The sequence below is a fragment of the Chiloscyllium plagiosum genome, unplaced genomic scaffold (genome assembly GCF_037043375.1).
Source record: "Chiloscyllium plagiosum isolate Xiang-an unplaced genomic scaffold, Cpla_swu_hap1 HiC_scaffold_50, whole genome shotgun sequence".
Taxonomy (NCBI): domain Eukaryota; kingdom Metazoa; phylum Chordata; class Chondrichthyes; order Orectolobiformes; family Hemiscylliidae; genus Chiloscyllium; species Chiloscyllium plagiosum.
Window position 1 is genome coordinate 7,106,844 of NW_028270188.1, and position 72,089 is coordinate 7,178,932.

Genomic DNA, 72,089 nt, shown 5'->3' on the forward strand with positions numbered 1-72,089 from the left:
GTTCGGGACACCACCCACGCCCTCCACCTCCACCATGATTTTCGCTTCCCCGGACACCAACATCTTATCTTCACCACGGACAGCCAGTCCCTGTACACCTTCATCCCCCATCACGAAGCACTCAAAGCCCTCCGCTTCTTCCTTTCCCGCTGTACCAACCAGTACCCTTCCACTGACACTCTCCTTCGACTGACTGAACTGGTCCTCACCCTGAACAACTTCTCTTTCCAATCCTCCCACTTCCTCCAAACCAAAGGAGTAGCCGTGGGCACCCGCATGGGCCCCAGCTATGCCTGCCACTTTGTAGGATATGTGGAACATTCCATCTTCCGCAACTACACTGGCACCACCCCCCACCTATCCTCCGCTACATCGATGACTGTATCAGCGCTGCCTCATGCTCCCACGAGGAGGTTGAACAGTTCAACCTTCACCAACAGCTTCCACCCCGACCATCTCAGATTCCTCCCTCCCCTTCCAAGACCTTTCCATTTCTCTCTCGAGCGACCGAATCAACATGGACATTTACTATAAACCGACCGACTCCCACAGCTACCTAGACTACACCTCCTCCCACCCTGCCCCATGTAAAAATGCCATCCGATATTCCCAATTCCTTTGTCTCCGCCGCATCTGCTCCCAGGAGGACCAGTTTCAATACCGTATAACCCAGATGGCTTCCTTCTTCAAAGACCGCAATTTCCCCCCAGAGGTGATCAACGATGCCCTCCACTGCATTTCCTCCACTTCCTGCTCCTCCGCCCTTGAGCCCCGCCCCTCCAATTGCCACCAGGATAGAACCTCACTGGTCCTCACCTACCACTCCACCAACTTCCACATACATCGTATCATCCATCGTCATTTCCGCCACCTCCAAACGGACCCCACCATCATGGATATATTTCCCTCCCCTCCCCTCCCCATCAGCGTTCCGAAAAGACCACTCCCTCCGTGACTCCCTCATCAGGTCCACACCCTCCACCAACCCAACCTCCACCCCCGACACATTCCCCTGCAACCGCAAGAAATGCAAAACTTGCGCCCACACCTCCCCCCTTACTTCCCTCCAAGGCCCCAAGGAATCCTTCCATATCCGCCACAAATTCACTGCACCCCCAAACACATCATTTATTGCATCCGCTGCACCCGATGTGGCCTCCTCTATATTGAGGATACAGGCCGCCTACTTGCAGAACGTTTTAGAGAACACCTCTGGGACACCAGGACCAACCAACCCAACCACCCCATGGCTCAACACTTCAACTCCCCCTCCCACTCCACCAAGGGCATGCAGTTCCTTGGACTCCTCAATCGCCAGACCATAGCAACATGACGGTTGGAGAAAGAGCACCTCATCTTTCGCCTAGAAACTCTCCAACCACAAGGGATGAAGTCAGATTTCTCCAGTATCCTCATTTCCCCTCCCCCCACCTTGTATCAGTCCCAACCCTCGAACCACCTTCCTAACCTTCAATCTTCTTCCTGACCTCTCCGCCCCCAGCCCCACTCCGGCCTATCACCCTCACCTTGACCTCCTTCCAAATATCGCATTTCCAACGCCCCTCCCCAAGTCCCTCCTCCCTACCTTTTACCTTAGCCTGCTGGACATACTTTCCTCATCCTGAAGAAGGGCTCATGCCCGAAACGTCGATTCTCCTGCTCCTTGGATGCTGCCTGACTTGATGCGCTTTTCCAGCAACACATTTTCAACTCCCACCAATTTTCCAATTTATTGGTACTGTGCACCGAATCTTCCATTTATTGATTCTCACCAAATCTCCCATTTACTCATCCCCCTGTATTATTTCTTCCACTTACTGATGCCCTAGGCCGATTCTCCCATTTCCGGGTGCACTACTCTAATTCTCGCATTTACTGTTGTCATGCAACAATTCTCTAATTTAGCTCCACTGTGCACCAGGTCTCTCATTTACTGATACACCGCACCAATTCTCCAATTCAGTGTTGCTTAGCACCATTTCCCCCAATTACTGACGTCCTGAACAAGTTCTCCACTCAGTGTTGCCTTACACCAATCTTCATACTCACTGATGCCCTCGCCCAATTTAATGATGCCCTACTCTCAATCTTCCAAAAGGTATTTTCCTGTCCCAATTCTCCCATGTAGTGCAACACAACATAATAACTGTTACTGGGCCCTCTCTTTTATGCTGAACGGTGCTGAACAGCTCTAATTCACCCATTGTCTGATGCCCTCTTGCCGTCGGATTCTCACATAAGCCGTTTCGCAATTTTTCCATTTTGTAGTTTCTGCAATGATTCTCCAATTTAGTGGAGAGCTGCCAGAATTCTTAAATTTAGGCCTGGACCAGTTGCACTGAAGGGTCTATTTCTGTGCTGTACATCTCTAAGGCTCTAATTAGTGCTCCGCTTCCCTGCACCAATTCTCCCCTTGACCAGTCCTGCACTAAGTCAGAAATTTCACAAACTCTGTCTTTTCTCCATACAGGAGAACCCCTACGAACAGTTATTGACAGAATTTGTCTGAGCAACATAAAAGAGAGGGCCCAGTAACAGTTATTATGATAAATCTTGACAGAATATATCTGTACCCCTTACAGGGCAGATTACAGTAACAGTTATTATTTTACATCTTGACAGAATCTGTCTGTACCCCTTACAGGAGAGGTCCACATAACAGTTATTATTTTACATCTTGACAGAATCTGTCTGTACCCCTTACAGGAGAGGTCCACATAACAGTTATTATTTAAATCTTAACAGAATCTGTCTGTACCCCTTACAAGAGAGGCCCCAGTAAGAACTACCATTTCAATTATTGGCAGAATCTGCCTGTACCCCTTATAGGACAACCCCCAGTGACAATGACTATTTCAAATCTTGACAGAATCTCTCTGTACCCCTGACAGGACATCACACAGCAAAAGTTATTATCTTAAATGTTGAAAGAATCTGTCTGTGCCCCTAAAAGGATAGGACCCAACAACAGTTATTATTGTTAATCTTGACAGAATCTGTCTGTACCTCTTACAATACAGTGCCCAGTTATTATTTTAAATCTAGACAGAATCTCTCTGTACCCTTCACAGGACAGCACCCAGAAACAGTTATTATTTCAAATCTTGAAAGAATCTGTCTGTACCCCAACAGGATAGGCCCCAGTAACAGTCATTATTGTAAATCTTGACAAAATCTGTCTGTACCCCTTACGCAACATTCCCCAATTACAATGACTACTTTAAATCTTCACAGAATGTCTCTGTACCCCTGACAGGACAGCATACTGTAACAGTTATTATTTTAAATCTTGCAAGAATCTCTCTGTACCCCATACTGGAATTTCCCCAGTAGCAGTTGACAGAATTTGTGGACAGTCCCCAGTAAGAATGATTATTTTCAATCTTGACAGAATCTGTCTGTTCCCCCTACAGGACAGTGCTCAGTAACAGATATTATTTTCAATCTTGAAAAAATTCTCTCTGTATCCCATACAGGACAGTGCACAGTAACCGTTATTATTGTAATTCTTGACAGAGGTCTATCTGTACCCTTTGCAGGACAGTCCCCATTAACAGTTATTATTTATATTTTGAAAGAATCGTCTGTACCGCACACAGTACAGTCCACAGTAACATTTATCATTTTAAACCTTGACAGAATCTGTCTGTACCTCTAACAGGATAGACCCCAGTAACAGTTATTACTGTTAATCTTGACAGAATCTGTCTGTATTCCTTACAGTACAGTCCCCAGTCAGAATTATTAGTTTCAATCTTGACAGAATCTGTCTGTACCCCTTACAAGACAGTGCCCATAACAGTTATTATTTTAAATCTTGAAAAAATCTTGAAAGAATCTATATCTACCCCTTACATGAGAGGCCCCAGTAATAGTTAATATTTTTACCTTGTCAGAATCTGCCTGTGCCCCTTACAGGAGACCCTGCAGTTACAGTTATTGGCAGAATCTGTCTGTGCAGCTTACAGACGAGACCTCAGTAACATTCATTATTTTATATCTTGACAAACTCTGTCTGTACTCTTTACAAGAGAGGCCACAGAAATAGTTAATACTCTAAATCTTCAAAGAATCTGTCTCATGACAGGCCCCAGTAACAGTTATTATTTTTACCTTGTCAGACACATTCTGTGCCCCTAACAGGAGAACTCCCAATAATAGTTCTTGACAGAATCTGTCTGTATGCCTTATAGGCGCACCCTCAGTAACAGATATTGACAGAATCTGTTGTCCCCCTTACAGGAGAGCTCCTAGTAACAGCTACTGACAGAATATATCTGTGCAGCTTCCAGGAGAGGTCCCAGGAACAGTTATTATTGTAAATCTTTACTGAATCTGTCTGTACCCCTTTCAGGACAATGCCCAGTACAGTTATTATTTCTATCTTGAAAGAATCACTCTGTACCCCATACAGGACAATCCACAATAACAGTTATCATTATAAATCTTCACATAATCTGTCTGTGCCTTTAACAGGCACTGCTGCGTCACAGCAGCAGAGACCCGGGTTCAATTCCCAACTCAGGCGACTGACTGTGTAGAGTTTGCACATTCTCCCCGTATCTCGTGGGTTTCCTCCGGGTGCTCCGGTTTCCTCCCACAGTCCAAAGATGTGCAGGTCAGGTGAAATGGCCATGCTGAATTGCCCGTAGTGTTAGGTTAAAGGGGTAAATGTAGGGGTATGGGTGGGTTGCGCTTCGGCGGTTCGGTGTGGACTTGTTGGGCCGAAGGGCCTGTTGCCAATCTGTAAATAATCTAATCTAATCTAATCTAAACAGGATAGACCCCAGTAACAGTTATTACTGTTAATCTTGTCAGAATCTGTCTGTACTCCTTACAGGACAGTACCCAGTAAGAATTATTATTTTCAATCTTGACAGAATCTGTCTGTATCCCATACAGGATAGAGCCCAGTAACAGTCCTTTTTTAAAATCTTGACAAGATCTGTCTCTACTCGTTATAGGAGAGGCATCAGAAACAGTTAGTCTGTTAAATCTTGACAGAATCAGTCTCTACCCCTTACATGAGAGGCCTCATTAACAGTTATTATTTTTACCTTGTCAGAAACATTCCGTGCCCCTTACAGGAGAGCCCCCAATAATAGTTATTGACAAAATCTGTCTGTGTCCCTAACACGAGCGCCCTCAGTAGCAGTTACTGACAGAATATGTATATGCAGCTTACAGGAGAGGCCCCAGTAACAGTTATTATTGTAAATCTTTACAGAATCTGTCTGTACCAATAACAGGACAACCCCCCAGAAACAGTTATTATTTTAAATCTCGAAAGATTCTGTCTGTGCCCTTTATACAACAGTCCCCAGTAGCAGTGATTGTTTTAAATCTTGGCAGAATCTGACTGTGCCCCTTACACGACAGTCCCCAGTAACAGTGATTATTTTAAATCTTGACAGAATCTCTCTGTACCCCTGACAGGACTGTCCACACTAACAGTTACGATTTTAAATCTTGACAGAATCTGTCTGTGCCCCAAAAAGTGGACGTGGTCTATCTAGACTTCCAAAAGGCATTTGGTAAGGTGCCACACGGGAGGCTGCTGAGCAAGGTGACGGCAAATGGTATTCGAGGTGAGCTACTCGTATGGATTGAGGATTGGCTGTCTGAGAGAAGGCAGAGAGTTGGGATAAAAGGTTCTTTTTCGGAATGACAGCCGGTGACAAACTGCATCCCGCAGGGTTCAGTATTGGGCCGCAGCTGTTCACATTATATAGTAATGATCTGGATGAAGGGACTGGGGGCATTCTAGCGAAGTTTGCCGATGATATAAAGTTAGCTGGACAGGCAGGTAGTACTGAGGAAGTGGGGAGGCTGCAGAAGGATCTAGACAGTTTGGAAGAGTGGTCCAGGAAATGGCTGATGGAATTCAATGTGAGCAAATGCGAGGTCTTGCACTTTGGAAAAAAGAATACAAGCATGGACTACTTTCTAAACGGTGAGAAAATTCGTGAAGCCAAAGTACAAAGGGATCTGGGAGTGCTAGTCTAGGATTCTCTAAAGGTAAACATGCAGGTGGAGTCCGTGATTAAGAAAGCGAATGCAATGTTGTCATTTATCTCAAGAGGGTTGGAATATAAAAGCACCGTTGTGCTACTGAGACTTTATAATGCTCTGGTTAGGCCCCATTTTGGAGTACTGTTTCCAGTTTTGGTCCTCACACCTCAGGAAGGACATACTGGCACTGGAGCGTATCCAGCAGAGATTCACACAGATGATCCCTGGAATGGTAGGTCTAACATACGAGGAACAGCTGAGGATCCTGCGATTGTATTCATTGGAGTTTAGAAGATTGAGGGGAGATCAAATAGAAACTTACAAGATAATACATGGCTTGGAAAGGGTGGACGCTAGGAAATTGTTTCCGTTAGGCGAGGAGACTAGGATCCGTGGACACAGCCTTAGAATTAGAGGGGGTAAATTCAGAACAGAAATAAGGAGACATTTCTTCAACCAGAGAGTGGTGGGCCTGTGGAACTCATTGTCGCAGAGTGCAGTGGAGGCCGGGACGTTAAATGTCTTCAAGGAAGAGATTGATAAATTCTTGATGTCACAAGAAATTAAGAGCTACGGGGAGAATGCGGGTAAGTGGAGTTGAAATGCCCATCAACCATGATTGAATGGCGGAGTGGACTCGATGGGCCGAATGGCCTTACTTCCACTCCTATGTCTTATGGTCTTATAGTTTGTGGCATTGGCTGTGTGGTGGCTGGTTACAATTTTTATAACCCGTAATTTAGAGTCTCCTCAGTTGGGGCGTTAACTCTGGGCTGTCTGGATAAATGCACCTAACCAGGAGACTTAGAGTCTCCTCAGATAAGGCACTGAATCTATGCTGGCTGGTTAAATAAACATATATATCCAGGAGATTTAAAATCTCCACAGTTTAGGGCACTGTGCTCGCTGGTTAAATAGATATACATAACTAGGAGATTTAGAGTCTCCTCAGTTTAGGGCTCTGTCACTGTGCTGCCTTTTGAAATATATATGACCAAGAGATTTAGAGTGTCCTCATTTTAGTGCAATGATTCTATGCTGGATGATATGTATATGTAACAGGAGATTTAGAGTCTGTTCATTATAGGGCACTGATTCTCTGCTGGCTGGTCAAATAGATATATATAACCAGTAGATTATAACCAGTCTCCTCAGTTAAGGGAACTAATTTTGTGCCTGCTGTTTAAATATATATAACCAGGAGATTTCGAGTCTCTTCAGTTTCGAAATCTGACTCTGTGCTAGCTGGTTAATTATATATAAACAAGATATTTAGAGTTCCCTCAGTTTAGTGCACTGACTGTGTGATGGTTGGTTACCAGTTTTTATCCTGGTTATTTAGAGTCTCCTCAGTTTGGAGCATTGAATCTGGGCTGGCTGGATAAATGCACATAACCAGAAGATTTAGAGTCTCCTCAGTTTAGGGCACTATCTCTGTGGTGGCTGGATAAAATAAATATGTAATCAGGAGATTTAGTGTCTCCTCAGTTTAGGGCACTGACTCTGTACTGGCTGGTTAAATATAAAAATACAGGAGATTTTGACACTCCTCAGATAAGACACTGACTCTGTGCAAGCTGGTTCAACACATATAACCAGGAGATTTAGAGTCTGATTCTTTGCAGGTTGATTAAATATATATATATAACCGGGAGATTTAGAGTGTCCTCATTATAGGACACTGAGTCTGTGCTGTCTGGTTAAATAAATTTATATAACCGAGAGGTTTAGAGCCTCCTCAGTTTGGCGCACTGACCCTAGTCTGGCTGGGTAAATATATATAACCAGAAGATTTAGTGTCTCCTCAGTTTAGGGCACTGATTCTGTGCTGACTGATTAAATATATATAACCAGGAGATTTAGAGTCTCCTCATTAGATTACTTACAGTGGGGAAACAGGCCCTTCGGCCCAACAAGACCACACCGCCCCACCACCCACCCATACCGTTACCCCTTCACCTAACACTATGGGCAATTTAGCATGGCCAATTCACCTGACCTGCAAATGTTTGAACTGTGGGAGGAAACTGGAGCACCCGGAGGAAACCCACACAGACACGGGGAGAATGTGCAAATTCCACACAGTCAGTCGCCTTGGTCGGGAATTGAACTCGGGTTTCTGGCGCTGTGAGGCAGCAGTGCTAACCACTGTGTCACCGTTCCGCCCACAATATAGGACACTGACTCTGTGCTGGCTGGTTATCTAAACATATATATCTAGGAGATTTAAAATCTCCACAGTTTAGGGCACTGACTCTGTGCTGGCTGTTTAAATATATATGTATATATAAAACCAGAAAATTTAGAGTCTCCTCAATTCAGGACACTGACTCTGTGTTGGCTGGTTAAATAAATATAAATAATCAGGAGATTTAGTGTCTCCTCAGTTCATGGCACTGATTCTGCGCTGGCTGAATAAACAAATGTCTATAACAGGAGACGTGAATTAGATCCTGCACATTGAAGGTCACAGACTCTGTGTTTGCTGGTTAAAATGTTTATAACCAGGAGATTTTTAGTGTCTTCAGTGTCGGGGACTGACTCTGTGCTGGCTGGTTAAAATTTTTATAACCAGTATATTTGGAGTCTCCTCACTTTGGGGCACTGACTCTGGGCTTGCTGGGTAAACAGACATAACCAGGAGATTTATAGTCTCTTCAGTGTAGGACACTGACTCAGTGCTGATGTTTAAATATATATATCCAGGAAATTTAGAGTCTCCTCGGTTTAGGGCACTGACTCTGTGCTGACTGATTAAATAACTATATATAACCAGGAGATTTATAGTCTCTTCAGTGTAGGGGACTGACTCTGTGCTGACCGGTTAAAATGTTGATAACCACGATATTTGGAGTCTCCTCACTTTGGGGCACTGACTCTCGCTTGCTAGGTAAATATACATAACCAGGAGATTTAGAGGCTGCTCATTTAAGGGCACTGAATCTGTGCTGGCTGGTTTTGTAAATATATATAACAGGATATTTAAAGTCTACTCAGCTTAGGGCACTGACTCTGTTCTGGCTGATTAAATAATACATATAACCTGGAGATTTAGAGGCTGCTCATTTAAGGGCACTGAATCTATGCTGGTTAATTAAATACGCATAATCAGAAGGTTTAGAGTCTCCTCAGTTGAGGGCTCAGGCTATGTGCTGGATGGATAAATATATACATGTAACCAGGTGATTTAGAATCTCCTCAGTTTAGGGTGCTGACTGTGTGGTGGCTGGTTACAGTTTTTTTATAACTAGGATATTTCGAATTTTCTCAGTTTGGGACACTGACTCTGTGCCTGCTGGTTAAATATATATAACCAGGATATTTGAGGTCTCCTCAGTTTAGGACATTGACTCTGGGCTGCCTGGTTACCTATATGTTGCCAGGATATTTAGAGTCTCCTCAGGTTAGGGCACTGACACTGTGCTCGCTGGTTAAATATATATATATATATATATATATATATATAACCAGGATATTTCGTGATTCTGAGATGCTGGTGTTGGACTGGGGTGTACAAAGTTAAAAATCACACAACACCAGATTATAGTCCAACAGGTTTAATTGGAAGCACACTAGCTTTCGGAGCGACGCTCCTTCATCAGGTGGTAGTGGAGGGCTCAATCCTAACACAGAACTTATAGCAAACATTTACAGTGCGATGTAACTGAAATTATGCATTGAACAATTGATTGTCTGTTAAATCTTTCATCTGTTAGAATAGTTTCACTTCTCTCATGCGTAAATCACAAAACCTTTTTTTAAAATGTTGCATTTTCGGGTTAGCTGTTAACAATGGTGATAGATAGACAATATGTTGAAGGTGTTGGCCCCCTGTTTTCTCTGTCTATGTTTAGATTGCTTCAAATCTAAAAAAGTGAGATTACAGAGTTTTACATAAATTCATGCAGTTTTTGAGCTCAGAGTTCGACATGAATGCATGCAGTTTTTGAGCAAAGTACAATGTAACCCTGAAAGTACAAATTCACCCCACAAAATATATGTGTGAGTGTGGGTCTTTCTCTGTTTGTGTGTCTGTCTGGGTTTGGGGTTGTGAGTGTGAGAAAGTGTATGTGTGTGTGTGTAGTGAGTGCAGAGTGTCTTAAGTCTGTGACGGGGTGCATGTGTGGGAGACCATTTTGGTGATGGTAATCGCAACTTCCTCACATTCTACATAGCTATGGAGAAGAAGAGGATTAGGCAAAATGGGAGGATATTTAATTGGAGAAGAGGAAACGATGTTAATTGAATGTTTGGATACTAAGGAAATTAAGGGATGAGGCAACAGTGTTGGAAGGTGCCATAGAGATAGATGATCAACTCTGATCTAATTCAATGGTGGAGCAGGCTTGAGGGGCCAATTTTCTAATATATTGACATTCACACCAGTTTTCCAATTAATGGCACTGTGCACCGAATCTCCCACTTACTCATATCCCTGTACTAATTCTTCCATTTACTGATGCTCTAGCAGATTGTACCATTTAAGGGTGTCCTACTCTAATTCTCCCATTTCCTGGTGCCATGCACCCATTCTCTAATTGAGCTCCACTGTGTTCTTCCATTCAGTATTTCCCTGCAACAATTCTCCCATTTAGTAGTCTGCTGCCTGACTTCTCTAATCTTGCCATCCCTGCATCACATCTCCAAATTACCGATCCTACACATATCCTCCCTTTTGTGATGAACAGCACCAACTCCCCCATTTCGTGGTGCACTGTATTGAATCTAGACCACTAATCCTTTGCAACATTTGTCCTATTTACTGATTCACTGCCAGTGTTCTCCCATTTGCTCCAATTCTCAAAGTTATCAGCACCCTGCACCAGTTCTTTCACTTACTGATACCCCATACCAATTGTCCAATTCAGTGTTGCTGAGCACCATTTCCCGCAATTACTGATTTCCTGAACGTCTCCACTCATTGTTGCATAGTGACTGATGCCCTCGCCCAATTTAGCGATGCCCTACTCTGTATCTCCCAAATAGTATTGTCCTGCCCCAATTCTCTCATTTAGTGCAACACAGCATAACTCATTCATTTAGTGCTGAACTGCACTAATTCGCCCGTTATCTGATGCTCTGTTGCAAATTCTCATATTTCAAAAAGCCCTTTCGTAACTTTTCCATTTAGTAGTTTCTGCCTGGAAGTCAGTGGTGAGTGGTGTTCCACAGAGCTCTATCCTTGGGCCTCTACTGTTGTAATTTTAATTAATGACTTGGATGAGGGGATTGAAGGATGGGTCAGCAAGTTTGCAGATGACACAAAGGTTGGAAGTGTCGTTGACAGTATGGAGGGCTGTTGTCGGCTGCAGCGGGACATAAACAGGATATAGAGATGGGCTGAGAGTGGCAGATGGAGTTCAACCTGGATAAATGCGAGGTGTTGCATATATAACCAGGAGATTGAGAGTTTCCTCAGTGAAGAGCATGAACTCTGTGCCGGCTTAATATATACAACCGGGAACCTTAGAGTCTCATCAGTTTCGGGCATTGACTGTGGTCTGGTGGGAAAAAAAAATGTATATAACTTTGAGATTTTGAGTCTCCTCGGTTTGGGGCTCAGACTATGTGCTGAATGGATAAATACATGTCCATAACCAGGAGATTTAGAGTCTCCTCATTTTAGATCACTGATTCGATGCTGGCTGATATCTATATAACCAGGAGGTTTAGCGTCTGCTCATTATAGGGCACTGACTCTGTGCTGGCTGGTTAAATAAATATATATAACCAGAACAATTAGGGTCTCCTCAGTATAGGGCACTGACTTTCTGCTGGCTGGTTAAATAAATATATGTATCCAGGACATTTAGAGTCTGCTCATTATAGGCCACTGACCCTATGCTAGCTGATTAAATACATATATATATATAAAACCAGGAAACTTAGAGTCTCCTCAGTTTGGGGCATTACCTCTGGGCTGGCTGGATGAATACACATGACCAGGATATTTAGAGTCTCCTCAGGTTTGGGCACTGACTCTGTGCTGGCTGGTTAAATAAATAGATAAAAACAGGTTATTTCGAGTCTGTTCAGTTTAGGGCTCAGACTATGTGCTGGATGGATGAATACTTGTATACATGCAGGAGACATTGGGTCTCCTCAGTTTAGGGCACTGACTCTGTGCTGGCCAGTTAAATATTAAAAAACCCAGGAGATTTAGAGTCTCCTCAGGTAAGGCACTGACTCTGTGCTGGCTGGTTGAATAAATAGATAAAAACAGGTGATTTCGAATCTGTTCAGTTTAGGGCTCAGACTACGTGCTGGATGGATAATTACTTGTATATATGCAGGAGACATTGGGACTCCTCAGTTTAGGGCACTGACTCTGTGCTGGCCAGTTAAATTTAAAAAAACCCCAGGAGATTTAGAGTGTCCTCTGGTAAGGCACTGACTCTGTGCTGGCTGGTTAAATAAATATATATAACCAGGAGATTCAAAATCTTTGCATTATAGGGCACTGACTCTGTGCTGACTAGTTAAATAAACAAATTTATTCAGCAGCTTTAAAATCTCCACAGTTTTTGGCACTGATATTGTGCTCGCTGTTTAAATAAATATATATAACCAGCAGGTTTAGAGTCGTCTCATTATAGGGCATTGACTCTGTGCTGGCAAGTTAAATATATATAACTAGGAGATTTAGTCTCCTCATTTTAGGACATTGATTCTATGCTGGCTGATTAAATGAATGTATATGACCAGGAGATTCAGAGTCTGCTCGTTCTTGGGCACAGACTCTGTTCTGCCTGGTTAAATAAACATATATAACCAGGAGATTGAGAGTCTCCTCAGTGAAGGGCGTTAACTCTGTGCCTATTGTTTTCATATATATAACCAGGAGATTTAGAGTCTCATCAGTCTAGGGCACTGACTGTGCTCTGTCGGGTTGAATAAATATATATAAGTACGAGATTTCGAGTCTCCTCAGTTTGGAGCTCAGACTATGTGCTGGATGAATAAATACATGCATATATCCAGGAGTTTCATTGTCTCCTCATTTTCAGGAACTGACTGTGTGGTGGCTGGTTAAAATTTTTATCACCATAACAGTGTTTCCTCAGTTTGGAGCACTGATTCTGGTCTGGCTAGTTAAATCAATAGATATAACCAGGAGATTTAGAGTCTTTTCAGTTTAGGGCACTGACTCTGTGCCTTCTCGTGAAATATATATAAACAGGACATTTAAGGTCTCCTCAGTTTTGGGCACTGACTCTGTGCTGGCTGGTTAAATAAATATATAAAAATAACCAGAAAATTTAGGGTCCCCTCAGTTTCGGGCACTGACTCTGTGCTGGCTGATTAAATAAGTATATATAACCAAGAGATTTAGTCTCCTCATTTTAGGGTACTGACTCTGTGCTGGCTGGTTAAATAACCAGATAAAAATCAGGTGATTTAGAGTCTGTTCAGTTTAGGGCTCAGACTATGTGCTGGATGGATAAATACTTGAATATATGCAGGATACATGGAGTATCCTCAATTTAGGACACTGACTATTTGCTGGCTGGTTAACTATAAAAAAGCCAGGAGATTTTGAGTCTCCTCAGATAAGGCATGACTCTGTGCTGGCTAGTTAAATAAACATATATATCCAGGAGATGTTCCTCTTGCAACATGTTTGAGGTGAGGGATGCCATGGACGTCCCTGCTGAAAACACTTGCAGGAAGTGCACCCATCTCCAGCTCCTCCAAGACCGTGTTAGGGAACTGGAGCTGGAGTTGGATGAACTTAGGATCATTCGGGAGGCAGAGGGGGTCATAGATCGGAGCTTTAGGGAAGTAGTAACTCCAAAGATGGCAGATAGATGGGTGACAGTGAGGGGGACTGGGAGGAAGCAGCCAGTGCAGGGACCCCCTACAGCCGTTCCCCTCAAGAACAAGTATACCGTTTTGGATACTTGTGGGGGGACGACTTACCAGGGGCAAGTAACGGGGCTCAGGCCTCTGGCACGGAGCCTGTCCCCGTTAATCAGAAGGGAAGGGTGGAGAAGAGCAGAGCAATAGTAATTGGGGACTCGATAGTTTGGGGCACAGATAGGAGGTTTTGTGGGAACGAGAGAGACTCACGTTTGGTATGTTGCCTCCCAGGTGCAAGGGTACGTGATGTCTCTGATCGTGTATTCCGGGTCCTTAAGGGGGAGGGGGAGCAGCCCGAAGTCGTGGTCCACATTGGCACCAATGGCATAGGTAGGAGGAGCGCTGAGGATGTTAGGCAGGCTTTCAGGGAGCTAGGTTGGAAGCTCAGAGTGAGAACGAACAGTTGTCTCTGGTTTGTTACCCGTGACACGTGATAGAGAGTCGAGGAAGAGGGAGAGAGAACAGTGAAATGCGTGGCGACAGCGATGGTGCTGGAGGGAGGGATTCCGGTATTTGGATAACTGGGGTTCTTTCTGGGGAAGTTGGGACCTCTATAAACAGGATGGTCTACACCTGAACGTGAGGGGCACCAGTATCCTTGGTGGGAGGTTTGCTAGTGCTCTTCGGGGGGGGGGGGGGTTTAAACTAACTCTGCAGGGGCATGGGAACCCAGACTATAGCTTTAGGTGCAGGACCTGGAGTGTAGGGAGGTTAGGAACATGGCATCAATTTCAAAGGAGGGTGCCTGTAAACAGGAAAGTGGTTTGAAGTGTGTATACTTCAATGCAAGAAGTATACGAAATAAGGTAGGTGAACTTGCAGCGTCGGTTGGTACCTGGGACTTCGATGTTGTGGCTATTACGGAGACATGGGTAGAACAGGGACAGGATTGGCTGTTGCAGGTTCCAAGGTTTAAATGTTTTAGTAGGGTCAGAGGTGGGGGTAGAAGAGGGGGAGGTGTGGTATTGCTTGTCAAAGATAGTATTACAGCTGTGGAAAGGACGATGGATGAAGACTCGCCATCTGAGGTAGTTTGGGCTGAAGTTAGGAATAGGAAAGATGAGCTCACCCTGTTAGGAGTTTTTTACAGGCCGCCCAATAGTCCGAGAAACGTAGAAGAAAGGATTGCGAGGATGATTCAAGAGAAGAGTGAAAGTAATAGGGTGGTTGTTATGGCGTCTTTAACTTTCAAAATATTAATTGGGAAAGCTATAGCTCAAGTTCGTTAGATGGGTCAGTGTTTTTCCAATGTGTGCAGGAGGGTTTCCTGACACAATATGTAGATAGGCCAACAAGAGGTGAGGCCATACTGGATTTGGTTTTGGGTAATGAACCAGGTCAGGTGTTAGAATTAGAGGTAGGTGAGCACTTTGGGGACAGTGACCACAATTCGGTGACTTTTACTCTTGTGATGGAGAGGGATAAGTGTGCACTGCAGGGCAAGAGTTATAGATGGGGGCGGGGAAATTATGATGCTGTGAGGCATGACTTAGGATGTGTGGCTTGGAAAAGTAAGCTTCAAGGCAAGGGTGTAATTGATATGTGGAGCTTGTTCAAGGAGCAACTATTGAGTGTCCTTGATAAGTATGTGCCCGTCAGGCAGGGAGGAAAGGGTCGCGTGAGGGAGCCGTGGTTTAATAAGGAATTGGAATCCCTTGTTAAATGGAAGAGGGCGGCCTATGTAAAGATGAGGCGTGAAGGTTCAATTGGGGCGATTGAGAGTTATAAGGTAGCCAGGAAGGACCTGAAGAGAGAGCTAAGAGCAGCAAGGAGGGGACATGAAAGGTCCTTAGTTGGTAGGATTAGGGAAAACCCTAAGGCTTTCTATAGGTATGTCAGGAATAAAAGAATGACTAGTGTAGGAATAGGTCCAGTCAAGGATAGTAGTGGGAAGTTGCGTGTGGAGGCTGAAGAGATTGGGGAGACACTGAATGAATACTTTTCGTCAGTATTCAATCAGGAACAGGACATTGTTGTCAATGTGAGTACTGAGTCACGATGAAGTAGAATGGATGGCTTTGAGGTATGTAGAGAAGAGGTGTTGGAAATTCTGGAAAGGGTGAAAATAGATAAGTCCCCTGGGCCTGATGGCATTTATCCTAGGATTCTCTGGGAAGCAAGGGAGGAGATTGCAGAGCCATTGGCCTTGATTTTTATGTCCTCGTTGTCTACAGGAGTAGTGCCAGAAGATTGGAGGCTAGCAAATGCGGTTCCCTTGTTCAAGAAGGGGAGTAGGGATAACCCTAGCAACTATAGGCCAGTGAGTCTCACTTCTGTTGTGGGCAAAATCTTAGAGAGAATTGTAAGGGATAGGATTTATAAACATCTGGATAGGAATAATGTGATCAAGGATAGTCAGCATGGTTTTGTGAAGGGCAGGTCATGCCTCACAAACCTTATTGAATTAAATCAAAGACAGTAAGTACCAAAAACTTTCATGTACTTACCCCCACACTCCGGATTCCTCAACTGTTCCAGAATCCTCCATCGGCCTCCGAAATCAGTCTGGCGCCATTACACACGCGGCCGCTACATCGCCCGCGGCAATAGCTGCCGCCGCTGCCGACGATGACGTCACATCCGCCCCCACCGACCTCGCAGCCTCCGCGATCGCCGCCCAGACAACCGCTTCCGCGATCGCCGCCCAGACAACCGCCTCCGCGATCGCCATGAAGACAATGCCGGCAGATTCGCGACCTCCGCGGCTATGGGGAATAACTCTGTCTCTGCGGTCGCCGCAGCCACTTCCGTCCCCACTGACGTCACTAACCTACACGCCCACAACGCCGCATGTGTCTCCGCCCCCACGCCGATCTCCACGCCTAACCCCGCCCCCCGGCGAGTTCCGTCACCTCGCCTAACCCCGCCCCTTCGCGGATCTCCGAATGCATGCCTAACCCCGCCCCCACGCCTATATCCGTCACCACGTCTAACCCCGCCCCCACGCCGAGCCCCGTCCCCGCCCCCAGACCTAACCCCGCCCCCACACCCACCTCCAGCCCCACACCAGGTCCTAGCTCCCAGCCCTGCCTTGTTTTCACTATCCCTCCAGACCTACCCCTCTCTGAGGATGAAAGATCAGTCCTCAGCAGAGGCCTCACCTTCATTCCCCTACGCTCCCGGATTAATGAATTCAACACGCGGCGTGACATCGAACAATTCTTCCGCCGCCTTCGCCTCCGTGCCCACTTCTTTAACCAAGACTCCCGCCCACCCTCTGACGACCCCTTCTCCCGCCTCCAACACACCCCATCCACCTGGACACCCCGTGCTGGCCTCCTACCTGCCCTCGACCTCTTCATAGCCAACTTCCGCCGCGAAATTAACCGCCACCTGAACTCCCCCACCCCACTCACCCACTCCAACCTCTCACCCTCGGAACGCGCAGCCCTCCACTCACTCCGTTGCAACCCCAACCTCACTATCAAACCAGCAGACAAGGGAGGCGCGGTAGTAGTTTGGCGCACCGACCTCTACACCGCTGAGGACAAACGCCAGCTCGCAGATACCTCCTCCTACTGCCCCCTTGACCATGACCCCACCCCCCACCACCAAACCATCATTTCCCAGACCGTCCAAAACCTCATCACCTCGGGGGATCTCCCATCCACCGCCTCCAACCTCATAGTCCCACAACCCCGCACCTTCCGCTTCTACCTCCTGCCCAAAATCCACAAACCTGACTGCCCCGCCCGACCCATTGTCTCCGCCTGCTCCTGCCCCAACGAACTCATCTCTGCGTACCTTGACACCGTCCTGTCCCCCTTAGTCCAAGAACTCCCCACCTACGTTCGGGACACCACCTATGCCCTCCACCTGCTCCATGATTTTCGCTTCCCCGGTCCCCAACGCCTTATTTTAACCATGGACATCCAGTCCCTGTACACCTCCATCCCCCATCACGAAGGACTCAAAGCCCTCCGCTTCTTTCTTTCCCGCCGTACCAGCCAGTACCCTTCCACTGACACCCTCCTTCGACTGACTGAACTGGTCCTCACCCTGAACAACTTCTCTTTCCAATCCTCCCACTTCCTCCAAACGAAACGAGTAGCCATGGGCACCCGCATGGGCCCCAGCTATGCCTGCCTCTTCGTAGGATATGTGGAACAATCCATCTTCCGTAACTACACTGGCCCCACCCCCCACCTTTTCCTCCGCTACATCGATGACTGTATCGGCGCCGCCTCGTGCTCCCACGAGGAAGTTGAACAGTTCATCCACTTCACCAACACCTTCCACCCCGACGTCAAATTCACCTGGACAGTCTCAGATTCCTCCCTCCCCTTCCTCTACCTTCCTATTTCTATCTCAGGCGACCAAATCAACACGGACATCTACTACAAACCGACCGACTCCCACAGCTACCTGGACTACACCTCTTCCCATCCTGCCCCCTGTAAAAACGCCATCCCATTCTCCCAATTCCTTCGACTCCGCCGCATCTGCTCCCAGGAGGACCAGTTCCAAAAACGCACAACCCAGATGGCCTCGTTCTTCAAGGACCGCAATTTCCCCCCCGAAGTGGTCGACGATGCCCTCCACCGCATCTCTTCCACTTCCCGCTCCTCCGCCCTTGAACCCCGCCCCTCCAACCGCCACCAGGACAGAACCCCACTGGTCCTCACCTACCACCCCACCAATCTCCATGTACAGCGCATCATCCGCCGTCATTTCCGCTACCTCCAAACGGACCCCACCACCAAGGATATATTTCCCTCCCCTCCCCTATCAGCATTCCGTAAAGACCACTCCCTCCGTGACTCCCTCGTCAGATCCACACCCCCCACCAACCCAACCTCCACTCCCGGCACCTTCCCCTGCAACCGCAGGAGGTGCAAGACTTGCGCCCACACCTCCCCCCTCACCTCCCTCTAAGGCCCCAAAGGAAACTTCCACATCCGCCACAGATTCACCTGCACCTCCACACATATCATCTATTGCATCCTCTGCACCCGATGTGGCCTCCTCTATATTGGGGAGACAGGCCGGCTACTTGCGGAGCGTTTCAGCGAACACCTCTGGGACACCCGGACCAACCGACCCAACCACCCTGTAGCTCAACATGTCAATTCCCCCTCTAACTCCACCAAGGATATGCAGGTCTTTGGACTCCTCCATCGTCAGACCACAACAAAACGACGGTTGGAGGAAGAACGCCTCATCTTCCGGCTAGGAACCCTCCAACCACAAGGGATGAACTCGGATTTCACCAGTTTCCTCATTTCCCCTCCCCACACCCTGTCTCAGTCAAATCCATCAAATTCAGCACCGCCTTCCTAACCTGAGATCTTCTTCCCGACCTCTCCGCCCCCACCCCAGTCTGACCTATCACCCTCACCTTGACCTCTTTCCACCTATCACATTTCCGACGCCCCTCCCCCAAGTCCCTCCTCCCTACCTTTTATCTTAGCCTGCAGGACAAACTTTCCTCATTCCTGAAGAAGGGCTTATGCCCGAAACGTCGATTCTCCTGTTCCCTGGATGCTGCCTGACCTGCTGCGCTTTTCCAGCAACACATTTCCAGCTCTGATCTCCAGCATCTGCAGACCTCACTTTCTCCTCCTTCTTTCAGAAGGTGACTAAGGAGGTGGACGAGGGGAAAGCAGTAGATGTGGTGTATATGGATTTTAGTAAGGCGTTTGATAAGGTTCCCCATGGTAGACTACTGCAAAAAATACGGAGGTATGGCATTGAGGGTGAGTTGGAGATTTGGATTAGGAGTTGGCTGGCTGGAAGAAGACAGAGGGTAGTAGTTGATGGCAAAGGTTCATCTTGGAGTGCCGTCACTAGCGGTGTTCCGCAAGGATCTGTTTTGGGACCATTGCTGTTTGTCATTTTTATAAATGACCTGGAGGAGGGGTTAGAAGGTTGGGTGAGCAAGTTTGCGGATGATACGAAAGTCGGAGGAGTTGTTGACAGTGAGGAAGGATGTGGCAGGTTACAGCGGGATATAGATAAGCTGCAGAACTGGGCAGAAAGGTGGCAAATGGAGTTCAATGCAGCTAAGTGTGAGGTGATGCACTTTGATAAGAGTAATAAAAAGATGGGGTACTGGGCTAACGGTCGGATACTTGGTCGTGTGGATGAGCAGAGGGATCTTGGTGTCCATGTACACAAATCTTTGAAAGTTGCCACCCAGGTAAATAGTGCGGTGAAGAAGGCATATGGTGTACTGGCTTTTTACTGGTAGAGGAATTGAGTTCCGGAGTACTGAGATCATGTTGCAGTTGTATAAGACTCTGGTGCGGCCACATCTGGAGTATTGTGTGCAGTTTTGGTCGCCATACTATAGGAAGGATGTGAAGGCACTGGAACGGGTGCAGAGAAGGTTTACCAGGATGTTGCCTGGTATGGTAGAAAGATCGTATGAGGAAAGGCTGAGGCACTTGGGGTTGTTTTCATTGGAGAAAAGAAGGTTTAGGGGTGACTTGAGAGAGGTGTATAAGATGATTAGGGGTTTAGATAGGGTCGACAGTGAGAATCTTTTTCCACGTATGGAGTCAGCTATTACAAGGGGGCATAGCTTTAAATTGAGCGGGGGTAGGTATAGGACAGATGTTAGGGGTATGTTCTTTACTCAGCGAGTCGTGAGTTCATGGAATGCCCTGCCAGTAGCAGTGGTGGACTCTCCCTCGTTATGGGCATTGAAGTGGGCATTAGATAGGCATATGGAGGATAGTGGGCTAGTGTAGGTTAGGTGGGCTTGGATCGGCGCAACATCGAGGGCCGAAGCGCCTGTACTGCGCTGTATTCTTCTATGTTCTATGTTCTATCAGATTTAAAATCTCCACAGTTTAGGCACTGACTCTGTGCTCGCTGGTTAAATAAATATATATAGCCAGGAGATTTAGTGTCTTTCCATTATAGGGCAATGACTCTGTACTGGCTGGTTAAATAACTATACATAATCAAGAGATTCAGAGTCTCCTCAGTTAAGGGCACTGACTGTGGGCTAACGGGTAAAATAAGTATATATATATAACTACGAGATTTCGCGTCACCTCAGTTTGAGGCTCAGACTATGTGCTGGACGGATAAATACATGTTTGTAACCAGGAGATTTAGAGTCTCCTCATTTTCAGGCACTGACTGTGTGGTGGCAGATTCAAATTTTTATAACCACAATATTTTGTATCTCTTCAGTTTGCGGCACCGACACTGGGCTGGCTGGTTAAATAAATAGATATAACCAGGAGATTTAGAGTCTTTACAATTTCGGGCACTGGCTCTGTGTCTTCTGGTGAAATACATATAAAACGGATATTTAAGGTCTCCTCAGTTTTGGACATTGACATTTTTTAAAGATTAGATTACTTACTTACAATGTGGAAACAGGCCCTTTGGCCCAACAAGTCCATACCAACCCTCCGAAGAGCAACCTACCCAGACCCATTCCCCCACATTTATCCCGTCACCTAACACTATGGGCAATTTATCATGGCCAATTCACCTAACCTACACAATTTTTGGACTGTGGGAGGAAACCGGAGCAAACCCACTCAGACGTGGGGCGAATGTGCAAACTCCACACAGATAGTTGCCTGAGGCAGGAATTGAACCCAGATCTCTAGCGCTGAGGCAGCAGTGCTAACCACTGTGCCACCGTACCACCCATAAAGTCTCTGCTGTGCCTTCTTAAATAAATATAACATTGAGATTTAGAGTCTCCTCAGTTAAGCGGAACTGACTCTGTGCTGGCTGGTTAATTATATATAACCAAGAGATTTAGAGTTCCCTCAGTTTAGGGCACTGACTGTGTGGTGGCTGGTTACAACTTTTATAACCCGGACATTCAGAGTCTCCTCAGTTGGAGCATTGAATCTGGGCTGGCTGGATAAATGCACATAACCTGAGATTTAGAGTCTCCTCAGATAAGGCACTGACTCTGTGCTCCTGGTTAAATAAACATAAATATCCAGCATACTTAAAATCTCCACAGTTTAGGGCTCTGTGCTCGCTGGTTAAATAAATATACATAACTTGGAGATTTAGAGTCTCTTCAGTTTAGGGCTGTGTCTCTGTGCTGCCTTTTTAAATATATATTTATATTTAACCAGCAGATTTAGTGTCTCCTCAATTTAGGGGACAGAACTGGTTTAGAGTCTCCTCATTTTAGTGCATTGATTCTATGCTGGCTGATATGTAGATATAACCAGGAGCTTTAGAGTCTGCTCATTATAGGGCACTGACTCTGTGCTGGCTGGTTAAACAAACACATATATCCAGGAGATTTAAAATCTCCACAGTTTAGGGCATTGACTCTGTGCTGGCCAGTTAAATATTTTAAAAAAACCAAGAGAGTGGTTGGTTAAATAAATATATATAACTAGGAGATTCAAAGTCTTTGCATTATAGGGCACTGACACTGTGCTGGCTAGTTAAATAAACATATATATCCAGTAGATTTAAAATCTCCACAGTTTTGTGCAATCACATTGTGCTCGCTGGTTTAATAGGTATATATAACCAGGAGATTCAGAGTCTTCGCATTATAGGGCACTGACTCTGTGCTGGCGAGTTAAATAAACATATATATCCATGAGATTTAAAATCTCCATAGTTTCGGACACTGACTCTGTGCTGGCGATTTAAATAAACATATATATATCCAGATGATTTAAAATCTCCACAGTTTTGGGCACTGACATTGTGCTCGCTGTTTAAATAAATATACACAACGAGGAGATTTCGAGTCTTCTCCTTCTAGAGCACTGACTCTGTACTGGCATGTTAAATAAATATACATAACTAGGAGATTTAGAATCTCCTCAGTTTAGGGCACAGATTCTGTGCTTTCTGTTTAAATTTCTTTAACCAGTAGATTTAGAGTCTCCTCAGTTAAGGCACTGACTCTGTGCTGACTGGTTAATTATATATAACCAAGAGATTTAGAGTTCCCTCAGTTTATGGCACTGACTGTGGGGTGGCTGCATACAATTGTTATAACCTGGATAGATAGAGTCTCCACAGTTGGGGCACTGACTCCGGGCTGTCTGGATAAATGCTCCTAACCAGGAGATTTAGAGTCTCCTCAAGACAAAAGATGGTAAACTATAGGCCAATTAGCCTAACCTCGGTTGTTGGTAAAATTCTAGAATCCATCATTAAGGATGAGGTTTCTAAATTCATGGAAGAGCAGAGTCAGATTAGAACAAGTCAAGGATTTAGTAAGGGGAGATCATGTCTGACAAACCTGTTGGAATTCTTTGAAGAGGTGACAAGTAGGTTAGACCAGGGAAACCCAGTGGATGTGGTCTATCTAGACTTCCAAAAGGTTTTTGGTAAGGTTCCACACGGGAGGCTGCTGAGCAAGGTGAGGGCCCATGCTATTCGAGGTGAGCTACTCGTATGGATTGAGGATTGGCTGTCTGACAGAAGGCAGAGAGTTGGGATAAAAGGTTCTTTTTCGGAATGGCAGCCGGTGACAAACTGTGTCCCGCAGGGTTCAGTATTGCGCCGCAGCTGTACACATTATATATTAATGATCTGGATGAAGGGACTGGGGGCATTCTAGCGAAGTTTGCCGATGATACAAAGTTAGGTGAACAGGCAGGTAGTACTGAGGAAGTTGGGAGGCTGCAGAAGGATCTAGACAGTTTGGAAGAGTGGTCCAGGAAATGGCTGATGGAATTCAATGTGAGCAAATGCGAGGTCTTGCACTTTGGAAAAAAGAATACAAGCATGGACGACTTTCTAAACGGTGAGAAAATTTGTGAAGCCAAAGTACAAAGGGATCTGGGAGTGCTAGTCCAGGATTCTCTAAAGGTAAACATGCAGGTGAAGTCCGTGATTAAAAAGCGAATGCAATGTTGTCATTTATCTCAAGAGGGTTGGAATATAAAAGCACCGTTGTGCTACTGAGACTTTATAATGCTCTGGTTCGGCCCTATTTTGGAGTACTGTGTCCAGGTTTGGTCCTCACACCTCAGGAAGGACATACTGGCACTGGAGCGTATCCAGCAGAGATTCACACAGATGATCCCTGGAATGGTAGGTCTAACATACGAGGAACAGCTGAGGATCCTGCGATTGTATTCATTGGAGTTTAGAAGATTGAGGGGAGATCAAATAGAAACTTACAAGATAATACATGGCTTGGAAAGGGTGGACGCTAGGAAATTGTTTCCGTTAGGCGAGGAGACTAGGATCCGTGGACACAGCCTTAGAATTAGAGGGGGTAAATTCAGAACAGAAATACGGAGACATTTCTTCAACCAGAGAGTGGTGGGCCTGTGGAATTCATTGTCGCAGAGTGCAGTGGAGGCCGGGACGTTAAATGTCTTCAAGGCAGAGATTGATAAATTCTTGATGTCACAAGAAATTAAGAGCTACGGGGAGAATGCGGGTAAGTGGAGTTGAAATGCCCATCAACCATGATTGAATGGCGGAGTGGACTCGATGGGCCGAATAGCCTTACTTTCACTCCTATGACTTATGGTCTTATGGTCTTATAGTTTAGGGCATTGACTGTGTGGTGGCTGGTTACAATTTTTATAACCCGGATATTTAGAGTCTCCTCAGTTGGGGCGTTAACTCTGGGCTGTCTGGATAAATGCACCTAACCAGGAGACTTAGAGTCTCCTCAGATAAGGCACTGACTCTATGCTGGCTAGTTAAATAACCATATATATCCAGGAGATTTAAAATCTCCACAGTTTAGGGCACTGTGCTCGCTGGTTAAATAGATATACATAACTAGGAGATTTAGAGTCTCCTCAGTTTAGGGCTCTGTCTCTGTGCTGCCTTTTGAAATATATATGACCAGGTGATTTAGAGTGTTCTCATTTTAGTGCAATGATTCTATGCTGGATGATATGTATATATAACAGGAGATTTAGAGTCTGTTCATTATAGGGCACTGATTCTGTGCTCGCTGGTCAAATAGATATGTATAACCAGTAGATTATAACCAGTCTCCTCAGTTAAGGGAACTAATTTTGTGCCTGCTGTTTAAATATATATAACCAGGAGATTTAGAGACTCTTCAGTTTCGGAATCTGACTCTGTGCTAGCTGGTTAATTATATATAACCAAGATATTTAGAGTTCCCTCAGTTTAGTACACTGACTGTGTGATGGTTGGTTACCAGTTTTTATCCAGGATATTTAGAGTCTCCTCAGTTTGGGGCATTGCATCTGGGCTGGCTGGAAAAATGCACACAACCAGAAGATTTAGAGTCTCCTCAGTTTAGGGCACTATCTCTGTGGTGGCTGGTTAAAATAAATATGTAATCAGGAGATTTAGTGTCTCCTCAGTTTAGGGCACTGACTCTGTACTGGCTGGTTAAATATCAACATACAGGAGTTTTTGAGACTCCTCAGATAAGACACTGACTCTGTGCTGGCTAGTTAAATAAACACATAGAACATAGAACATAGAAGAATACAGCGCAGTACAGGGCCATCGCCCCTCGATGTTGCGCCGATCCAAGCCCACCTAACCTACACTAGCCCACTATCCTCCATATGCCTATCTAATGCCCGCTTCAATGCCCATCATGAGGGAGAGTCCACCACTGCTACTGGCAGGGCATTCCATGAACTCACGACTCGCTGAGTAAAGAACCTACCCCTAACATCTGTCCTATGCCTACCCCCCCCCCCCCCTTAAGTTAAAGCTATGTCCCCTTGTAATAGCTGACTCCATACGTGGAAAAAGATTCTCACTGTCGACCCTATCTAAACCCCTAATCATCTTGTACACCTCTCTCAAGTCACCCCTAAACCTTCTTTTCTCCAATGAAAACAACCCCAAGTGCCTCAGCCTTTCCTCATACGAGCTTTCTACCGTACCAGACAACATCCTGGTAAACCTCCTCTGCACCCGTTCCAATGCCTCCACATCCTTCCTATAGTATGGCGACCAAAACTGCACACAATACTCCAGATGCGGCCGCACCAGAGTCTTATACAACTGCAACATGACCTCAGTACTCCGGATCTCAATTCCTCTACCAATAAAAACCAGTACGCCATATGCCTTCTTCACCGCACTATTTACCTGGGTGGCAACTTTCAAAGATTTGTGTACATGGACACCAAGATCCCTCTGCTCATCCACACTACCAAGTATCCAACCGTTAGCCCAGTACCCCATCTTTTTATTACTCTTACCAAAGTGAATCACCTCACACTTAGCTACATTGAACTCCATTTGCCACCTTTCTGCCCAGTTCTGCAGCTTATCTATATCCCGCTGTATCCTGCCACATCCTTCCTCACTGTCTACCACTCCTCCGACTTTCGTATCATCCGCAAACTTGCTCACCCAACCTTCTAACCCCTCCTCCAGGTCATTTATAAAAATGACAAACAGCAATGGTCCCAAAACAGATCCTTGCGGAACACCGCTAGTGACGGCACTCCAAGATGAACCTTTGCCATCAACTACTACCCTCTGTCTTCTTCCAGCCAGCCAACTCCTAATCCAAACCTTCAACTCACCCTCAATGCCATACCTCCGTATTTTTTGCAGTAGTCTACCATGGGGAACCTTATCAAACGCCTTACTAAAATCCATATACACCACATCTACTGCTTTCCCCTCGTCCACCTCCTTAGTCACCTTCTCAAAGAATTCAATAAGGGTGTGAGGCACGACCTGCCCTTCACAAAACCATGCTGACTATCCTTGATCACATTTTTCCTATCCAGATGTTCATAAATCCTATCCCTTACAATTCTCTCTAAGATTTTGCCCACAACAGAAGTTAGACTCACCGCCTATAGTTACTAGGGTTATCCCTACTCCCCTTCTTGAACAAGGGAACCACATTTGCTAGCCTCCAATTTTCTGACACAACTCCTGTAGACAACGAGGGCATAAAAACCAAGGCCAATGGCTCTGCAATCTCCTCCCTTGCTTCCCAGAGAATCCTAGGATAAATGCCATCAGGCCCAGGGGACTTATCTATTTTCACCCTTTCCAGAATTTCCAACACCTCTTCTCTACATACCTCAAAGCCATCCATTCTACTTCATTGTGACTCAGTGTACTCAGTGTACAACAATGTACTGTTCCTGATTGAATACTGACGAAAAGTATTCATTCAGTGTCTCCCCAATCTCTTCAGCCTCCACACGCAACTTCCCATTACTATCCTTGACTGGACCTATTCCTACCCTAGTCATTCTTTTATTCCTGACATACCTATAGAAAGCCTTAGGGTTTTCCGTAATCCTACCAACTAAGGACTTTTCATGTCCCCTCCTTGCTGCTCTTAGCTCTCTCTTCAGGTCCTTCCTGGCTACCTTATACTCTCAATCGCCCCAATTGAACCTTCACGCCTCATCTTTACATAGGCCGCCCTCTTCCATTTAACAAGGGATTCCAATTCCTTATTATACCACGGCTCCCTCAAACGACCCTTTCCTCCCTGCCTGACGGGTACATACTTATCAAGGACATTCAATAGTAGCTCCTTGAACAAGCTCCACATATCAATTACACCCTTGAAGCCTACTTTTCCAAGCCACACATCATAAGTCATGCCTCACAGCATCATAATTTCTCTGCCCCCAGCTATAACTCTTGCCCTGTAGTGCACACTTATCCCTCTCCATCACCAGAGTAAAAGTCACCGAATTGTGGTCACTGTCCCCAAAGTGTCACCTACCTCTGATTCTAACACCTGGCCTGGTTCATTACCCAGAACCAAATCCAGTATGGCCTCACCTCTTGTTGGCCTATCTACATATTGTATCAGGAAACCCTCCTGCACACATTGGACAAACACTGACCCATCTAACGAACTTGAGCTATAGCTTTCCCAATCAATATCAGGAAAGTTAAAGTCCCCCATAACAACCACCCTATTACTTTCACTCTTCTCTTGAATCAACCTTGCAATACTTTCTTCTACGTTTCTAGGACTATTAGGAGGCCTGTAAAAAAACTCCTAACAGGTTGAGCTCACATTTCCTATTCCTAACCTCAGCCCAAACTACCTCAGATGGCGGGTCTTCATCCATCGTCCTTTCCACAGCTTTAATGCTATCTTTGACAAGCAATGCCACACCTCCCCCTCTTGTACCCCACCTCTGACCCTACTAAAACATTTAAACCCTGGAACCTGCAACAGCCAATCCTGTCCCTGTTCTACCCATGTCTCCGTAATGGCCACAACATCGAAGTCCCAGGTGCCAACCCACGCTGCAAGTTCACCTACCTTATTTCATATACTTCTTGCATTGAAGTATACACACTTCAAACCACTTTCCTGTTTACAGGCACCCACCTTTGAAATTGATGCCATGTTCCTAACCTCCCTGCACTCCAGGTCCTGCACCCTAAAGCTACAGTTTGTCTTCCCATGCCCCTGCAGAGTTAGTTTAAGCCTCCCCCACCACCCCCCGCCCCCCCCCCCGCCATGTATCCGGGAGATTTAAACTCTCCACAGTTTAGGGCACAGACTCTGTGCGGGCTGGTTAAATAAATATATAAAACCATGAGATTTCGAGTCTCCTCAGTGAAGGACACTGACCCTGTGCTGTATTTTTTAATATATATATAAAAATAAAACCAGGAATATTAGAGTCTTCTCAGTTTAGGGCACTGACTCTGTGCTCGCTGGTTAAGTAAACATATATATCCAGAAGATTTAAAATCTCTACATTTAGTGCACTTACTCTGTGCTGGCTGATTAAATAAATATATATAACCAGGAGATTGAGAGCCTCCTCAGTAAAGGGCACTGAATCAGTGCTTTAAGTTTAAATAAATGTATATGACCAGGAGATTTTGAGTCTGCTCATTACACGGCAATGACTCTGTGCCGGCTGCTTAAATAAATATTTATAACCAGGATATTCAGAGTCAGCTCATTATAGGGCACTGAATCTATACTGAGAAAGTGAGGTCTGCAGATGCTGGAGATCAGAGCTGAAAATGTGTTGCTGGAAAAGCGTAGCAGCTGAGGCAGCATCCAGGGAACAGGAGAATCCTTCCTGAAGTTTTGCTTATGGCCGAAATGTCGATTCTCCTGTTCCCTGGATGCTGCCGAACCTGCTGCGCTTTTCCAGCAACACACTGAATCTATGCTGTCTGGTTAAATAATTATATATAATCAAGAGATTTAGAGTCTCCTCAGTTCAGAGCACTGATTCTGTGCTGTCTATAACCAGGAGATTTAGAATCTGCTCATTTTCCGGCACTGAATCTATGCTGGCTGGTTAAATAAATATGTATAACCAGGAGATTTAGAGTCTTCTCTTTATTGGCCACTGACTCGGTGCTGGCTGGTTAAATAAATATATATAACCAGGAGAGTTAGAGTCTCCTCAGTTAAGGGCACTAACTCTGTGCTGTCTATTTAAATATATATAACCAGGAAATATAGAGTTTCCTCTGTTGTGGGCACTGACTGTGGGCTGGCGTGTTAAATAAATATATATAAGTACTAGAATTGGAGTCTTCTCAGTTTAGGGCTCAGACTATGTGCTGGATGAATAAATGCATATACATAACCAGGAGATATAGAGTCTACTCATTTTAAGGCAACGACTGTGTGGTGGCTGGTTAAAATTTATATAACCAGGATATTTAGAGTCTCTGCAGTTTGGGGCACTGACTCTGGGCTGGCTGGTTAAATAAATAGCTATAACTTGGAGATTTAGAGTCTGTTCAGTTTTGGGCACTGAATCGGTGCCATCTGGTTAAATGTAAATAACCAGGTTATTTCGGGTCTCCTCAGTTTTGGGCACTGACTCTGGGAAGGCTGATTAAATAAATGTCTATAACCAGAAGGTTTAGAATCTCCTCAGTTTAGGGCACTGACTCTGTGTTGGCTGATTTGATACATTTAAGCAGGAGATTTCGAGTATCCACAGTTTAGGGCACTGACTCGGTGCAAGCTGGTAAAATAAATATAACCAGGAGATTTAGAGTCTGATTCTTTGCTGGCTGATTAAATAAATATATATAACCGGGAGATTTAGAGTGTCCTCATTATAGGACACTGAGTCTGTGCTGGTTGGTTAAATAAATTTATATAACCGAGAGGTTTAGAGTCTCCGCAGTTTGGCGCACTGACCCTAGTCTGGCTGGGTAAATATATATAACCAGGAGATTTAGAGTCTCCTCATTAGATTACTTACAGTGGGGAAACAGGCCCTTCGGCCCAACAAGACCACACCGACCCGCCACCCAACCATACCTTTACCCCCTCAGCGAAAATTATGGGCAATTTAGCATGGCCAATTCACCTGACGTGCAAATTTTTGGACTGTGGGAGGAAACTGGAGCACCTGGAGGAAACCCACACAGACACGGGGAGAATGTGCAAACTCCACACAGTCAGTCGCCCAGGTCGGGAATTCAACTCGGGTTTCTGGCGCTGTGAGGCAGCAGTGTGAACCACTGTGTCACCGTTCCGCCCACAATATAGGACACTGATTCTGGGTTGCCTGGTTACATACATGTTACCAGGATATTTAGAGTCTCCTCAGGTTAGGGCACTGACACTGTGCTCGCTGGTTAAATAAATATATATAACCATGATATTTCGTGGTTTGGAGATGCTGGTGTTGGACTGGGGTGTACAAAGTTAAAAATCACACAACACCAGATTATAGTCCAACAGATTTACTTGGAAGCACACTAGCTTTCGGAGCGACGCTCCTTCATCAGGTGGTAGTGGAAGGCTCAATCCTAACACAGAATTTATAGCAAACAGTTACATCATTTACAGTGTGATGTAACTGAAATTATGCATTGAACAATTGATTGTCTGTTAAACCTTTCATCTGTTAGAATACAGTGATAGTTTCACTTCTCTCATGTGTAAATCACAAAACCTTTTTTTTTAAAGTTGCATTTTCGGGTTAGCTGTTAACAATGGTGATAGATAGACAATATGTTGGAGGTGTTGCCCCCCCCCCCCCCCTGTGTTCTCTGTCTATGTTTAGATTGCTTCAAATCTAAAAAGTGAGATTACAGAGTTTTCCATAAATTCATGCAGTTTTTGAGCTCAGAGTTCGACATGAATGCATGCAGTTTTTGAGCAAAGTACAATGTAACTCTGAAAGTACAAATTCACCCCACAAAATATATGTGTGCGTGTGGGTCTTTGTCTGTCTGTGTGTCTGTCTGGGTTGGGGGTTGTGAGTGTGAGAAAGTGTATGTGTGTGTGTGTGTAGTGAGTGCAGAATGTCTTAAGTCTGTATAGGCCGCAGTAAGAATTATTATTTTAAATCTTGGCAGAATCTCTCTGTATCCCTGACAGGACTGGACCCAGTAAAAATTATTTCAGTCTTGAAAGAATCTGTCTGTACCCCATACAGGACTTTCCACACTAACAATTATTTTAAATCTTGACCGAATCTGTCTGTGTCCCGAACAGGATAGGCCCCAGCAACAGTTATTATCGTAAATCTTGACAGAATCTATCTGTACTCCTTACAGGACTGTCCCCAGTAACACTTATTATTTTAAATCTTAACAGAATCTGTCTGTGCAGGACAGTCCTCAGTAACAGGTATTATTTTAAATCTTGACAGAATTTCTCTGAACTCCTTACAGGACAACACCCAGTAACAGTTATTTAAATCTTGACAGAATCTGCCTGTACTCCTTCCAGGACAGTCTCCAGTGAGAATTATTATTTTCAATCTTGACAGAATCTGTGTGTACCCCTTACAAGACATGGCCCAGTAACAGTTATTATTTTAAACCTTGACAGAATCTGTGTCCCTTAGTGGAGCGCCCCCAGCAACAGTTATTAACAGAATCTGATTGTGCACCTTCAGAAGAGGCCTCAGTAACAGTTATTATTTTAAATTTTGACAGAATCTGTCAATACCCTTTGCAGGACAGTGCCCAGTAACAGTTATTATGTTAAGTTTCGACAGAATCTGTCTGTTCCCCTTTTAGGAGAGCCCCCAGTAGCAGTTATTGACAGAATCTGTCAGTGCAGATAACAGGGGAGGCCGAAGAAACAGTTATTATTTTAAATCTTGACAGAATCTATCTGTGCCACTTACAGGAGAGGCCCCAGTAACAGGGATAATTTAAAATCTTGACAGAATCTGTCTGTGTCCCTTAGGGGAGAGGCCCCAGTAATAGTTATTATTTTAAATATTGACAGAATCTGTCTGTGTCCATTACATGAGCGCCTCCCAGTAACAGATAATGACAAGATCTGTCTGTGCAGCTTACAAGAGAGGACCCAACAACAGTTATTGTGGTAAATCATGACAGAATCTGTCTGTGCCTCTTACAGGACAGTCTCCGGTAACAGGTATTATTCAAAATCTTGACAGAATTGTCAGTATCCCTTACAGGGCAGTCCCCGGTAACCATCATTAATTTAACTCTTGACCAAATCTCTCGGTATCCCTTAAAGGATATGCCCCAGTAACAGTTATTAATTTAAATCTTGACAAAATGTGCCTGTGCCCCTTACGCGACAGTCCCCAGTAATGGTGATTATTTTAAATCTTGACAGAATCTGTCTGTACTCCTCACAGGACAGACCACAGTAACAGTTATTATTTTAAATCTTGACAGAATCTGATTGTGCCCCTTACACGACAGTCCCCAGAAACAATGATTATTTTAAATCTTCACGGAATCTCTCTGTCCCCCTGACAGGACAGCACCCAGGACCAGTAATTATTTTAAATAATGAAAGAATCTGTCTGTCCCCCATACAGGAGAGGCCCCAGTAACAGTTATTATTTTAAAATTTGTCAGAATCTGAATGCGCCCCTTAAACGACAGTCACCAGTAACAGTTACTATTTTAAAGCTTGACAGAATCTCTCTGTACCCCATACAGAACAGTGCCCAGTAACAGTTATTATTTTAAATCTTGACATAACCTGTCTGTGCTCCTTGCATGACAGTCCCCAGTAAGAATTAATATTTTAACACTTGGCAGAATCTGTCTGTACCCCTTACAGGACAACCCCCAGTAACGGATATTATTTTAAACCTTGACAGAATCTGTCTGTACTCCTTACAGGACAGTCCCCAGTAAGAATTAATATTTTAACACTTGGCAGAATGTTTGTACTCCTGACAGGACAACCCCCAGTAACAGTTATTATTTTAAATCTTGACACAATCTGTCTGTACTCCTTACAGGACAACCCCCAGTAACAGTTATTATTTTAAACCTTGATAGAATCTTTCTGCGCCCTTTACACGACAGCCCCCAGTAAGAATTATTATTTTCCATATTGATAGAATCTGTCTGTGCCCAAAATAGTTTGGGCCCCAGTAACAGTTATTATATTAAACCTTGACATAATCTGTCTGTGCCCCGCATCCCCAGTAACAGTTATTGACAGAATCTGTCTGTACAGACTACACAACAGGTCCCAGTAACAGGTATTATTTTACATTCCGACAGAATCTGTCTGTTCCCCTTACAGGAGAGCCCCTAGTAGCAGTTAATGACAAGATATCTCTGTGCAGCTGACTGGAGAGGCCCCAGTAACAGCTATTATTTTAAACCTTGACAGAATGTGCCTGTACACTATGCAGGATAGTCCTCTGTACCCATTATTATTTTAAATCTTGTCAGAATCGGTCTGTACCACTTACAGGACAGTGCCCAGTAACAGTTATTATTTTATATCTTGACAACATCTGTCTGTACTCTTTACAGGAGATGCCGCAGAAACAGTTAGTATTTTAAATCTTGACAGAATCTGTCTATAACCCTTACAGGAGAGGCCCAGTAACAGTTATTATGGTAAATCATGACAGAATCTGTTTGTACCCCTTACAGGACAGTCTCCAGTAACAGGTATATTTTAAATCTTGACAGAATCTGTCAGTGTCCCTTACAGGAGAGGCCCCAGTAACACTTATAAATTTACATCATGACAGAATGTGCCTGTGCCCCTTAATAGACAGTCCCCAGTAACAGTGATTATTTTAAGTCTTGACAGAATCTGTCTGTACCCCTTACTGGAAAGGTCCCAGTAACAGTTATGATTCTAAATTTTGACAGAATCTGTCGGTACCCCTTACAGGACAGCCCCCAGTAACAGTTTTTTAAAAAATCTCTACAGAATATGTCGGTACCCCTCACAGTTATTATTATAAATATCGACAGCATCTGTCTGTGCCCCTGACATGACAGTCCCCAGTAACAATGATTATTTTAAATCTTGACAGAATCTGTCTGTTCCCCTTACAGGAGAACCCCCAATAAAAGTTATAATTTTAAATCTTGACAGACTCTGTCTGTATCCCTTATAATGTAGATCTGCGTCCCTTTAAGAGGGGACTCTTGGATCGAGATCAGTCAAAGGAATTGACAAATGTGGTCTATTCAAAAAGCAAGGTTCATTAGTTTATTGAATTAAGGTACCTTGACGCAATTCTATCCAGCAACACAGAAATTGAAGTTTTGTGTTCCGTGATGACGTTGCCCAATTATATTTGAAAATTACACATTATTTATATGTTTTTTAAAAAATAGTACAGCCTTAATTACAAGGAAGACCAATCACACATGATTTCCAGCAAGTTAATCCAATGATATTTTCTTTAAGAAGGGTATCTAATTTAGGTAAATTCTCATGCCATGTATTAGTTCAAGGTTAGTTCAAATGGCTAATTAAGGTGTCAGTATTCAACTTTCGAAAACACTATTTCATTCTTATCTTTGAACTGCAAATCAGCAGTATGATTCACAAGCCATTTTGTAGTATTCTTTTAAATCGAGAAACCGATTTGTTGAAATAAAATCTACATACTTTGTTGCATAAATTCAAATTTTAGATCCTCAACAGGACAGGCCCCAGTACCAGTTATTATTTTAGGTTTTGACAGAATCTATCTGTACACATAAAAATAGAGTCCCCAGTAACAGTGAATACTTTAAATCTTGACAGAATTTAACTGTGCCCCTTACAGGAGACACCCCAACATCAGTTATGATTTTAAAACTTGACAGACTCTGTCTTTTCCCCTTACAGGGTATTCCCAGTAACAGTTATTGTGCAGCTTACAAGAGATGCCCCAGTAACAGTTATTATGTTAAGGAGTACAGAACTGGTTTAGAGTCTCCTCATTTTAGTGCATTGATTCTATGCTGGCTGATATGTATAGATAACCAGGAGCTTTAGAGTCTGCTCATAAGGTAATAAGGAGTACAGACAGATTCTGTCAAGATTTACAAAAATAATTATTATTTCTGGGGACTGCCCTGTAGGGGGCACTGTCAGATTCTGTCAAGATTTAAAGTAATAACTGTTACTGGGGCCTTTCCTGTAATCTGCACAGACAGATTCTGTCAATAACTGTTACTGGGGACTGTCCTTCAGACAGACAGATTCTGTCAAGATTTCAAATAATAATTGTACTGTATTAACAGTTACTGGGGCATCTCCTGTGAGGAGCACAGACAGATTCTGTCAAGGTTGAACGTAATACCTGTTACTGGGGCCTCTCCTCTGAGGGGAAAAGTCAGATTCTATCTAGATTTAAAATAATAACGGGCACAGAGGACTGTCCTGCATAGTGTACAGGCACATTCTGTCAAGAATTAAAATAATAACTGCTACTGGGGCCTCCCCTGTTAGCTGCACAGACAGACTCTGTAAGTAACTATTACTGGGGGCTGTCCTGTGAGGGGAAGACAGTTCTGTTGAAATTTAAATTAATAACTGTTACTCGGGTCTGTTCTGTAAGCTGTACAGAGAGATTCTGCAAATAACTGTTAGAAGGGGCGCTCCTATAATGGACACAGACAGATTCTATCACGGTTTAAAATTATAACTGCTGCGAGGGACTCTCCTGTAAGGTGCACAGACTGATTCTGTTAAGATTTACATAGAACATAGAACATAGGAGCAATTGTTCCATGGTAAAGGCACTATAGACATGTGGAGACTGTTTAAGGAACAGTTGTTGCGAGTGATGAATAAATATGTCCCTCTGAGACAGGCAAGAAGGGGTAAGCTAAAGGAACCTTGGATGACGAAAGTGGTGGAGCTTCTCGTCAAAAGTGTAAAAGGTAGTTTACATCAGGTGGAGGAAGCTGGGGTCAAGCTCAGCTCGAGAAGATTACAGGTAGGCGAGGAAGAAGGTCAGAAACGGTCTGAGGAGAACCAGGAGGAGGCACGAGAAAGGCTTGGCAGAACGGATTAGTGAGAACACACAAAGGCATTTTACACTTATGTGAGGAATAAGAGAATGGTCAAAGAAAGAGTACGGCCGATCAAGGATAGCAGAGGGAACTTGTGTGTGGAGTCTGAAGAGGTAGGAGAAGCCCTAAATGAGTGTTTTGCTTCTGTCTTTATGAAAGAAATGAACTTTGTAGTGAATGAAACCTTTGAAGAGCAGGTCTGCATGCTGGAATGGACAGAGACAGAGGAATCTGATGTGCTGAAAATTTTGTTAAACATTAAGATTGACAAGTCGCCAGGCACCATATTTGTCCTCGGCTACTTTGGGAAATGAGAAATGTGATTGCTTCACCACTTGCGAAGACCTTGCATCCTCGGTCTCCACTGGAATCGTACCTGAGGACTGGAGACAGGCAAATGTAATTTCTCTCTTCAAAAAAGGAAATAAGGAAATCCTCGGCAATTATAGACCAGTAGGTCTCACGTCTGTCGTCTGCAAGGTATTAGAAAGGATTCTGACGGATAGGATTTATGACCATCTGGAAGAGCATGGCTTGATTAAATACAGTCAACACGGCATTGTGAGGGGCAGGCCATGCCTCAGAAACCTTATTGAATTCTTTGAGGATGTGACTAGAAATGTTGATGAGGGTCAAGCTGTGGGTGTGGTGTATGTGGACTTCAGCAAGGCATTTGATAAGGTTCCCCATGGTAGGCTCATTCAGAAGGTCAGGAGGAATGGGATACAGGGGAACTTAGCTGTCTGGATACAGAATTGGCTGGCCAACAGAAGACAGCGAGTGGTAGTAGAGGGAAAATATTCTGCCTGGAAGTCAGTGGTGAGTGGTGTTCCACAGGGACTGCTCTACTGTTTGTAATTTTTATTAATGACTTGGATGGGGGATTGAAGGATGGGTCAGCAAGTTTGCAGACGACCCAAAGGTTGGAGGAGCCGTTGACGGAAAAGAGGACTGTTGTAGGCTGCAGCGGGACATTGACAGGATGCAGAGATGGGCTGATAAGTGGCAGATGGAGTTCAACCTGAATAAATGCAAGGTGATGCATTTTGGAAGGTCGAACGTGAAAGCTGAGTACACGATTAAGGATAGGGTTCTTGGCAGTGTGGATGAACAGAGGGATGCTGGTGTGCAGGAAATAGATCCCTTAAAATGGCCACCCAAGTGGACAGGGTTGTTAAGAAAGCATATGGTGTTTTGGCTTTCATTAACAGGGGGATTGAGTTTAAGAGTCGTGAGATCTTGTTGCAGCTCTATAAAACTTAGGTTAGACAACACTTGGAATACTGTGTCCAGTTCTGCTCGACCTTTTATAGGAAAGATGTGGATGCTTTGGAGAGGGTTCAGAGGAGGTTTATCAGGATGCTTCCTGGAATGGAGGGATTATCTTACGAAGAGAGGTTGACTGAGCTCGGATTTTATTCATTGAAGAAAAGGAGGAGGAGAGGGCACCGAATTGAGGTATACAAGATAATTAGAGGCATAGATAGAGTCGATAGCCAGACATTATTTCTCAGGGCAGAAATGGCTAACACGAGGGGTCATAGTTTTAAGCTGGTTGGAGGAAAGTATAGAAGGGATGTCAGAGGTGGGTTCTTTACACAGAGTGTTGTGAGAGCATGGAATGCGTTGCTAGCAGCAGTTGTGGAAGCGAGGTCATTGGGGTTATTTAAGAGACTGCTGGACATGCATATGCTCACAGAAATGTGAAGGTGCATACATGAGGATCAATGTTCGGCACAACATCGTGGACTGAAGGGCCTGTTCTGTGCTGTACTGTTCAATGTTCTATATTCTATCACCGTTGTTAACAGCTAACCTGAAAATGCAATTTAAAAAAAAAGGTTTTGTGATTTACACATGAAAGAAGTGGATATATATGTTTATTTAACTAGCCAGCACAGAGTCAGTGCCCTATAATGCAAAGACTTTGAATCTCCTGGTTATATATTTATTTAACCAGCCAGCGCAGAGTCATTGCCTTATCTGAGGAGACTCTAACTCTCTTGTTTTTTTTTTATATTTAACTGGCCAGCACAGAGTCAGTCCCCTTAACTGAGGAGACTCTAAATCTCATGGTTATATTTATTTAAGAAGACACAGCAGAGCCTCTTTGGGTGGCACCGTGGCGCAGTGGTTAGCACTGCTGCCTCAGCGCTAGAGATCTGGGTTCAATTTCTGCCTCAGGCAACTATCTGTGTGGAGTTTGCACATTCGCCCCACGTCTGAGTGGGTTTGCTCCGGTTTCCTCCCACAGTCCAAAAATTGTGCAGGTCAGGTGAATTGGCCATGATAAATTGCCCATAGTGTTAGGTGAAGGGATAAATGTGGGGGAATGGGTCTGGGTGGGTTGCTCTTCGGAGGGTTGGTATGGACTTGTTGGGCCAAAGGGCCTGTTTCCACACTGTAAGTAAGTAATCTAATCTTTAAAAAAGTCAGTGTCCAAAACTGAGGAGACCTTAAATATCCGTGTTATATGTATTTCACCAGAAGACACAGAACCAGTGCCCTAAACTCTAAATACTCTAAATCTCCTGGTTATATCTATTTATTTAACCAGCCAGCCCAGTGTCAGTGCTGCAAACTGAAGAGATACAAAATATTGTGGTTAAAAAAATTTGAATCTGCCACCACACAGTCAGTGCCTGAAAATGAGGAGACTCTAAATCTCCTGGTTACAAACATGTATTTATCCGTCCAGCACATAGTCTGAGCCCCAAACTAAGGAGACGCGAAATCTCGTAGTTATATATATACTTATTTATTGTAACATCCTGCAGAGCATAAACAACCGTTGCCTCTTCCAGATTTCATTCCTTCTTGTTTCTATAATGTTCTCCACATTACAAACAACTGTTAACTCTACCAAATTTCATTCCTGCTTGTTTCTGTAACATCCTGCAGATTATACACAACTATGACCTCTTCCAGATTTCATTTCTTCTTGTCTCTGTAACATTCTGCAGTTCATAAAGAATTACTTCCTTTTCCAGATATTAGATTAGATTATATTAGATTAGATTAGATTAGATTAGATTAGATTAGATAAGATTATTTACAGTGTGGAACCATTCCCTTCGGCCCAACAAGCCCACACCGACCCGCCGAAGCGCAACCCACCCAGACCCATTCCCCTAAATTTACCTCTTCACCTAACACTACGGGCACTTTAGCATTGGCAATTCACCTAACCTGCACATTTTTGGATTGTGGGAGGAAACAGGAGCACCCGGAGGAAACCCACGCAGACACGGGGAGAATTTGCAAACTCCACACAGAGAGTCGCCAGAGGTGTAACGTTTGGCTTGTCAGTGTAACGTCCTTCAGACCATATACACATCTTGTACATTTTCCAGATTTCATTCCTGCATGTCTCTGTACCATTCTGCAGACCATAAATAATTATTATTTCTTCCATATTTCACTCCTGCTTGTCTCAGTAGCATCCTGCAAGCATAAGCAACCGTTAGCGCTACCAGATTTTATTCCTGCTTGTCTCTGCAACATCGTCCAGACTATAACCAACTGTTACCTCTTCCAGATTTCATTCCTGCTCGTCTCTATAACATCCAGCAGACCCCAAACAACTATTGCCTCTTCCAGAATTCATTCCTGCTTGTCTCTCTAACATCCTGCAGATTATACACAACTATTACCTCTTCCAGATTTCATTCCTTCTTGTCTCTGTAACATTCTGCAGTTCATAAAGAATTACTTCCTTTTCCAGATGTTAGATTAGATTAGATTAGATTAGATTAAATTCGATAAGATTATTTACAGTGTGGAACCAGGCCCTTCGGCCCAACAAGCCCACACCGACCCGCCGAAGCGCAACCCACCCAGACCCATTCGCCTAAATTTACCTCTTCACCTCACACTACGGGCAATTTAGAATGGGCAATTCACCTAACCTGCACATTTTTGGATTGTGGGAGGAAACCGCAGCACCCGGAGGAAACCCACGCAGACACGGGGAGAATTTGCAAACTCCACACAGAGAGTCACCAGAGCTGTAACGTTTGGCTTGTCAGTGCAACGTCCTGCAGACCATATACACAACATGTATCTCTTCCAGATTTCATTCCTGCATGTCTCTGTATCATTCTGCAGACCATAAACAATTATTATTTCTTCCATATTTCACTCCTGCTTGTCTCAGTAGCATCCTGCAGAGCATAAGCAACCGTTAGCTATTCCAGATTTTATTCCTGCTTGTCTCTCTAACATTGTGAAGATCATAAAGGATTATTTCCTCTTCCAGATTTCACTCCTGCTTGTCTCTGTATCATTCTGCAGACCATAAGCAATTATTATCTCTTCCAGATTTAATTTCTGCTTGTCTCTGTAACATTCTGTGGATTATAAGCAAATATTACCTCTTCCAGATTTCACTCCTGCTTGTCTCTGTAACATCCTGCAGACCATAAACAATTATTACTGCTTGAAGATTTCACTCCTGATTGTCCCTGTAAAATTATTCAGGCCAGAAACAACTATTACCTCTTCCAAATTTCACTTCTGTTTGACCCTAAAGCATCGTGCAAATTATTCACAAGTATTACCTTGTCCCGATTCCATTCCTTCTTGTATCTGTAACATCCTGCAGATCATAAACCATTATTATTTCTTCCAGATTTCACTCTTGCTTATCTCTGTAACATCCTGCAGTTTATAAACAGGATGTCTTCTAGATTTCATTCCTGCTTGACTCTGTAGCCTCCTGCAGATTATAATAAATATTTCGCCTTCCACATTTCACTCCTGATTGTCCCTGTAAAGTTCTTCAGATCAGTAACAACTATTACCTCTTCCCGATTTGACCCCTGTTTGACTCTGTAACATCCTTCAGATTATACACAACTGTTACATCTTCCACAATTTATTCCCACTTGTCCCTGTGCCATCTTCCAGAATAAAAACAACTATTACCTCTTCCAGATTTCATTCCTTCTTGTCTCTGTAACATCCTGCAGACTAAATAACTATTACCTCTTCCAGAATTCATACCTGCTTGTCCCTGTGTCAATCTGAAGACCATAAACATCTATAAACTCATCTCTGCTTGTCTCGGTACTATCCTGCAGATTATACGCAATTATTATCTCTTCCAGATTTCAATCCACCTTGTGTCTGTAAGGCCTGTACTCCTTACAGGAGAGGCCCCAGTAACAGTCATTATTTCAAATCTTGACAGAAACTGTCTCTGCCTCTTACATGACAGTCCGCAGTAACAGTTGTTATTTTAAATCTTGACAGAATCTGTCTGTACCCTTTACAGGAGAGTCCCCAGTTACAGTTATTATTTTCAATCTTGACAGAAACTGACTGTGCCCCTTACAGGACAGTGCCCAGTAACAGCTATTAGTTTAGATCTTGACAGAATCTGTCCATACCCCTAACAGGGCAACCCCCATTAACAGGTATTACTGTAAATGTTGGTAGAATCTGTCTGTGCCCCTTACACGACAGTCCCCAGTAACAGTAATTATTTTAAATCTTCACATTATCTATCTGTACCCCTGACAGGACAGCACCCTGTAACAAGTAATATTTTAAATCTGAAAGAATTTGTCTGCGCCCCTTACAAGAACATCCCCAGTAAGAATTATTATTTTCAATCTTGACAGAATCTGTTTGTACCCCTCAGAGGACATTGCCCAGTAACAGTTATTATTTTAAATCTTGACAGAATCTATCTGTGCACCTTGCAGGACTATCCCCTGTAACAGTTATTACATTAAACCTTGACCGAATCTGTCTGTGTCCCTCACAGGAGATGCCCCAGTAATAGTTATTGACAGAATCTACATGTACAGCTTACTGAAGAGGATCGACGAGGAGTTAATATTTTAAATCTTGATAGAATCTCTCTGAACCCTTTGCATGGCAGTCCCCAGTAACTGTTATGATTTTAAATGTTGACAGTGTCTGTCTGTGCACCTTGCAGGACAGTCCCCAGTAACAGTTATTATTTTAAAACTTGACAGAATTTGTTTGTGCCCTTTTCACTTAAGATCTACGCCCTCTCAAGAGGGGCCTCTTGGTTCAAGATTGGTCAAATCATTCGACAATGCGGTCTATTCAAAAAGCAAGGGTCATTAGTTTATTGAATTAAGGTACTTTGACGCAATTCTATCCACCAACACAGAGATTGAAGCATTTGTGTTCCGTGGTGCAATTGCGCATTTACATTTGAAAATTACACATTATTTACACGTTTTAAAGAAGTAGTACAGCCTTAATTACAAGAAAGACAATCATGCATCATAAGGTGACATGATTTACAGCAAGTTAGTCCAATGATATTTCCTGGGAAAGGGTTCTTAATTACAAGAAAGGTCCAATTATCCGTAATAAGGTGGCATGATTGAAGACAGGCTAAGCCAATGGTACTCTATGCTCAACGATATGTTTATGTCAATTGTCACGCCATGTACTGGTTCAAGATTAGTTCAAATGGTCAATTAATATGTCAGTATTCAGCTTTTGAAAACTCTATTGTTCTCTTATCTTTGAATTTCTGCTTAGTTCTGCAAATCAGCAGTATAGGTTTAAAGGCCATTTTAAGAGGGATATATTTTTCGTTAAGACATACAAATGAGATGCAATGTCCTTCAGAAAAGCAGTGATGACTCATACTTTTAATCATAGCACAGGAAAAAAAATAGGCAATCTTACATAAGCACACCCCCATTCCGTACCCTTGTAGTAATTTGGATAGGATATTGCGGTGGGTTTAGATAATAATTAAAATAGACATTCCGTCCTGTAAATATTTTTAGTACGATTCCATGCACGCATGTTAGGATTCGGAAGGATAAAAGGGGTCGGGGAGTCTCTTGTTGAAATAAGGGCGCAACAAATTACTTCATTCTTTCCAAAGATTTTAGTATGGATTTCTAGAAAAATCCCCCCTTTGTCTCTTTTACTACGTGATCTATCTGAAAAGGGACAATGCTTAACAGAAATGCCCATAGTACAAATGTAATCAAACTGGCACACAACACCTTTACATTTGTATATGGGCATTTCTGTTAAGCTTTGTCCCTTTTCAGATAGACTTATTCTGTAAATGAACTGTTTAAAGTTCATTTCTTATAAGTTCATTTCTTATAAGTTCCATACACAAAGCAAAGATATTTAAGCTTAGCGTCCATGTATGAAATCAAATCACTTGATAATTCAGTCAGTAGTATATTGTAGTATAAAGTGCCTGTAATTATTTCAGAAATGGAAATTTACAAATTACTTCCAAATCTCAAAACAATATTGAAAATAATCCAAACACTTCACCCATATGATTACAGTCAGTAAGCAATAGACAAATCAACCTCTACATTGTGAATCGGCACTGAACAGACAGTATCATTCCCCTGTGATTTTTGCACCTTACCCAGATCTGGCATACCCCTCCTTATACTGTGTCTTAAACGCGTTTTACTGGGGACCCAATGGGATTAGACGTTTGGGGCGTATGGCTGCCTGTTTTCCAGCTGCATATACTTGCCCATTACTTTAGAAACAGTATCAGTTTCATCAGTATGAGCCAGATGTCTTGATAACTGTCAGATTGATTGGACAAAATAGCATTACCATACTGCTGCACCCCTTGGAAGTTAAAAATCTTCAATGTCTCCCCACAAGGCTCCAAAATCGTGGATCATATTAAAAGCACAATGAAGAGTCAGTGTATATTAGTACGTTTTTCTTTTGATAGGATGAAAGCATATCGATTCCCAACGTCAGCTCCGAGAGAACATTAAAGACGCATTACTCCCTATTGGCCACATTTCAACACATTTAACCAATTGAACATTGAATGGCCACCATTGAATGGCCACCCAATGGCCATTCTTCCTCACCCAATGTTTTGTTTAGACATCCAGGCAGTTTTCTAAAGGCCTCAGACGTTTTGGGAAATTTTTCACATAATTTCACTAACGTTCCTGATGGATCATTTGTTCTGTCTATGTAATTACCCATTTTAAAATTACTTCAGTTTTATAGCAACTAATTAAAAAAAACATATTACTCACTAATCAGACTTCTATAAAGCCTAATTATTTCACAAAACTTTTTTTAAAAAACTTCTGTTATAAAATATCGCAATTTAACTTTTCTTTTTTAAAAATCACATATTTACTTTTATTACTGATTTATTGTTTATTAACTTATTAAGTATTATATTTGATTATATTAATAATAACCTATTATTAAAAGCTGGGGGCCTCTTGCCTCCCTAAACACTTTAAATATCAAAGTTCTTTAATAACTGCCCGTAATAAAACTGTTGAGGGCAACAGCCTCCGAAAACTGCTGAAAATACAAACATCCGATTTTTTTACAACCTGGAAATATACAAAGCTCGGGAGATCGAAGTATTTTTTAAACCGAAAAGAAACGAAGTTCAAACGGTCCGAACCCGAAAATAAACGAGAAAAGTTGAAGTAATCGAAGTTTTTCTTAAACCCACAAAATAACAAAGTTTCGGAATACAGATTTCAACCCTCCCCTCAGAGTTCAGCAAGTTTTGAAGACCACTGTCCGGAAGTACCAAAGCACCCTCAACTTCAATTAATCTCTGCCCGTTTTTTTAACATTTAAGAAGTCCCAAACCCAACCCTTGCTAAGACCGATCCTTTCGGGCTGGACTGGAAAATAAACAGTGAGGGGTGTCACGTCAGACTCCACTTGAATGAGAGGAAAACCAAACGTTATTAAAATATTCACGTCTGGCTGGCCAAATTCCTAGACACAAAGGACATTTAGCTCTTACACCGTTGTTCACAATCTGTTTGAGCCGAAAACGTTTCACGCCACCAAAATGAAGATCAAAGACCCCTCAAGATGGGCCTCTTAGTTCAAGATTGGTCAAAGACCCCTCAAGATGGGCCTCTTAGTTCAAGATTGGTCAAAAGAATTGACAAACGTGGTCTGTTCAAAAAGCAAGGGTCATTCAATTAACATAGCTTGACGCAATTCTATCAAGCAACATAGAGATTGAAACTTCTGTGTTCAGTGGTGAAGTTGCACAAATACATTTGAAAATTACACATTATTTATATGTACTTTAAGACATAGTACAGCCTTAATTACAAAAAAAAAATAACAATCACATAAAGTAAAGTGACGATTTACAGCAAGTTAATCCAATGATATTTCCTGGGAAAGGGTTCTTAATGACAAGAAAAGACCACTTAACTGTAACATGCTGATATAATTGACAACAGGCTAATCCAATGGTATTCCTTGGAAAAGAAATTTACGTACATTGTCAGTTCAAGGTTAGTTCAAATGGTAAATTAATGTGTCAGTATTCAATTTATTGTCCTCTTATTTTTGAATTTCATCTTAAATCTGCAAATCAGGGTATTTTATAGTATTCATTTAATTCAATAAACCATTTTGTAGTAAATAAAAATCTACACATACTTGTTTCCTAAATTCAAATTTTACATCCTCATAACCAGGAGATTTAGAGTCTTCTCAGTTAACGCACTGACTCGGTGCTGGCTGGTTAAATAAATATAACCAGGAGATTTATAGTCTTCTCAGTTAACGCATTGAGTCGGTGCTGGCTGGTTAAATAGAAATAATCAGGAGATTTAGAGTCTGCTCATTTTAGGGCACTGACTCAGTGCTGTCTGTTTAAATATATATAAACAGGAAATTTAGAGTCTCGTCAGTTTTGGATACTCCCTCTGGATTGATTGGTTAATTATCTTTTAGAAAAAGATTTCGAGTATCCTCAGGTTAGGGCACTGACTCTGTTCAGTCTTTATAAATATCTATAACCAGGAGATTTAGAATCTGCTCATTACAGAGCACTGACTTTGTGCTGGCTGGGGAAAGAAACATATATATAACCAGGGAATTGAGAGTCTGCTCAGTTTCGGCACAGACTCTGCACTGGCTGGTAAAATATTTATATAAATATGTATATATCCAAGAGATTTAGAGAATCCTCAGTTTAAGGCATGTCTCTGTGCTGTCTTTTTAAATATATATAACCAGGAGATTTAGAGTCTCCTCATTTTAAGGCACTGACTCTGTGCTGGCTGGTTAATTACATACAACCAGGAGACAATAGACAATAGGTACAGGAGTAGGCCATTCTGCCCTTCGAGCATCCACCTCCATTCAATATGATCATGGCTGATCATTCTGAATCAGTATCCTGTTGCTGTCTTATCTCCATAACCCTTGATTCCACTATCCTTGAGAGCTCTATCCAACTCTTTCTTAAATGAATCCAGAGATTGTGTCTCCACTGCCCTCTGGGGCAGAACATTCCACACAGCCACCACTCTCTGGGTGAAGAAGCTTCTCCTCATCTCTGTCCTAAATGGTCTACCCCGTATTTTTAAGCTGTGTCCTCTGGTTCAGCACTCACCCATCAGCGGAAACATGTTTCCAATCCTTTAACAATCTTATACGTCTCAATCAGATCCCCTCTCAGTCTTCTAAACTCAGTGGTATACAAGCCCAGTCGCTCCAGTCTTTCAATGTAAAGTAATCCCGCCATTCAAGAAATTGACCTCGTGAACCTACGCTGCACTCCCACAACAGCCAGAATATCTTTCGTCAAATTTGGAGACCAAAACTGCCCACAGTACTCCAGGTGTGGTCTCACAAGGGCCCTGTACAGCTGCAGAAGAACCTCTTTGCTTCTATACACAATCCCTCTTGTAATGAGGCCAGCATGCTATCAGCCTTCTTCACTACCTGCTGTACCTGCATGCTTACCTTCATTGACTGGTGTACAAGAACACCCAGATCTCTCTGTACTGCCCCTTTCCCTAAATTGATTCCATTGAGGGCGTAATCTGCCTTCCTGTTCTTGCCACCAAAGTGGATAACCATGCATTTATCTACATTAAACTGTATCTGCCATGCATCTGACCACTCACCTAACTTGTCCAGGTCACCCTGTAATCTCCTAACATCTTCATCATATTTCACCCTGCCAACCAGCTTAGTATCATCAGCAAATTTGCTAATGTTATTGATAATACCATCTTCAATATCATTAACATATATTATAAAAAGCTGCGGTCCCAGTACTGATCCCTGCGGTACCCCACTGCCTGCCATTCCGAAATGGAGACGTTTATCACTCCTCTTTGTTTCCTGTCAGTCACCCAATTTTCAATCCCAGTTAGTACTTTGCCTCCCATACCATGTGCCCTAATTTTGCTCACTAACCTACTATGTGGGACATTATCAAAAGCTTTCTGAAAGTCCAAGTACACTACATCTCCTGGATCTCCCTCATCTATCTTCAGAGTTACATCCTCAAAAAATTCCAGAAGATTAGTCAAGCATGATTTCCCCTTCATAAATCCATGCTGACTCTGACCTATCCTGTTACTACTATCCAGATGTGCATAATGTCTTCCTTTATAATAGTCTCCAGCATTTTTCCCACCACTTAGGTCAGACTAACTGGTCTATAATTTCCTGCTTTCTCTCTCCCACCTTTCTTAAAAAGTGGGACAGCATTAGCTACTCTCCAATCCGCAGGAACTGATCCTGAATCTATCGAACTCTGCTAAATAATCACCAATGCATCCACGATTTCTCGAGCCATCTCCGTCAGTACCCTGGGATGTAGACCATCAGGCTCCAGGGACTTCTCAACATTCAGACCTAATAGACTCTCCAACACCAATTTCTAGCAAATATAAATTCCCTTAAGTTCAGGTCCTTCAGCCACTATTAGCTCAGGGAGATTGCTTGTGTATTCCCCAGTGAACCAATCTAAAGTACCAATTCAATTCTTTTGTCATTTCTTTGTTCCCCATAATATATTCCCGTTTCTGTCTTCAAGGGCCCAATTTTCGTCTTAACCATTTTTTTGCCTTTCACATACCTAAAAAAGCTTTTACTATCCTCCTTTATATTATTGGCCAGTTTATCTTCGTACCTCATTTTTTCTCTGCTTATTTCCTTCTTAGTAATCCTCTGTCGTTCTTTAAAAGCTTCCCAGTCCTCCGTTTTCCCACTTATCTTTGAGGAGAGATTTTCTCAATGCTCTTACTATGGGAATCATGATACAAGTTACTGGGGTCTGTTTTGTCATCAACCTGTTCACATTGATGAAAAACCTTGCAAGTGTCTCGTCTGTGCGATGTGCTGTTCAAGTTTACTGGAACTAATATCCCATTAATATATTCACATGTTAAACTCAACGTGGCAAATCGTTGTCAGGATGTGTTCACAGGAGTAAATGAAGAGACGGCAGTGCTTCATAAAATCTGGTAGAATTCTTTGTGGAGTCGAAGAGCAAGTGAAATAAAGCAGAGCCACTGGATGTGATTTGTTTGTATTTCCAAAAGGCATTTCAGAAAGAACATTTTGGGAAGGTTTTAAGTAAGAATACATTGTGTTTGTGGCAAGGTACTGGCATGGATTGAGGAGTGTCTGACTGGCAGAAAACATGGAGTTGGGATAGCGGGGTTCTTTCAGGATGGCAGGTGAAGTTCATCAGGTGTTTGTGTTGAAACCATAACTGTTCAAGTTATGCATGAATGATCTGGTTAAAGGAATAGTGGGCGTTATTATTACGTTTTCAGATGAGACAGTGATCCGGGGACAGATAATTCGTATTTAGAAGGGGGAAGCCTGCAGAATGACCTGGATAATCTCCGAGAGTGTATAAAGATTTGGCATGTGGAATACTCAATGAAACAGTGCGTGGTCAGACGTATTGGGCAGAAAAGTAGAGAAATAGCATATTTTCTGAAAGGGAAAATGCTTCCAAAATCGGAAATGCTGAAGAATTTGTGAGATTTAGTTCAGTATTCTCTTAATGTTGACATGTAGGTAATTTGAGAGTTGATGTGAGATACTTTTGCTCAATCACGATAATCAAAAGAGATTCTACAAGGACATTACAAGCAAAAGAATAATTAGTGCCTTTTGGAGGTGTATATATTTATCTTTGTGTCGAATCGCAGTAGATGAAAGAGATACACAATGACTGTCTGGCATTTTTTACTTTCGATGTTTGAGAACTCAAATTGATGTTTTAAAAACAGTTCACAATTCTAATGAGGAAATGTTGGATTTATTTGAAAATAAATGTTTGGATATTTGTCTGGAATCAGACTTAGGACTTCTTGGGAGGCTGTGAGCAAAATATGGGGCCCCTTTCAGAAATAATTTTATCATCTTTAACCACAGGTGAAGTGCCAAATACCTGCGGATTATCGAATGTTGTGCAATTATATAAGAATGTAAGCACATAGAAACCCGTGAACTACAGGACTGTGAGTCGAACTTTGGTGGTTGCTAAGTTATTCTAAAAGGGACTCTAAAAGACAGGACTTGTTCGCATTCTGAGTTAAAAAAATATATTAAGCATGGTTTTGGGTGAGGGAAATTGAGTCTCACAAACATGATTGTATTTGTGAGAAAATAACTGAGAAAAATGATGAGGGCAGAGCAGTAAGACATTTTTCACTTGGACATTGGAAATGGTTCCACATGGTAGATTTATTTTTCCAATTATGTCACATGCGAATCAGGGTGAGCTTTCCAGTTGGATATAAAATTGTTCTGATAGCACGAGACAGATACGGAATGTGACGGTTGATTCTTTTTCAGAAATGGTGGATTGTTCACAACAGTCAATGACAGGGATCGGTGCTGGATCCACTTCTGTTGGTCCGTTTCATATTAATTTATTTAAATGAAAATATGCCAAGCATGGGAAGTAATTTTGTAGATGCCGTCAAAATTGGTGGCAGAGTCGACTGTGAAGAAAATTATCTGAGATTACAATGTGACTCGACGAAGGATTAGCAGGCTGTGTTTAATGAGGATAAATGCGATGATCAATACTTAGACAATTAATAGTGTGCGTTTGGGTGATGTTGTCCAATAGAATACCAAGGGGTTCAGGCGCATAATTATTTGAAGTTTGCATGACATGTAGATCGGGTGGTAAAGGAGATGTTTATGATGCTCAGTCCGCTGAGTATAGGAGTTGGTACGTCATCTTGTGGTTGCACAGGGCGTTAGTGAGGCATTGCCGGGAGTAGTATTCTTGAGGAAGAATATTATTAAGCTGGGGAATGTGCAGTAAAGATGTGTCAGGTTTTTGTTGGGAATGGAGATTTTCGTATTTTATGGAGCAGCTGGAACGTCTGGGACTCGTTTTCAGTGGGGTGTACGAGATTGAGCGGTGACCTTAGAGCAGTTTATAAAGTCTTAAACGGTATAGACAACGTAAATGGCTGATTTATTTTACCTTGGATGACGGATTTCAAAATTAGTGAATAAACGTTTAATGTGAGAGGAGGAAGATTTAAAAAGACTTGCGAGAATAAAAAAAGAATCTTTTATAAAGAGAGTGTTTCGTGTGTGGAATGAACTTCTTGAGGAAGTGGTTGATGTGAGTACGGTTACTGCATCTGAAAATCAGTTGAGTAATTGAACAACTTTTCAAATGGCCTTTATTAAGGTACATGAATTAGATTTTTTCGTAGTGATAAGGACAAATCAGATACAGAAGGGACTAGTTCAATTTAAGATTCTGGTTGGCATAGACGAGTTGCGTGGAAGGCTCCCTTAACTTGTTGCACAACTGCACATCTCTATCTGAGCCTGACTGCAAGGAAACAGATTATCTGACGAGTATGCATTCCTGCGCAGAAATTTGGCAATGATAAAGTTAGCCGAATTACTTCTTTTTGTGCCATATTGATTTCAAGCCAGGTTTCTACAATCTCTGTTCGCCACAGTGTGTGTCAATGACTGGGTTTGATGAGAAAATTTCTCTGCGAATATTTGTGTGTCTGAGTTGGCAGTCAGTGAGAAAGAGTCTGAGAGAATGGAGCAGTGAGTGCAGCATATAGTTGAAAATGATGGAGTGTTGGGTTTGGAAATTGATTTTATTCTTCACGCATCAACACACTGCAAAACATTGTTTCTTCATTGCACACACTTCCTCCGTCCTTTCCCAACCACCATTGTCTCACAAAATTTCCAAAGATGTTTACTTATTTCCGACATTCTATGTTTATTTCTCAGAATATTCAACAATATGAGAACTGAATCGAAAACAAGACATAGACCAGTCAGTCCAAAAGCTTTGAAAATGATTTTGCATCTTCCTGACCACCATGAAGTGATGCAGTCCGCGTGGTGAAGCTGATCACAGATTGCCATTCACTAAGGAGTTATAGGATTTTCATCCAATGACATCTGATATCTGTGCTGATATCTGTGTTAAGTATTTTTGCATGTCATCTTTAAAGGTATATAAACATAGAAAATTGAAACAGGAGTAGATTGTTGCTGTGTTTGATCCTGCTGCAATGTTCACTGTGAGCAAGTCTGGTCATTGCATTCAGTAGCCTGGTATTATTGTAGCCCCGTAATGTTTGATCCCTTTAGGCCACTGAACCATATTTTCTTCATGGAAACATTCCGTATTTTGACTTTAACACCTTTCCGTGGCAGAACATTCCACAGGGTCACCAGACTGAGGGAACTAAACAGCCTGCCCGATATCTTAAAACTGTGAACCCCACACCTCTGGGTCTGGACTCCGTGCTCTTGAGGGTATCCTTCCTACGTTTGACACACTAATCCTGTTAGAAGTTTATTACTTGCTGTGACGCCCTACTTCTTTCTTCTAAACATCAGTGGATTTCATTCGAATCAATCCAAACTGTTCCCAAAGATCAGTCCTGCCATCTGAAGAATCGGTTTGTTAAAAATTTGTTGTGCAGTCTCGACAAGCCAAAAGTGCAAGTCACGCTCCACGTATGGTCTCACCGAGACACTGTACAATTTCAACAAGACACTCCTGTTCCTGTACTCAAATCTTCTTGATACAAAGGCCAACATACCATTTGCCTATTTTACGTCCTGCTGCACCTGAATGCTTACCTTCACTAACTTGCGTAGACAGGCGCCAGGAGTAATTTCTCATTTTCATTTCGTAAATCCATGCTGACTGACTCTGTCCAATGCTGTTATTGGTTTCCAGTGTTAGGCTAACTGGTCTCTAATTCCATGTTTCATATCTTCCACTTATATAAAATGTGTAGTCATCTTCTAATCTTCTAATCCATTTACAATTGATCCAGATTCTACAAAATCTTGAAACCTGAAATTACTCTGTTTAGTTTCGAGCTCCTGGTTTCATATTAGATCCATTATCTATTGAGCCACTTTGTTTTCGGTATGCTTCGGTGGAGAGTAGCATTCCTGTGATACCTTTACTTTTAATCCTATAAATTTCCCCAAAACCATTCCGCAACAGATACTGTTTTTTTTCAGATCTCCCTCTAATGTGCTCCTCAGCAATTTAGGGATATTATTTATCATCCTTTGTGATGACAAAACCGAAATACAGAATATAGGTATTTGATTTGCATCTCTTGATCCCGCATTATAACTTCCTTTGTTTCTGATTGTAAGGGATTTGTTTCCATTAATCTTCTTTTGTCTTCATCTAACGTCAGGAGAACTTACAATTAGCTTGCATTTCACTAGCTTACTTATAAACGTTATTTTCCCACTTAATCAGTCCATTAATTGTGCTGAAACCTGAAATGCACTGTCTTCATGTCTGCTGCTCTTTGAAGCCACTTTGCATGCTTCTGCGTTGGATCAACTACAATCCCTAATCTGCCTTCTTCAACATGGTAGAGTCATCTATCCAGTTTTATTTTGTGACAGATAGGAAAGACGAACTGCTGCAATCCCTCCAAGGGCTCGATAGATGTTTGTCATGCAGTTAAGTTATGTTCCCCAATTTTTTGAACCTTTTCCTCCTTATGCCATCGTGATTTCCTCTATTCAGGTTTTATCCCCTCTACTCAGAATCAACTCTGTCAATCTCTGTCTTAATGAAGAGTTCTATCATTACATTCTTCAATCTCCCACAAGAGCTCTGCGACAGCTAGATTGCCAATTATTCCCTTTTCATTACACAAATAAAGTTGTCTAATTGCAGTTGCCGGAGCCCCAGAGACAATGGGACAACTGCCTCACTTGTGAAACAGAGGCGACAGATGATGCTTTACCCTCGGAATCACTGAGCCTCAAGCAAGGGGCAAGCTTAAAAAGCTGAGACTTTCAGGTAGACCTTCGCTGGTGCGGGGATGGAATGCGTGGCATTCGTGTTACTCTGATTCAAAAATCGACCGTCCACACAATTGATATAACCCACTTCCAAACAACATGCATTACTGGGGGAAGGGGCTGTGGGGGAGCAGGATGCTGAAATATTAGTCATGACAGATTTCGTGGGGTAGCGTGGCCCAGTGGTCTGTGGCGCTGGATCTAAGCACCAGTTTCTATTAAGGTGTGGGTTTAAACCTCACTGCTGTCGATATCACAACTCCACTACAGTCTGCACTTGCGTACAAAAGAGCTACGCGTGTTCTGGCGGTTTTAATTTGAGTGTTTGCGAGTGTTGATATCTGGTTCTTTGCACAATGGGTGCTTTCATTTTCATACTGGATCCCGGCTCTACATTCCACTTTCACTGTAGGCACTCTCATTCTTTCATTGACATGTCGGTTTCTGGGGAAAGGTCTCTTCAATTCACTGCAAGTTGCCGAGACAAGTCGATCAGTGTAGGCGAATGTACGATGCGTGAGGTCCCTTTCAAAGGTGTAGGTTTCACTCCAACCATGCATTAAAGTAGCCACTTGCTGTGGGTAATGTCAGTGATGACTCCATTTCAAATGGTGCTGAAACGAAATTAACTGATTCAGAACGTTCTGATGGAAAACTTAGGGAACTCTCCCTGAATGTTTCACAACTCACATGGAAAATGATCTTCTTGTGTGCCCATGCGGGTTGACGCAACAAACAGCTTGTTCTTGGTAAATACAATAGGGATGGGGTTGGGCAGGGTTGTGAGTTTTCAGTGCGAGATGTAAGTGATCTGTTGGAGCGAGGCAGTCAAACATTCCAAGAGCAGGGAGAGCTGATTGGTCGAGGATAACTCTCCCATTTTCTGTTTCTGTAAGAAACATAGAATTTGCCCTAAAATATCAGCAGGTCTGTCACCATCTTTTTTCATGTCCATCTCCCTCTGCCTTTCTGCCCCTCCCTTTCTAGTTAATATCTCCTGAATTCCACCTTTATCCTGAGCTTCTCTTTTATTATTTCCTCTCCGTCCATTTTGACAGTCTCAAGATTTATTTCAGACATATCTCATCTCAACATGTTTAGCAGCTCTGGTGGGAGGTCCTCGAACTGAATAAATAACTCTGTTTCTGTCTCCTTCGTACCTGAAAGCCAGAGACCAGAAGGTAGAGGAGGCTGCTTCGGCCTTTCAATCCAAGTCGTCTGCTCCGCCATGTGATGATGGCAGATGTGGATCTCAACACCAATCTACAGCATTCTCCCTGCAATGCTTACTCTACCTGCCTTTAGGATCCAGTGTGGTTTCCAACGTGGGTCTGAACCCGGCCCCCTCCATATGCATTGTCAGCTTGTTGCAATGTCTCTGTGTGTGACCGAGTTTGGTATGATGCCTGCGCGCCAAACACAATCTCTCATGAGAAAAGCAATTACCTCTTGGGTTGTGGTGGGTGGGGGGGTGGGGGGGGGGCGGGGGCGGTGGGGACAGTTAAATCGGGTCACTGGCCCCGCTGTGTTTCTGTGAGGGAGCGCTTATCACTTTTACCTCCAAACTGAAGTATCCCTGTTTCCAATTGTCGAGCACAAATAAAGATGGGCTTGTTTCTGAACATGGGTGGATCTGATTGCTTGCTGGCCTTGCAAGTAAACTTTCCATTGAAAGTCCCAGCCCATTCCTCCGCTGTGGTGAAAGCGAATATAAGTCCAATTAATTGTTGTCTATGATTTTGTTCGATATCAATTCTTCCTTGTTCAGACTACGCACGGAATTGTCCACCAAGGACGGTAGGTACAAATAAGAGAGCAGTCGGCGAGCCCTGATGCTTTCTGTCGAGAAGAAGTATCAGCTTCTACGAAAGTGGCCGTGTTCAGAGACGAGCAGAAACATTGCTGTTCCTTCCTTATGGGCGACAGGCTTCCGGATTGTGATGGATGGGGATTGATTGCAGTCTCTTCAGCAAACCTCGTTTTGAATTTAGTCGCCCAACACTACTTTAATGGCGAAAATGAATACAATAGTCGGCGGCACGGTGGAACAGTGTTTAGCACTGCTGCCGGCGCCAAAGACCTGGGTTGAATTCCTGCCTCAGGTGACTGACTGTGTGGAGTTTGCACTTCTCCTCGTGTCTGCGTGGGTTTCCTTCGGGTGCTCCGGTTTCCTCCCACAGTCCAAAGATGTGCGGGTCAGGTGAATTGGCCATGCTAAATTGCCCACAGTGTTAGGTAAGGGGTAAATGTCGGGGTATGGGTGGGTTGCGATTCGGCGGGTCGGTGTGGACTTGTTGGGCCGAAGGGCCTGTTTCCACACTGTAAGTAATCTAATAATCTAATCTAATCTAACAATTCCAACAAATTGCTGCATGAACCTCTTTTTACAAATTTGTCTCTGCAGCGGTCCTGAATATGCGCTGATGTCTGCAGTACTTGTGGCTATCCTGTTAAAGTGGGAATTTACGAGCTTCCTTTCGCCTCGGTGCTCCAGAGGAAATTTTTCCAACCGAAATTCACATCAGAAACGGGACATCCCCGGTTCAAAACGAGGCAGAATCATTATTGTTCCATTGTTACAGGTGGCAGACTTTTGGATTGACGTGTACAGAGCATCAGTGTTTGATGTTCTCATGAGCAAAACTGTTTGTGAATTTGTTCGCCCACATCTGTTGCCTTGGTGAAAAGGAATATAATTATTCCGGATTAATTACTGTGTGAAACATTGTTATGTTGGAATTGACAAATGTGGTGTATTCAAAAAGCAAGGTTCATTAGTTTATTGAATTAACGTACCTTGACGCAATTCCATCCAGCAACACAGAAATTGAAGCTTTTTTGTTCCGTGATGACGTTGCCCAATTATATTTGAAAATTACACATTATTTATATGTTTTTTTAAAAAATAGTACAGCCTTAATTACAAGGAAGACCAATCACACATGATTTACAGCAAGTTAATCCAATGATATTTTCTTTAAGAAGGGTATCTAATTTACGTAAATTGTCATGCCATGTACTAGTTCAAGGTTAGTTCAAATGGCCAATTAGCGTGTCAGTATTCATCTTACGAAAACACTATTTCACTCTTATCTTTGAACTGCAAATCAGCAGTATGTTCAGCAGTATGATTCACAAGCCATTTTGTAGTATTCTTTTAAATCGAGAAACCGATTTGTTGAAATAATATCTACATACTTTGTTGCATAAATTCAAATTTTAGACAGGCCCCAGTACCAGTTATTATTTTAGGTTTTGACAGAATCTATCTGTACACATTAAAATAGAGTCCCCAGTAACAGTGATTACTTTAAATCTTGACAGAATTTAACTGTGCCCCTTACAGGAGACACCCCAGCATCAGTTATGATTTTAAAACTTGACAGACTCTGTCTTTTCCCCTTAGAGGGTATCCCCAGTAACAATTATTGTGCAGCTTACAAGAGATGCCCCAGTAACAGTTATTATGGTAAGGAGTACAGAACTGGTTTAGAGTCTCCTCATTTTAGTGCATTGATTCTATGCTGGCTGATATGTACAGATAACCAGGAGCTTTAGAGTCTGCTCATAAGGTAATAAGGAGTACAGACAGATTCTGTCAAGATTTACAAAAATAATTATTATTTCTGGGGACTGCCGTGTAGGGGGCACTGTCAGATTCTGTCAAGATTTAAAGTAATAACTGTTACTGGGGCCTTTCCTGTAATCTGCACAGGCAGATTCTGTCAATAACTGTTACTGGGGACTGTCCTGCAGACAGACAGATTCTGTCAAGATTGAAAATAATAATTGAACTGTATTAACAGTTACTGGGGCATCTCCTGTGAGGAGCACAGACAGATTCTGTCAAGGTTGAACATAATACCTGTTACTGGGGCCTCTCCTCTAAGGGGAAAAGTCAGATTCTGTCTAGATTTAAAATAATAACGGGCACAGAGGACTGTCCTGCATAGTGTACAGGCACATTCTGTCAAGAATTAAAATAATAACTGCTACTGGGGCCTCCCCTGTTAGCTGCACAGACAGATTCTGTAAGTAACTATTACTGGGGGCTGTCCTGTGAGGGGAAGACAGTTCTGTTGAAATTTAAATTAATAACTGTTACTCGGGCCTGTTCTGTAAGCTGCACAGAGAGATTCTGCCAATAACTGTTAGAAGGGGCGCTCCTATAAGGGACACAGACAGATTCTATCACGGTTTAAAATTATAACTGCTGCGAGGGACTCTCCTGCAAGGTGCATAGACTGATTCTGCCAAGATTTACATAGAACATAGAACATAGGAGCAATTGTTCCATGGTAAAGGCACTATAGACATGTGGAGACTGTTTAAGGAACAGTTATTGCGAGTGATGAATAAATATGTCCCTCTGAGACAGGCAAGAAGGGGGAAGCGAAAGGAACCTTGGATGACGAAAGCGGTGGAGCTTCTCGTCAAAAGAAAAAAAAGGTAGTTTACATCAGGTGGAGGAAGCTAGGGTCAAGCTCAGCTCTAGAAGATTACAGGCAGACGAGGAAGGAGGTCAGAAACGATCTGAGGAGAGCCAGGAGGAGGCACGAGAAAGGCTTGGCAGAACGGATTAGTGAGAACACAAAGGCATTTTACACTTATGTCATGAATAAGAGAATGGTCAAAGAAAGAGTACGGCCGATCAGGGATAGCAGAGAGAACTTGTGTGTGGAGTCTGAAGAGGGAGGAGAAGCCCTAAATGAGTGTTTTGCTTCTGTCTTTACGAAAGGAATGAACTTTGTAGTGAATGAAACCTTTGAAGAGCAGGTCTGCATGCTGGAATGGATAGAGATAGAGGAAGCTGATGTGCTGAAAATTTTGTTAAACATTAAGATTGACAAGTCGCCAGGCCCAGACCAGATTTGTCCTCGGCTACTTTGGGAAATGAGAAATGTGATTGCTTCGCCACTTGCGAAGATCTTTGCATCCTCGGTCTCCACTGGAATCGTACCTGAGGACTGGAGACAGGCAAATGTAATTTCTCTCTTCAAGAATGGAAATAAGGAAATCCTCGGCAATTACAGACCAGTAGGTCTCACGTCTGTCGTCTGCAAGGTATTAGAAAGTATTCTGAGGGATAGGATTTATGACCATCTGGAAGAGCATGGCTTGATTAAATACAGTCAACATGGCATTGTGAGGGGCAGGCCATGCCTCACAAACCTTATTTAATTCTCTGAGGATGTGACTAGAAATGTTGATGAGGGTCAAGCTGTGGGTGTGGTGTATGTGGACTTCAGCAAGGCATTTGATAAGGTGGTAGGCTCATTCAGATGGTCAGGAGGAATGGGATACAGGGGAACTTAGCTGTCTGGATACAGAATTCGCGGGCCAACAGAAGACAGCGAGTGGTAGTAGAGGGAAAATATTCTGCCTGGAAGTTCGTGGAGAGTGGTGTTCCAGAGGGCTCTGTCCTTGGACCTCTACTGTTTGTAATTTTTATTAATGACTTGGATGGGGGGATTGAAGGATGGGTCAGCAAGTTTGCAGACGACCCAAAGGTTGGAGGTGTCGTTGACAGTATCGAAGGCTGTTGGAGGATGCAGCGGGACATTGACAGGATGCAGACATGGGCTGAGAGATGGCAGATGGACCTGAACCTGGATAAATGCGAGGTGATGCATTTTGGAAGGTCGAACGTGAAAGCTGAGTACTCGATTAAGGATAGGATTCTTGGTAGTGTGGAGGAACAAAGGGATGCTGGTATGCAGGAAATAGATCCCTTAAAATGGCCACCCAAGTGGACAGGGTTGTGAAGAAAGCACATGGTGTTTTGGCTTTCATTAACAGGGGGATTGAGTTTAAGAGTCGTGAGATCTTGTTGCAGCTCTATAAAACTTTGGTTAGACCACACTTGGAATACTGTGTCCAGTTCTGCTCGCCCTATTATAGGAAAGATGTGGATGCTTTGGAGAGGGTTCAGAGGAGGTTTACCAGGATGATTCCTGGAATGGAGGGATTATCTTACGAAGAGAGGTTGACTGAGGTCGGACTTTATTCATTGAAGAAAAGGAGGAGGAGAGGGCACCGAATTGAGGTATACAAGATAATGAGAGGCATAAATAGAGTCGATAGCCAGAGACTATTTCTCAGTGCAGAAATGGCTAACGCGAGGGGTCATAGTTTTAAGCTGGTTGGAGGAAAGTATAGAGGGGATGTCAGAGGTGGTTTCTTTACACAGAGTGTTGTGAGAGCATGGAATGCGTTGCTAGCAGCAGTTGTGGAAGCGAGGTCATTGGGGATATTGAAGAGACTGCTGGACATGCACATGGTCACAGAAATTTGAAGGTGCATACATGAGGATCAATGTTCGGCACAACATCGTGGACTGAAGGGCCTGTTCTGTGCTGTACTGTTCTATGTTCCATATTCTATCACCGTTGTTAACAGCTAACCTGAGAATGCAACTTAAAAAAAAAGGTTTTGTGATTTACACATGAAAGAAGTGGATATATATGTTTATTTAACTCGCAAGCACAGAGTCAGTGCCCTATAATGCGAAGACTCTGAATCTCTTGGTTATATATATATATCAATTTAACCAGCGAGCACAATGTCATTGCCCAAAACTGTGGAGATTTTAACTCTACTGGATATATATGTTTCTTTAACTAGCCAGCACAGAGTCAGTGCCTTATCTGAGGAGACTCTAACTCTCTTGGTTTTTTTTTATATTTAACTGGCCAGCACAGAGTCAGTGCCCCAAACTGAGGAGACTCCATGTCTCCTGCATATATACAAGTACTTATCCATCCAGCACATACTCTGAGCCCTAAACTGAACAGACTTGAAATCACCTGCTGTTATCTGTTTATCTAACCAGCCAGCACAGAGTCAGTTCCCTAAACTGAGGAGACTCTTAGTTTCCTGGCTTTATATATATATATATATATATATATATATATATATATATTTAAAACAGACAGCACTGAGTCGGTGCCCTGAATTGAGGAAACTCAAAAACTCCTGTTTATAGATATTTAAACAGACAGCCCAGAGTCCGTGTCCTTCACTGAGGAGACTCTAAATCTCCTAGTTATATATATTTATTTAACCAGCCCACACAGAGTCAATGCCCTAAACTGTGGAGATTTTAAATCTCCTGGATATATGTGTTTGTTTAACCAGCCAGCACAGAGTCAGTGCCCTATAATGAGCAGACTCTAAAGCTCCTGGTTATATATACATATCAGCCAGCATAGAATCAATGCACTAAAATGAGGAGACTCTAAACCAGTTCTGTCCCCTAAGCTGAGGAGACACTAAATCTCCTGGTTATATATATTTAAAAAGGCAGCACAGAGACAGAGCCCTAAACTGAGGAGACTCTAAATCTCCAAGTTATGTATATTTATTTAACCAGCGAGCACAGTGCCCTAAACTGTGGAGATTTTAAGTATCCTGGATATATATGTTTATTTAACCAGGAGCACAGAGTCAGTGCCTTATCTGAGGAGACTCTAAATCTCAGTTTATGTGCATTTATACAGCCAGCCCAGATTCAATGCTCCAACTGAGGAGACTCTGAATGTCCGGGTTATAAAAGTTATAACCAGCCACCACACAGTCAGTGCCCTAAACTGAGGGAACTCTAAATCTCTTGGTTATATATAATTAACCAGCCAGCACAGAGTCAGTGAAGCTTAACTGAGGAGACTCTAAATCTCATGGATATATTTATTTAAGAAGACACAGCAGAGTCTTTATGGGTGGCACGGTGGCGCAGTGGTTAGCACTGCTGCCTCAGCGCTAGAGATCTGGGTTCAATTTCTGCCTCAGGCAACTATCTGTGTGGAGTTTGCACATTCGCCCCACGTCTGAGTGGGTTTGATCCGGTTTCCTCCCACAGTCCAAAAATTGTGTAGGTTAGGTGAATTGGCCATGATGAATTGCCCATAGTGTTAGGTGAAGGGATAAATGTGGGGGAATGGGTCTGGGTGGGTTGCTCTTCGGAGGGTTGGGCCAAAGGGCCTGTTTCCACACTGTAAGTAAGTAATCTAATCTTAAAAAAAAGTCAGTGTCCAAAACTGAGGAGACCTTAAATATCCGTTTTATATGTATTTCAACAGAAGACACAGAGCCAGTGCCCTAAACTCTAAAGACTCTAAATCTCCTGGTTATATCTATTTATTTAACCAGCCAGCCCAGTGTCAGTGCTGCAAACTGAAGAGATAAAAAATATTGTGGTTATAAAAACTTGAATCTGCCACCACACAGTCAGTGCCTGAAAATGAGGAGACTCTAAATCTCCTGGTTACAAACATGTATTTATCCGTCCAGCACATAGTCTGAGCCCCAAACTGAGGAGACGCGAAATCTCGTAGTTATATATATACTTATTTATTGTAACATCCTGCAGAGCATAAACAACCGTCGCCTCTTCCAGATTTCATTCCTTCTTGTTTCTATAATGTTCTCCACATTACAAACAACTGTTAACTCTACCAAATTTCATTCCTGCTTGTCTCTGTAACAACCTGCTGAGCATAAACAACTACTACCTCGACCAAATTTCATTCCTGCTTGCCTCTGTAACGTCCTGCAGATTATACACAACTATTACCTCTTCCAGATTTCATTCCTTCTTGTCTCTGTAACATTCTGCAGTTCGTAGAGAATTACTTCCTTTTCCAGATATTAGATTAGATTAGATTAGATTAGATTAGATTAGATTAGATGGGATTAGATAAGATTATTTACAGTATGAAACCAGGCCCTTCAACCCAACAAGCCCACACCGACCCGCCGAAGCGCAACCCACCCAGACCCATTTCCCTAAAATTACCTCTTCACCTAACACTACGGGCAATTTAGCATGGGCAATTCACCTAACCTGCACATTTTTGGATTGTGGGAGGAAACCGCAGCACCCGGAGGAAACCCACGCAGACACGGGGAGAATTTGCAAACTCCACACAGAGAGTCACCAGAGCTGTAACGTTTGGCTTGTCAGTGTTACGTCCTGCAGACCATAACACATCATGTACCTCTTCCAGATTTCATTCCTGCATGTCTCTGTACCATTCTGCAGACCATAAACAATTATTATTTCTTCCATATTTCACTCCTGCTTGTCTCGGTAGCATCCTGCAGAGCATAAGCAACCGTTAGCTATTCCAGATTTTATTCCTGCTTGTCTCTGTAACATCGTCCAGACTATAACCAACTGTTACCTCTTCCAGATTTCATTCCTGCTTGTCTCTATAACATCCTGCAGACCACAAACAACTATTGCCTCTTCCAGAATTCATTCCTGCTTGTCTCTCTAACATTGTGCAGATCATAAAGGATTATTTCCTCTTCCAGATTTCACTCCTGCTTGTCTCTGTATCATTCTGCAGACCATAAGCAATTATTATCTCTTCCAAATTTAATTCCTGCTTGTCTCTGTAATATTCTGTGGATTATAAACAAATATTACCTCTTCCAGATTTCACTCCTGCTTGTCTCTGTAACATCCTGCAGACCATAAACAACTATTACTGCTTGAAGATTTCACTCCTGATTGTAACTGTAAAATTATTCAGGCCAGAAACAACTATTACCTCTTCCAGATTTCACTCGTGTTTGACCCTAAAGCATCCTGCAAATTATTCACAAGTATTACCTTGTCCAGATTCCATTCCTTCTTGTATCTGTAACATCCTGCAGACTAAAGAATTATTGTCTCTTCAAGAATTCATTCCTGCTTGTCTCGGTGCCAACCTGCAGATCATTAGCAGCAATTACCTCTTCCAGATTTCATTCCTGCTTGTCTATGTAACATTCTGCTGATCATAAACCATTATTATTTCTTCCAGATTTCACTCTTGCTTATCTCTGTAACATCCTGCAGTTTATAAACAGGATGTCTTCCAGATTTCATTCCTGCTTGACTCTGTAGCCTCCTGCAGATTATAATAAATATTTCGCCTTCCACATTTCACTCCTGATTGTCCCTGTAAAGTTCTTCAGATCAGTAACAACTATTACCTCTTCCCGATTTGACCCATGTTTGACTCTGTAACATCCTGCAGATTATACACAACTGTTACATCTTCCAGAATTTATTCGCACTTGTCCCTGTGCCATCTTCCAGAATAAAAACAACTATTATCTCTTCCAGATTTCATTCCTTCTTGTCTCTGTAACATCCTGCAGACTAAATAACTATTACCTCTTCCAGAATTCATACCTGCTTGTCCCTGTGTCAATCTGAAGACCATAAACATCTATAAACTCATCCCTGCTTGTCTCGGTATTATCCTGCAGATTATACGCAATTATTACCTCTTCCAGATTTCAATCCACCTTGTGTCTGTAACATCCTGCAGATTGTAAATAACTATTATGTCTTCCAGATTTCATTCCTGCTTGTCTCTGTGACAGCCTGCAGATTATAAACATCTATTACCTCTTCCGGATTTCACTCCTGCTTGTCTCTTTCCAATCTGGCAGACTATAAACAAATATAACCTCTTTCCGATTTCACTCCTGCTTGTCTATGTAACATCCTGCAGACCATAAACAGCTATTACCTCATTCATATTTCACTCCTGCTTGTGTCTGTCACATCCTGCAGGCTATAAACAACTATTACCTCTTCCAGGTTTCATTCCTGCTTGTCTCTGTAACATCCTGTGGATCAGAAAAACCTATTATGTCTTCTAGATTTCATCCTTGCTTGTTTCTATTACATTCTGACGACCATAAACAAGTATTTTCTCTTCCAGATCCGATTCCTGCTTGCCTCTGGACCATGCTGCAGATCTTGAATAACTATTACTTCTTCCAGATTTCACTCCTGCTTGTCTCTGTAACTCAGACTCTAAATCTTGGTATTTATATATATTTATTTAACCAGCCAGCCCAGAGTAATCGCCATAAACTGAACAGACTCTACATCTCCATGTTATATATGTTTATTTAACCAGCCTGAAGAAGGGCTTATGCCCAAAATGTCGATTCTCCTGTTCCCTGGATGCTGCCTGACCTGCTGCGCTTTTCCAGCAACACATTTTCAGCTCTGATCTCCAGCATCTGCAGACCTCACTTTCTCCTATTTAACCAGCCAGCCCAGAGTCAGTGCCCCAAACTTAGAAGACTCGAAATATCCTGTTAAAAATCACACAACACCAGGTTATAGTCCAACAGGCTTAATTGGAAGCACATTAGCTTTTGGAGCAACGCTCCTTCATCAGGTGATAGTGAAGGGCTCAATCCTAACACAGAATTTATAGCATAAATTTACAGTGTGATATAACTGAAATTATACATTGAAAAATTAATTGTCTGTTAAGCCTTTCATCTGTGAGAATACGGTGATAGTTTCACTGATTTCATGTGTAAATCACAAAACCTTTTTTGAAAGTTGCATTCTCAAGTTAGCTGTTAACAACGGTGATAGAATATACAACATAGAACATAGAACAGTACAGCACAGAACAGGCCCTTCAGTTCACGATGTTGTGCCGAACATTGATCCTCATGTATGCACCTTCAAATTTCTGTGACCATATGCATGTCCAAGAGTCTCTTAAATGTCCCCAATGACCTCGCTTCCACAACTGCTGCTGGCAATGCATTCCATGCTCTCACAACTCTCTGCGTAAAGAACCCGCCTCTGACATCCCCTCTGTACTTTCCTCCAACCAGCTTAAAACTATGACACCCTCGTGTTAGCCATTTCTGCCCTGGGAAATAGTCTCTGGCTATCGACTCTATCTATGCTTCTCATTATCTTGTATACCTCAATTAGGTCCCCTCTCCTCCTCCTTTTCTTCAATGAATAAAGTCCGACCTCAGTCAACCTCTCTTCATAAGATAAGCCCTCCAATCCAGGCAGCATCCTGGTAAATCTCCTCTGAACCCTCTCCAAAGCATTCACATCTTTCATATAATAGGGCGACCAGAACTGGACGCAGTATTCCAAGTGTGGTCTGACCAAAGTTTTATAGAGCTGCAACAAGATTTCACGATTCTTAAACTCAATCTCACTGTTCATGAAAGGCAATACACCATATGCTTTCTTGACAAACTTTCCACTTGGCTGGCCATTTTCAGGGATCGAAGTACCTGCACACAAACATCCCTCTGTTCCTCCACACTGCCAAGAATCCTATCCTTAATCGTGTACTCAGCTTTCAAATTCGACTTTCCAAATTGCAACACCTCGCATTTATCCAGGTTGAACTCCATCTGCCACCTCTCAGCCCATCTCTATATCCTGTCAATGTCCCGCTGCAGCCGACAACAACCCTCCATACTGTCAACGACACTTCCAACCTTTGTGTCATCTGCAAACTTGCTGACCCATCCTTCAATCCCATCATCCAAGTCATTAATTAAAATTACAACAGTAGAGGCCCAAGGATAGAGTTCTGTGGAGCACCACTCACCACTGACTTCCAGGCAGAAACTACTAAATGGAAAAGTCAATGGCTGATTGAAATGTGAGAATTTGCAACAGAGCATCAGATAATGGGCGAATTAGTGCAGTTCAGCACTAAATGAATGAGTTATGCTGTGTTGCACTAAATGAGAGAATTGGGGCAGGACAATACTATTTGGGAGATACAGAGTAGGGCATCGCTAAATTGGGCGAGGGCATCAGTCACTATGCAACAATGAGTGGAGACGTTGTTCAGGAAATCAGTAATTGCGGGAAATGGTGCTCAGCAACACTGAATTGGACAATTGGCATGAGGTATCAGTAAGTGAAAGAACTGGTGCAGAGTGCTGATAACTTCGATAATTGGAGCAAATGGGACAACACTGGCAGTGAATCAGTAAATAGGACAAATGTTGCCAAGGATTAGTGGTCTCGCTTCAATACAGTGCTCCACGAAATGGGGGAGTTGGTGCTGTTCATCACGAAAGGGAGGATATGTGTAGGATCGGTAATTTGGAGATGTGATGCAGGGTTCGCAAGATTAGAGAAGTCAGGCAGCAGACTACTAAATGGGAGAATTGCTGCAGGGAAATACTGAATGGAAGAACACAGTGGAGCTCAATTAGAGAATGGGTGCATGGCACCAGGAAATGGGAGAATTAGAGTAGGACACCCTTAAATGGTACAATCTGCTAGAGCATCAGTAAATGGAAGAATTAGTACAGGGATAAGAGTAAGTGGGAGTTTCGGTGCACAATGCCATTAATTGGAAAACTGGTGTGAATGTCAATATATTAGAAAATTGGCCCCTCAAGCCTGCTCCACCATTGAATAAGATCAGAGTTGAGCATCTATCTCTATGGCACCTTCCAACACTGTTGCCTCATCCCTCAATTTCCTTTGTATCCAAACATTCAATTAACATCGTTTCTTCTTCCCCAATTAAATGTCCTCCCATTTTGCCTAATCCTCTTCTTCTCCATAGCCATGTAGAATGTGAGGAAGTTGCGATAATCATCACCAAAATGGTCTCCCACACATGCACCCCCTCGCAGACTTAAGACACTCTGCACTCACTACACACTCACACATACACTTTCTCACACTCACCACCACCAACCCAGACAGACACACAGACAGACAAAAACCCACACGCACACATATATTTTGTGGGGTGAATTTGTACTTTCAGGGTTACATTGTACTTTGCTCAAAAACTGCATGCATTCATGTCGAACTCTGAGCTCAAAAACTGCATGAATTTATGTAAAACTCTGTAATCTCACTTTTTGGATTTGAAGCAATCTAAACATAGACAGAGAACACAGGGGGCCAACACCATCAACATATTGTCTATCTATCACCATTGTTAACAGCTATCCCGAAAATGCAACTTTTAAAAAAAAGGTTTTGTGATTTACACATGAGAGAAGTGAAACTATCACTGTATTCTAACAGATGAAAGGTTTAACAGACAATCAGTTGTTCAATGCATAATTTCAGTTACATCACACTGTAAATGTTTGCTATAAATTCTGTGTTAGTATTGAGCCCTCCACTACCACCTGATGAAGGAGCGTCGCTTCGAAAGCGAGTGTGCTTCCAATTAAATCTGTTGGTCTATAATCTGGCATTGTGTGATTTTTAACTTTGTACACCCCAGTCCAACACCAGCATCTCCAAATCACGAAATATCCTGGTTATATATATTTATTTAACCAGCGAGCACAGTGTCAGTGCCCTAACTTGAGGAGACTCTAAATATTCAGGTAAGATGTATGTAACCAGGCAGCGCAGAGTCAGTGGCCGAAACTGAGGAGACCTCAAATATCCTGGTTATATATATTTAACCAGCAGGCACAGAGTCAGTGTCCCAAACTGAGAAGATTCTAAATATCCTGGTTATAAAAAAACTGTAAACAGCCACCACACAGTCAGCACCCTAAACTGAGGAGATTCTAAATCACCTGGTTACATGTATATATTTATCCATCCAGCACATACCTGAGCCCTCAACTGAGGAGACTCTAAATCTTCTGATTATGCGTATTTAATTTACCAGCATAGACTCCGTGCCCTTAAATGAGCAGCCTCTAAATCTCCATATTATTTAATCAGCCAGAACAGAGTCAGTGCCCTAAGATGAGTAGACTTTAAATATCCTGTTATATATATTTACAAAACCAGCCAGCACAGATTCAGTGCCCTTAAATGAGCAGCCTCCAAATCTCCAGGTTATGTATATTTACCTAGCAAGCCCAGGGTCAGTGCCCCAAAGTGAGGAGACTCCAAATATCGTGGTTATCAACATTTTAACCGGTCAGCACAGAATCAGTCCCCGATACTGAAGAGACTATAAATCTCCTGGTTATATATATTTATTTAATCAGCCAGCACAGATTCAGTGCCCTGTAATGAGTAGTCTCTAAATCTCCTGGATATATATATTTAAACATCAGCACTGAGTCAGTGTCCTACACTGAAGAGACTCTAAATCTCCTGGTTATGTCTATTTAACCAGCAAGTCCAGAGTCAGTGCCCCAAAGTGAGGAGACTCCAAATATACTGGTTATGTCTGTTTACCCAGCAAGCCCAGAGTCAGTCCTCTACACTGAAGACACTAAAAATCTCCTGGTTATAAAAAATTTAACCAGCAAAAACAGAGTCAGTGCCCTTCAATGTGCAGGATCTAATTCACGTCTCCTGTTATAGACATTTGTTTATTCAGCCAGCACAGAATCAGTGCAATGAACTGAGGAGACACTAAATCTCCTGATTATTTATATTTATTTAACCAGCCTACACAGAGTCAGTGTCCTGAATTAAGGAGACTCTAATTTTCTGGTTTTATATATACATATATATTTAACCAGCCAGCACAGAGTCAGTGCCCTAAACTGTGGAGATTTTAAATCTCCTAGATATATATGTTTAGTTAACCAGCCAGCACAGAGTCAGTGTCCTATATTGTGGGCGGAACGGTGACACAGTGGTTAGCACTGCTGCCTCACAGCGCCAGAAACCCGAGTTCAATTCCCGACCTGGGCAACTGACTGTGTGGAATTTGCACATTCTCCCCGTGTCTGTGTGGGTTTCCTCCGGGTGCTCCAGTTTCCTCCCACAGTCCAAAGATTTGCAGGTCAGGTGAATTGGCCATGCTAAATTGCCCATAGTGTTCGCTGAAGGGGTAAAGGTATGGGTGGGTGGCGGGTCGGTGTGATCTTGTTGGGCCGAAGGGCCTGTTTCCCCACTGTAAGTAATCTAATGAGGAGACTCTAAATCTCCTGGTTATATATATTTAATCAGCCAGCACAGAATCAGTGCCCGAAACTGAGGAGACACTAAATCTTCTGGTTATATACATTCACTCAGCCAGACTAGGGTCAGTGCACCAAACTGAGGAGACTCTAAACCTCTCGGTTATATAAATTTATTTAACCAACCAGCACAGACTCAGTGTCCTATAATGAGGACACTCTAAATCTCCCGGTTATATGTATATTTATTTAATCAGCCAGCAAAGAATTAGACTCTAAATCTCCTGGTTATATGTATTTAACCAGCTTGCACAGAGTCAGTGCCCGAAACTGTGGATACTCGAAATCTCGTGCTTATATGTATCAAATCAGCCAGCACAGAGTCAGTGCCCTAAACTGAGGAGATTCTAAACATTCTGGTTGTAGACATTTATTTAATCAGCCTTCCCAGAGTCAGTGCCCCAAACTGCGGAGACTCTAAATATCCTGGTTATATAAATTTTAACCAGCCACCACACAGTCATTGCCTTAAAATGAGTCGACTCTATATCTCCTGGTTATGTATATGCATTTATTCATCCAGCACATCGTTTGAGCCCTAAACTGAGAAGACTCCAATTCGAGTACTTATATATATTTATTTAACATGCCAGCCCACAGTCAGTGCCCACAACAGAGGAAAATCTATATTTCCTGGTTATATATATTTAAATAGACAGCACAGAGTTAGTGCCCTTAACTGAGGAGACTCTAAATCTCCTGGTTAAATATATTTATTTAACCAGCCAGCATAGATTCAGTGGCCTATAATGAGCAGATTCTAAATCTCCTGGTTATTGACATTTGTTTAATCAGACAGCACAGACTCAGTGCTCTGAACTGAGGAGACCCTAAATCTCTTGATTATATATATTTATTTAACCAAGCAGCATAGATTCAGTGCCCTATAAAGAGCAGACTCAAAATCTCCTGGTCATATACATTTATTTAAACTTAAAGCACTGATTCAGTGCCCTTTACTGAGGAGGATCTCAATATCCTGGTTATCTCTTTATTTAATCAGCCAGCACAGAGTAAATGCACTAAACTGTAGAGATTTTAAATCTTCTGGATATATTTGTTTACTTAACCAGCGAGCACAGAGTCAGTGCCCTAAACTGAGAAGACTCTAATATTCCTGGTTTAATATATATATATGAAAAAATACAGCACAGAGTCAGTGTCCTCCACTGAGGAGACTCGAAATCTCATGGTTTTATATATTTATTTAACCAGCCCGCACAGAGTCAGTGCCCTAAACTGTGGAGAGTTTAAATCTCCTGGATACATGTGTTTATTTAACGAGCCAGCACAGAGTCAAAGTCTTATCTGAGGAGTCTCAAAATCTCCTGTATTTTTATATTTGACCAGCCAGTACAGAGTCAGTGCCCGAAACTGAGGAGACACTAAATCTTCTGATTACATATTTCTTTTAACCAGCCACCACAGAGATAGTGCCCTAAACTGAGGAGACTCTAAATCTTCTGGTTATGTGCATTTATCCAGCCAGCCCAGATTCAATGCCCCAAACTGAGGAAACTCTAAATATCCTGGATAAAAACTGGTAACCACCCATCACACAGTCAGTGCACTCAACTGAGAGAACTCTAAATATCTTGGTTATATATAATTAACCAGCTAGCACAGAGTCAGATTCCGAAACTGAAGAGACTCTAAATCTCTGGTTATATATATTTAAACAGCAGGCACAAAATTAGTTCCCTGAACTGAGGAGACTGGTTATAATCTACTGGTTATATATACCTATTTGACCAGCCAGCACAGAATCAGGGCCTATAATGAACAGACTCTAAATCTCCTGTTATATATACATATCATCCAGCACAGAATCATTGCACTAAAATGAGGACACTCTAAATCTCCTGGTCATATTTATTTCAAAAGGCAGCACAGAGACAGAGCCCTAAACTGAGGAGACTCTAAATCTCCTAGTTATGTATATCTATTTAACCAGCGAGCACAGTGCCCTAAACTGTGGAGATTTTAAATCTCCTGGATATATATGTTTACTTAACCAGCCAGCATAGAGTCAGTGCCTTATCTGAGGAGACTCTAAGTCTCCTGGTTAGGTGCATTTATCCAGACAGCCCAGAGTTAACGCCCCAACTGAGGAGACTCTAAATATCCGGGTTATAAAAATTGTAACCAGCCACCACACAGTCAATGCCCTAAACTATAAGACCATAAGACATAGGAGTGGAAGTAAGGCCATTCGGCCCATCGAGTCCACTCCGCCATTCAATCATGATTGATGGGCATTTCAACTCCACTTACCCGCATTCTCCACGTAGCTCTTAATTTCTTGTGACATCAACAATTTATCAATCTCTGCCTTGAAGACATTTAACGTCCCGACCTCCACTGCACTCTGCGACAATGAATTCCACAGGCCCACCACTCTCTGGTTGAAGAAATGTCTCCGTATTTCTGTTCTGAATTTACCCCCTCTAATTCTAAGGCTATGTCCACGGATCCTAGTCTCCTCGCCTAACGGAAACAATTTCCTAGCGTCCACCCTTTCCAAGCCATGTATTATCTTGTAAGTTTCTATTTGATCTCCCCTCAATCTTCTAAACTCCAATGAATACAATCGCAGGATCCTCAGCTGTTCCTCGTATGTTAGACCTACCATTCCAGGGATCATCTGTGTGAATCTCTGCTGGATACGCTCCAGTGCCAGTATGTCCTTCCTGAGGTGTGAGAACCAAAACTGGACACAGTACTCCAAAATGGGGCCTAACCAGAGCATTATAAAGTCTCAGTAGCACAACGGTGCTTTTATATTCCAACCCTCTTGAGATAAATAACAACATTGCATTCGCTTTCTTAATCACGGACTCCACCTGCATGTTTACCTTTAGAGAATCCTGGACTAGCACTCCCAGATCCCTTCACGAATTTTCTCACCGTTTCGAACGAAGTCCATGCTTGTATTCTTTTTTCCAAAGTGCAAGACCTCGCATTTGCTCACATTGAATTCCATCAGCCATTTCCTGGACCACTCTTCCAAACTGTCTGGATCCTTCTGCAGCCTCCCAACTTCCTCAGTACTACCTGCCTGTCCACCTAACTTTGTATCATCGGCAAACTTCGCTAGAATGCCCCCAGTCCCTTCATCCAGATCATTAATATATAATGTGAACAGCTGCGGCCCAACACTGAACCTTGCGGGACACCGTTTGTCACTGGCTGCCATTCCGAAAAAGAACCTTTTATCCCAACTCTCTGCCTTCTGTCAGACAGCCACTCCTCAATCCATACGAGTAGCTCACCTCGAATACCATGGGCCCTCACCTTGCTCAGCAGCCTCCCGTGTGGCACCT